At 37.0% G+C, this 72,089-nt stretch overlaps 1 protein-coding gene across 2 annotated transcripts; it reads right to left on the reverse strand.

Annotated features, from left to right (window-relative positions):
* Positions 1-1,517: 1,517 nt before the first annotated feature.
* LOC149846061 (pre-rRNA-processing TSR1-like protein) lies at positions 1,518-54,430 on the reverse strand. 2 transcript variants are annotated; one of them, XM_089996143.1, is made up of 21 exons: positions 54,204-54,430; positions 53,911-53,990; positions 53,751-53,828; positions 52,352-52,522; positions 49,222-49,272; positions 48,964-49,107; positions 48,744-48,866; positions 47,830-47,907; positions 27,896-27,988; positions 27,690-27,821; positions 25,947-26,030; positions 23,088-23,183; positions 22,779-22,991; positions 21,432-21,507; positions 6,756-6,859; positions 6,421-6,680; positions 4,780-4,866; positions 4,447-4,680; positions 2,458-2,536; positions 2,311-2,374; positions 1,518-1,942 (listed from the first exon to the last, which is right to left on the reverse strand). In XM_089996143.1, the coding sequence occupies exons 1-21, from the start codon at positions 54,292-54,294 to the stop codon at positions 1,836-1,838; spliced, it is 2,445 nt and encodes an 814-aa protein (XP_089852269.1). In that variant the 5' UTR covers positions 54,295-54,430; the 3' UTR covers positions 1,518-1,835. The 2 variants fall into 2 exon arrangements, with proteins under 2 accessions (XP_089852269.1, XP_089852270.1); XM_089996144.1 differs by lacking the exon at positions 27,690-27,821.
* Between the last annotated feature and the right edge of the window lie 17,659 nt (positions 54,431-72,089).

The raw sequence follows: 72,089 nt of genomic DNA on the forward strand, positions 1-72,089 counted from the left end.
ATTTGGAGAAAGTACCCCAACCACAGGAAAGGCCCACCTCACTCCACAGCCGTCCAGCTCTGAAGAAAACGGGGCAGGAAGGCCAACGATACCACCACGGTTCACAAATCACAATACGCTTTAACCCCCTCAAGTTTCAATCTCTACCACTCCTTCCCCGAACATCGAAAAGGGAGCGGGCACCAACAAGGCCAGGACTAAAGCCTCTAAAACCCTTGGTCAGTGATGCCAAATGGTTTCGAACTGCTTCCACCTTTGGCTTGGTTAACGGCGGTTCAATCTATCAAGTTTTGAGTCCAGTCAAAAAGAAAATTTTACAATAACCTGCATAACTTTTGACATAATTAGAAATACATGCTTAATGCTTGGGAAATTACGAATATCTTAATAAAATAATTCTTAAACACCCACCTTCCTTGATTAATGTGTGCCTACCATGGTTAATACAGTGCAATTACTTTAGAATCCTCCTTCTAACTCTCAGCATTTATCTTTTTGACAAAACCCTAACCCTCTCTCTCTCTCTCTCTCTCTCTCAATGGAACATCGTTTCTCTCTCCAATCAAAAACCACCACAAACAATAAACATAAGATGGACGTAAGACTAATTCGTTCCCTTCCTCAACCAAAAGACAACAAACAAAATATAAACCATCTTAACACACACACACACACACACAGAGAGAGAGAGAGCTGGCACAAGAGTCTTCACAATAAAATTGAAAGATGAGCAATCGGGTGTAACAAAAATCAAACATAAAATAGATGCAAAAGAATAAATAGAGGAAAAAACTAGAATGAACACAAATGCTTCAAAAACCCTATATTAAAGAAAATTAAAAAAGAAAAACCCTTGCAAAGTTCCCTGTATGGAATTGGAAGAGAGAGAGAGAGAGAGGCACCAGGTAGCCAACACCCTAGCTGTGCTCCTCCGAAGAGCGGCTGCGCTCTAGTGATCGGCTCTCAGTGAGTAGGGGCCACTTTTCAGGTGGATTGAGGATTATCAAAAAGCTAAATCTAAGCGGTAATTATACTGCATCTACTTCATGGTTAGAATATGGCAAACAGATCTCAACCAAGAAAACCGGGTGTTTGAGAATTATTTTACTAACCAGGTGGGTATTCATAAATTTTCAAATGTTGGTGTGTATTTGTAATTATGTCAAAAGTTAAGCAGGTTTTATAAATTTTCCTAATATTTTTCAAGCAATGCACTTACGTATAAATCACACGGGGGTTATCCCTCAGGTTGACTAAAAAACAGAGGAAAATAAAAATAGGGTTTAAAGGAGAGAGAGAGAAAGGAATCTGTATTTTTAAACCTGTACACGGCTCTTGCCTGGACCAGGTCAGACCGGACAAAGCCACTGGTCCATGTGCCATGTTGGTTCTTTGGACAGCCCTAATATCTCGTAACAGTTGAATCCTACCATGGACATAGGAACGGATACAGAACCGATTTTAATGTATCATTAAAAAAAGTGCAGTGAGAAGAAAAATGCTTCTCAGAAAGTGAATTTAATCAAATATTTCTAATAAATAATGAAGCGCCATTGCGCAAGCAACTTGTACTTCAAACAAATAATTAGTGTCATCAGACTGTAACTTGGACAAAACTTGCCTGTTGTTCACAGCGACTTTTCATATACAATTGACAACACAACCGCAAAAATTTTCCCTCTCAGGATCAACCAACCCATCAAATGTTCGACTACCAGAGAAAAAACAGCTTGCAGTGGCAAAGTGCATAAACCCGCCTGCCACCTTCTGAACCACAGCTTCACTCCCAGCTAGAAAGAAGGCCTCAATCAGAAATATCGAGGCATTCATTCAGATCACGGATATAGCCGTTCTGGCCACTTGGGGTACACACGTTTGTACAAGGTCATGCATACCGTATCATGTTGTTGAACAACTCCATCAAAGATGCACTTCATGGCCCCTGAAACAATGAAAAACTTGCATAGGTATAAACGTAACAAATTATAGCTTCTCCTACACGTAAAGATGACTAGAGTGTTGCAGATTTGTTTCTAGCTTCTGAAATCCCATCCTGTTGATGATTCACAGAGACTCAACCATGCACGAAACTCACAAATTTAGTCTCAGGCCCTCAAAATTCCAAAATAGTCTCTGTTGCAGAGGCTGGATCTTGGCTTGCAAATCTCCAGTCTCTGACTTTCTAATCTGAAAGTCAAGATCCTCCTGTGTTTTCTGTTTAAGCACTGGATATGGAAACATCTCTAGGCCCTTTCAATTGGAATTCACAAAGATACAGGAAAAAGCTCGTTGCAGTGATGAACACCATACCATGTGTACCAACTGGTTCCTTGACACGACCCCGACGACCACATTTTGTCCAAAGGTCCACCGGCTTCATTACATTGGATACATCAGACAATGTTGCAATGCACAGACGGGAATTTTAGAAAGCCAACCACAAGGGAATGTCGTTACCTTGAACCATCTTACATCTTCTGGATTGTGAAACATAAATCGCACTGCTGCCTTTGATTTGGACACTCTCTGAGGATAACTGAGCAAGAAATTTTTAAGTAAATAATATCATCATGAGTAACACAAATTGACACAAACACCAAAAGTAGGCAATTTCAATATCATGTTTGGCAAAGGCCTAAAAGCACACCAATCATCCTGACATATTTTGCATAAACCTATCTCATAGTTAACATAAGGATGTAAAAGAAGACGGTCAATGGAGAAAGCAGAACATGGAAAATCAGATGTCAGAAGAGCCACGTAAAGCAAATAACCATATATATCACATAAGGTTCTTCCTGTTGTTAGACCGGCCACTGTTGTGGCATGGGATCTTCTGGAGCAAAGTTCAAGAAAATATTTCATAAAAGACAGAAAAAGGTAGAATCAGCTACAACAACAACAACAACTACGCCTTCATCCCAAAACAATTGGGGTCAGCGATATGAACCAAAAAAGAAATTCATTTTGGGTCTTCCACATGAATCCTTTTCCTCCAATCATTTCTATCCAACGCCATGTCCTCGGTGAGGTTCAAAGCATTCATATCCTTTCCTATCATCTCCATCCAAGTCTTCCTAGGCCTACCCCGACCTCTTTTAACTAATATATTTTCCCATTTCTCCAACCTTCTAACTGGAGCATCATTAGGCCTTCGCCGAATATGTCCAAACCACCGTAAACGATTCTCTCGCATCTTATTTTCAATGGGTGCAACACCTACCTTCTTACGTATCTCTTCGTTCCGAATCTTATCTTTTATTGTATTTCCACACATCCATCTAAGCATCCGCATCTCAGCTACACTCATTTTTTGAATATGATGTCTCTTGGCAGCCCAACATTCCGTACCATATAGTAAAGCGGGTCTAATAGTCGTCCTATAAAACTTTCCCTTCAACCGCAATGGCATTCTACGATCGCACAGCACTCCAGTAGCACTTTTCCATTTCATCCACCCAACCTTTATCCTATGATTTACATCTCCATCAATTTCTCCATACTTTTGAATGATGGATCCCAAATATTTGAAATAATCATTCACCGGTATATCTTGCTCACCAAGCTTCACTACACTCCCATCACTACTTCGTTGCTTACTAAACCGACATTCCATATATTCAGTCTTACTCTTACTCAACTTAAAACCTCTAGCTTCCAATGTCTGTCTCCATAATTCTAACTTAGCATTAACCCCAGCTCTAGACTCATCAATCAAAACAATATCATCAGCAAACAACATACACCACGGTACATTTTCTTGAATTGATCTCGTAAGCTCATCCATCACTATCGCAAATAGGAAAGGGCTTAAAGCAGATCCTTGATGTAACCCAACCGTTATCGGAAAATTGGTTGTCACCCCTCCACAAGTGCGGACATTGGTTACTACTCCTTCATACATATCTTTAATTATACTAATGTACTTGAGAGAAACACCTTTCTTCATCATTGTCCACCAGAGAACGTCCCTAGGTACTCTATCGTATGCCTTCTCTAAATCAATAAAAACCATATGCAAATCTTTGTTCCTCTCTCTATATCTTTCAATAAGTTGTCTAAGAAGATGTATAGCTTCCATAGTTGATCTACCAGGCATAAAACCAAATTGATTCTCCGATATCATGACAACCTTCCTCAACCTAGACTCAATCACCCTCTCCCAAAGTTTCATAGTATGACTCATGAGTTTTATACCACGATAGTTTGTGCAAACCTGTTCCCATGGCGGCACATACTAAAAGCTGTTCTCTGGTGGACAATGATGAAGAAAAGGTAGAATCAGCTAATTTCTCTAAAACCTGTTCCCATGGCGGCACATACTAAAAACTGCCAATGCTTGACAGACAACCAGCAAATTTTGCATACGAGAACATCGAGAGTTAGAATATCAAAACATGTCACAATAACCTGTGTTAAAATTAATAAAAGAACAATCAAGCTTACCCAGTCAAAATTATCTTCTTCAGAATTATCCTATCCGGATTGATGCTCCTCAACGAACCAGAAGCAGCAAGAACCGGGAAATTAGTCTCTCCAGTCCTGTCCTTTAAGATTATCACTGGCAGAGGTGGAAAAGCAATAGGAGCATAAACTGAAGCTACGGAAAACCGCCCTGGATGCAGAAACCTCTCCATCTTGTGTTTGTCCAAGTTTATATCATCAGAAGAAAATACTGGCCTGTGAAAAATACAGAAAGAGGAACCAGCTAGTAGAGCAGTCACCAGAAAAGAATTCAATCTGAATGAAACTAAAAGTATCATACTGCCAAAAGTTGACCTTGCATTGAATTGACGGAAACCAACATGGAACATCAGCAATTCTTTGCTCTTGATAGGATTATCGTACGAATCATGCTTTTGTACACTGCAAAGATTGAAACAAAATTAAGAAATTCATTCAAGATAAAAAAACTAAAATTGGAACTTAATAATGTCATTGGACATGATTTATGAAGGTCATAATCTAAATGCTTTTTGTTACAAATTAAAAGCAACAGATCTATTTACTTTTTTCATGAAGTACATAAACTATTCAATTTTTAAGAACTTATAATCTTTTGTAAACACCTGCAAATAGGACAAAAATAGATGATAGGAATAATGAACTACAGTGAAAACAGGGACTATCTGGGTGTTGCAAGTACTTTTCGGCAGGAAACTCCACTGTGAAATTTATGCAGGGAATATACATCTTGCATTTCTTTTGGCAGTTACTTTGCACTTCAAAGATAGAAAATTAAAGAAAATAAACAAGGATTTATAAAATCTTGTTTTTGCAATAAGCTATCACAATAAAAGTTTCAGCATATGTTCAGAAGAGCAGTGTCACAGTTATTGCCAATAATGCCAAGACAGCTTTCCAGTGCTGCCATCTCCGAAATGCAGGGCTGTCAACGAGTTCAGTGAAACAGATAATTGAAACTATTGGAAAGAAGGCCTTTTCACAACTTTACATGCAGCAACACAAAACTGATGGGCTATGTCACAGGGATTCGGCTAGCAAGGTGCCACACCCGCGTCGACGCGACTCGACGCGGGTGCGGGTGCGGCACCGGGTGCGGCACCGGGTGCGGTCAACCCAACCCTGGGTGTTTTTTTGAATTTTTTTTAAAAAAAAATCCCTATAAAATGGGCTGCAGAATTTAAAAAAAAAAATCGTGGCATATATATATATATATATATATTTTACATTTTTGCCCCTGCTACACCCCCGCACCCGGGTTTTTTGGAAGTGCCGAAACCCTGCACCCGCACCCATGTGACAGCTGATGGGTCACTTTTTTTTCCTCAACCAAAATAAGTGTGATCATAAAATCATTCCCATTTCAAAATCAAAAGTGTGGACTTTTATTTGTGTTCTTTCCTTTTCTCCCAGGTCACTTATTTTCTTCAAATATAAAGTTGTTATTTTTTCTTTTCTATTCTATGATTCATTTCACTATGCCCACCAACAGTCACATAACACAGATCATGAATTATGAACAATCAGGTAATGATAAGAAAATCTTTGTGACAAAATTTCATAGCCATAAACTTTACTCACCACAACATCGATATGCAAACCATATATGGTCCCAACTCTAAATTTTAGGTACTGCATGGTGCAGTGAATTAAATGAACTCCTACACATGAACATCATCATCCCATGAAACAAAAACTTATCTTGTGCTACTAATTTTTCATGGAAAGTTTAAATTTTCTTCAACACAAACGAGAAAACTAAAAGCTGAGCAGGTACATATGTACTGTTAAGTATGATGAGGAAACATTTGAAGACACTTTCAAGAAAGACAAAATATGATTTTGCAACTAAAATTTTGGTACAAATAATTCAAACATCAGAAGTCAATATGGTAATGGGAAATAATTAAAACACACATTTTAATTGCAAATTTTTTAAACCCACAACAAAATTACCTGAAGTGCAAAACAGACATCTTTGACTCGTGCTGGAAAAGACCACAGACCACCACAGGTAGCACTTTAGATGTGCTGCACAGTCTGGAAGCAACATCAACTGGTACTTGCTTGATATGAACACGCACATAAGAACCAACAGAGACACACTCGTCCAAGCTTCCTTTATCAATGTCATGAGCTTTTGCAAGCACATGCTTTTGTGTTCTTGAAAATTTATCAAAAGCAAAAATTTTCGCATAATCTGGTGGCAAAGATTCCTGTCATGCAAATAATTAGCAAGAATTCGTTCTCAAACAGAAGAATAGAGCTGGTTTTGAGATACTGTTGATTACTTTCGGATCCCAAGAAGAAGTACGGAAAGACTTTAGGCCTCTATACTTTGCAAAACGCTTCCTAGCTGCAACATCCAGTGGTGTGTCGACCTCATCTGGGAACTCTGCAACCAAAATAAACTAATGATGATAAAACAAAATATCTATTATTTTCCCTCTAATGACCACATCCAAGACTCTGCAAAACATTACATCATCCAGAACAATTTAATTGACTAGATAGCTTAACAGGATCCTGGTCATCTTGGATCCACTATCAAACTTTCCATTATGTTAATGCCAATCAGACAAATTCCAACACTATGCAGTAAGAAAAGCTGCTTTTATTAAGCTAAATCATTATATAGACTGCTATGTGGATTACAGGCTGCCAATTGACAAAATTCTCCAAAAGTAACAGAGTGAAGTGGACCGACAGATACATCAGACAGATGCTCGGCAAGATAATTTCTCGCAACAATATAAGTATAGTTTTTAAATCTTAGAAAATTTCCGGTGCTTAAATTTTTTTAAAAATATAAAGATAAAATAAATAGGAAAATAGCATTCTTAGATAATAAATTACACATATAATAAAAGTGACAGGTAAAAACATTAAAAAAAAGAAAAAACATATTTAAGATATAGAAAAGAAGTCAAAAAAGTAAAAGTAACTGATAATATCAGGATTTCACAATATCAGGATATATATATATATATATATATAAACTTCTGATATTTTCAATATATCACAAAATTACCTTTAATATTGTTTTATGAATTCATAGCTATATTATTGATATATTTTCAACATATCAACTATATCTGTGACTATGTTATGTATTAACCTTAGCAGAAAGCTGCATGGTTATAGCCATTTCCAATAACCTATATTGTGTTGCAGTATCCAAGTGACAGACAGAAAGGAATAAGCAAGTAAAAAAAACTGCAGTACATGCACTTGTGTGTCTGTACGAGAGAGAGAGAGAGAGAGAGCTGACAAATAAACACTTTTTAGGTCACTTGTTGGACGCTTAGACACCAGGATCTTACTTAGCTTGCAGTATCAAATTTGAACTGGAGAAATTGAGCTTGACCCAATCCAAATTATACTTATAGAAATGATCAGTCTAGACTTTGTAAATCAACCACACAAATTTTAATCAGCCAGATTACTCATGTTAACACAAAGTAATAAACTCATGTTGATGGGATAGCACTAAGGAGGCATAGTCACATATATCATCAACATCTTGTAACAATTTTATTGCAGTAAATTCACCAAACATAAAAAACATAATAAATTCAATTTTATAGGACGACAATTATGCCCGCTTTACTATATGGTACGGAATGTTGGGCTGCCAAGAGACATCATATTCAAAAAATGTGTGTAGCTGAGATGCGTATGCTTAGATGGATGTGTGGAAATACAATAAATGATAAGATTCAAAACGAGGAGATCCGTAAGAAGGTAGGTGTTGCATCCATTGAAAATAAGATGAGAGAGAATCATTTACGGTGGTTTGAACATATTCGGCGAAGGCCTAATGATGCTCCAGTTAGAAGGATGGAGAAATGGGAAAATATATTAGTTAAAAGAGGTCGGGGTAGGCCTAAGAAGACTTGGATGGAGATGATAGGAAAGGATATGAATGCTTTGAACCTCACCAAGGACATGGCATTGGATAGAAATGATTGGAGGAGAAGGATTCATGTGGAAGACCCAGAATGATTTTCTTTTTTGGTTCATATTGCCGACCCCAATTGTTTTGGGATGAAGGTGTAGTTGTTGTTGTTGTATTGTTTTCGGCGACATCTTTGTAAGAACACAGCTTCACCAAGAGCAAAGAAGGAAGAGAGGGAAGATGAGAGAGAGGAGAAATTAGGGCTGCAGCAAAAACCGATTCCACACCTCATTATGGGTCGTGGTTTGTTGTATATATCATTAACATTGAGAAGTTACAAAAATACCCCATTCAATACACATGAGAATACAATTAAGATGAGAGCATTAAAGGAAAGAGAAAAATAATAACGCACATGACTATTACAAGTATTATAAAGATGGCATCATGGGTTCGGATCAAGATTCTGAACAAAACACAAAACGTCATGTCCCAATAGCCTCCCTCAAGTTGTGCATGGTAAGGAACATGGACAACTTGCTCTTCAAATACCAAAATTTATGCTTGCTCAATCCTTTTGTGAATAGATCAACCACTTCCTCCTGAGTCCTGATGAATTGTGTTCTGATTTCACTATTTTCAATCTTGTTTCTGATAAAGTGTTGACCAATCTCAATATATTTAGCTCCCATGTTGAATAGGATTAAGTGAGATCTTAATGGCACTTTGATTGTCACAAAACAATAATAGCTCTTGTGTACTCGCCTCCACCATCACATTGGAAATTACGGATGGACAATGAAAATTGATTGCGAACAAAGGCATGAAAGTTCTTAAATATTTTGAAAATGTCATGCTTATGTTTCATGAAAGATATTCAGGTATATCGGGAATAATTATCAATGAATATAACATAATAATGACTTCCAGAAGAAGAAACATTGGGAGTTGGTCTCCATACATTAGAATGAACGATACCAAATAATTTAGAAGCTCTTGTATTAGAAGTAAATGGAAGTGCATGACTCTTTGAAACTTGTCAATTAGAACATATTTTATTTGACTCGAAACTCAAACTGGACAAAGAAACTAAACCATCAGACCATGGTTGCCAGTTGAGGAAGCGGGAGCGGGAAGCGATACGGGAAGCGGGAGCGGGAAGCGAGGCACTTTCAAAATTTTAGGAAGCGGGGAAGCGGGGGACCACTTAGGAGCGATTCGGGAAGTGTCTCGGAAGCGACCTAGGAAGCGTCTCGGAAGCGACATAGGAAGCGTCTCGGAAGCGAGGGGGAAGCGAAAAAAATAAAAATAAAAAATAAAAAATACAAAAAAATTGAAAAAAACAGGGGAAGCGTGGGGGAAGCGAGGGGGAAGCGCGCTTCCCATTAAAGGGAAGCGCGTCCCCCATTAAAGGGAAGCGCGCTTCCCAAAAAAGGGGGACGCGCTTCTCAAAAAAAGGGGACGCTTCCCCCCACGCTTCGGAAGCGCGACGTTCCGCGCTTCCGAAGCGCGCTTCCCCTTTTAGCTAGGCGCTTCCGGTAACTCTGCATCAGACACAAGCTTCTCAACAAAAGCTTTATTACAACGTGCTAAGCGACTGTGCCACACTTTTGGTTGTTTAGACTCTGACTCATTGACAAAACAAGAGGATAAAAAGCTTTCGGACTTTTTTGCAGGTTTGCTCAAAACTTGAAGTAGAGGATTCTCCTTGATGAGATATATATTCCCTCGTCTATCTCCTTCAGTGAATGCCCTCTTCTTGTGAAGGTCCTTCGCAAAAACAAGAGTAAAAATGATGCAAGAATTTGTATCATCAACAACTTTGGAAACAGACATAAGATTCTTTTTTATATTAGGAACTGAAAAGACATTCGACAAACAAAGATTATAATCAGACATAGGAATGACAACTTTTCCAGTATGGGTGATGGGGTGGCAAGTCCCATCTTCAGTAATGACTCTATCCCTACCAGAATAAAGATTCAAAACTTGAAATTTACTACCATCCTTGGTTATATGGTTGGCTGCCCCAGAATCAACGTGCCACACTCCTTGGTCATTATGCTTTATGTTCAGCCCTGCTATGGCAGCCAGAAGAAGTTGATTACCCATCAGTAACTGTACTTGTTGCCCTGATCTTCCTGATGAACTTGATGCATTCTTTGCTTAAGAGTTTGCCTCAATGAAATATCTCAAGTCATCTTTATACCAACACTTAGCTTTGACGTGGCTTGATTTCTTGCAGATATAACAAGTAGAGATTCTTCTATTTGAGTAGGAAATGGGAGGAGTATTAGAAAGTGGAAGCAATCCACGACCTCCATGAGCATACCTCCTCTTCCTCTTCCAAATTGAGTATTAGACATAAGCACTTAGATAATTATCTGCAGGTCCTGATGAACTTTCAGATGTATCTGTCAAGCTCATTTCAATTTGAAGAAGCTTTGGCTGCAAGGCTTTGAATGTAAGAAGAGTATTCAAGCAAGATAAAGTGGTATAAAAAACATTGTCTTCAGGTCCTAATCTGTTTAGGGCCGATTACACCTTGTCTTTATCAGGAACCTCATATCCGACCATGGCAAGTTTATATGTAATTTCTTTCTTCTTATTAAGGTACTCCATAATGGACATAAAGCCTTTCTTTAGATTCAGAAATTCTTTCTTTAAAAACATCACCCTTGCCTCTTGCCTCTGAAACTTGAAAATATGTTTGCACAAGCTTACCCCATAAATCCATGGTTATGCAGTCATTAGGGATGCTGACCAAAACTTCTTGTGATAACATAGACGTGATATAAGCAACTAGTGCTTGATCACGTTCCATTGAAGAAACAAAATTCAGATTTCAAATGTACATTGTAGCAACTACAGTCCATTTTTCATCATTTTCTTCTCGCAAAATGAACTATGCTTTGGTATTATGTCTTGTGCACTGTGAATGCTAAATTGTATTCGTCTATGGATGATTGTTGTTACTGTAAAATTTGCAATGCTTTCAAATTTATATTAAATTATATAGTGGTTATATGAGGACCATTGTTGGGCCTTTGGAGGCCAGGAGCATGTGTTGCTCATGCAAAACTATTTTGGTATTGGATTTGAATTAATTACACTATTGAATTTGACAAAGCAAAGGCCCGAATTTGTTATTACATGATGATTTGCATAATTGTTCTTGTATAAAGAACTCTTAATTGATTAAGAATGGTAAAAGAGACCAAACAATGTAATAATTTTCTTCTTTGGTGGCCCTTTGAGATGGTGGAAACCTCAGATGGCGCTCATGGTGTACCATGAGGATACTAAACACTGTGTGCATTGCTTTTCCCCAAGAACCCGATGTGTGGTTCGTATTACTGACCACGGTTGTAGAGAACTCCCGCCACTTTGTTTGGAGGTGGTGTTGTAAGACTCAACTGCAGTTATTGCTATACCGAGAAAATAGCATCAATGAATGTTGATTTTCTTGTCATCCCAACATTAAGTGATAATCCATAATGTTCCGATTGAAGGTGAATATTTTTTACATCGGCTGAAGAACATGCGTAGAACCAGTAAATAAAATGCAAATTTTGTGTTAAGATACCACTGAGACTTCCTTCAACCTCAAGAATTTGGCCCGTTTTAAGTATTTATGGGTTTTAAGTGAGAATTAAATTGTGTACATTAAGTAGGGACATATTTAAAAAGTTATTCATGCATTCCTAAATGTTTAATTTAGCATAAAATTATTGATTTTTTGTTTGAACTTCTTATATTGCAAGTCTGTTCTAAATGTGTGATGGTTGTTGAGTTTTCTTAAACTTATGTTTGATTTGATTTGTGCTAATTTTCTTACTATTGAATTTTGAGAGTGTCTCGTACGAGAGCTTTGGTTCTTACCTTGTTTTTAAAAATCTTTTTCAAGTACTAAGGCACAGTGATGGAGGGGCTAGCTTGCTGGAGGGAGTAAGGGTTATGATGTGGTGACTCGGGTTCTGACTGTGTTGAGGAGTTTTTGTTTTGAGAGAACATGTGAACCTTAAATGGGGACTATTTAATTAAATTAAATTAAATTAAAATTCGTGGTTTGCTTTATTCTATATGCGGAATGATTTTTCGATTGTGTAAATTAAATCTGTAATGTGCCCCGGGTCCTTAGAATATTTTCCGCAATGTTTTTAAATTATTTATTTATAAGAAAATTTTTGCAAAATTTCGAGGGTTTGTTTGGTGTCATTACATTTTGAGGTTTTGGTCCATAGGGTAATTGAGGTAGTGTCTTAATAAGGGTCCATTCTCTTGTAAATTGTAATGAGATTATTGTTAGAATATATATATATAGTACATGTATATACATAGTTTTCTTCATTGTATTAAGAAATACCCTCAAGGAGTATTTTGGTAATTTCACTCATGTAATAGGGTCTCTCCATTAGGGATAGAACAATTTTTTTCCTTTTATTTTTTGAATTTTTCTTTTTTGCTTTTTGCAAAAGGCATTATGGTCTTTGTGACCCTTAGATGTCAAAGGTGCTAGGTGGAGCCTAGGCGGTGAGCCCCTAAAAAGACTAGGCGAGGCCTAGGCAGTACCCCAAATAAAAAAATTAAAAAAAAACATACAAAATATGTAAACAAACTACTAAAATTAATAACATGTATACAACATAAAATCAATCAACAATAAGCAGTATACAAATAATATGTTGACAAACACTGTAAAACAATTATATTATATAAAAATAGTCAAATAGATAACTCATACGCTTATAGATTATATATGAATTAAGTACACAAATATGTAGATATATATATATATAATATAAATACATAATATTATAAATTTATAATATATGTTTATGATATGTTATATACAATTACACAGAAAACATATATATGTGTGTGCAATGGCGCATCAGACCGAGAGACTACCTCGGCTAGGCCGCCTAGGCGGCGCCTAGGCTCCACCTTTGACAACTAAGCGGAGGGGTGAAACGAGGAGGAAGAATAAAAAATAAGGTAAAAAAGAAAAACAAAAGAAGAAAAGGATAATAAAAAAAGAAAGCTTTTGGGGGAGAAGAAGAAAAAATAAAAAGAAAAAAAGAAAAGAGACAAAAAAAATAAAAAACATGACAACTATGTCCCTGCGGCTTAAGCATGGACAGCCTAGGTAAAAAAAAAGGGTCCTACCGTCGAGACCCATAAGCCTAAGTGGTGGCCCTACGCATAGCCAGCCTCGGCGCAGCTTTTGACAACTAAGTTGTGACCATAGAGCCGTTGGGGCCCTCCCAACGGCTCTATGGGCCCTTAATGCCCTCTCTTGATGTGTATAAATAGGAACCTCTTGTCCCTCTTGAGGCTATGCATGTTTTGTGCATTCCTCAATTTAATTTATTTTTTATGTGTTCTTGGCCATTAGTGGCTTTGTGTGATTGAACACATTTTTGGGTTGTATTTTGCTTCTTGTGTGAGGTGTGAGCTTTTTTCATATCATTACAATTATGCTTTGACGAATATCAAGTCTTATGCAACATGAGTACTTTCAAACATTTCATCCATTCATCCAATGTGTTGAATCATTTCATCCATTCATCATGATCATTTTCATCATTCTTATATTGTGATTAACATACATACTATGCAGTCAAGTGCTAGTTGGTGTCTAACTGATAGAGCCCTAAAAAGCCTAGCCAGCGACTAGGAGGGACTGGTTGTCCTAGTTGGTAACAAGAAATTTAAAAAATACAGAACTTACAATGAATTGCTAAAATTAATAGCAAATATGTATTTAACATGAAATTAAGCAACAAAATATAGCACGCCATAACTCATCATAAAACTGTATTTTTTTTGCTACAACACGCAAAAATTTATTCATAATTATCTTGTCGATTAGATCTGCTAGCACTTGCAGCAAAAGAAGCACCTTCCATTGTTCCAATAAAAAATTTTAACCACTAAACCAAAATTAGTAAAAGAAGAAATTTTCAATCTTAATGTACATGGAAGAAACACCAAGTATATATAAAACAAATAAACAAACATATATATATATATATATGTATGTATGTATAAAACAGAGTACATATATAATTATATACATATGTAAAACACAGGTATCTATGTATGTGTGCATGCACGTTTGTGTAATGAAAGAAGAGGAAATACAAAAGAGAACTCACTTAGGGCATACAAGAATACAATAAAGAGTGCACAAGCACTATTCCACAAAGGGACAATACAAGAACCAAGTAAAAAAAATCACAAAAGCACAAAAAGTGCAAACAATAGCCTCTACGGACAAGCACAAAATATAAAAAATGTATTCACTTGAGAAAATGTTTAGAAAAGCATACATAGAGAGGGACTTTGAGCCCCTTTAAATAGGCTCTTTGGACCTCAAAGTAGCTGTTGGGATGCTCCCAATGGCTATAATCATAGCCGTTGGGGAGATCCCAACAGCTAAATCGAACAATGCCCAAAGATCCCTCACATAAAAATAAAAAGACAAAGAAAATTAAAAATATGTACAATGACTGAACTGCCACTAATGGGAAGTAGTAATTACAGTCATGTAAAAACACGAAAAATGCCCTTGGGCAAACCTATTACAATGAGAGAAAAATCATATATATATATATATACAAGAAAATATATGCATGTATATAGATATACATACGTATATATGAATATATACAATACTTATAATTTAACACTCTCCCTCAAACTTACGGTATGATCATCAAAAGTTCACCAAGGGGAAATACAAAACAGGGTGAAGAAATCCGTCAGCTGACACTCTGAAGTCATATAGAGCAACTCAATCGTTATTCTCAAGTATTCTTCTCTGACATAGTGGCAGTCCATCTCTATATGCTTGATTCGTTCATGGAAGGTGTGGTTTCTTGCAATGTAGATACAACTTTTAATGTCGCATCACATCTTTGAAGGACTAGAGATGACTAAGCTCATATTTTTTAGGACACTCTTCAGTCAGATAATTTATATAGTTGTTGTTATGGCTCGATATTCAGCTTTTGTTGAAATTAAAGAGGCCTTCTATAATTCTATTGTTTCTTACACATCCAAGATATAGGAGACTCCTAAAAAATAAAAAAACAATAGTTAAGATTGCTTCCCCAATATGCATCAGTATACGCAATTAAATCTAAAGAAGAAGAGCCCTTTAGATATAAAATTTTTTATATATCTGACAATTCTTAATACAACACTCATATGCACCATAGTTGGTACATGTTGAAACTGATTGGTTGAATGCACAACATGAGCAATGTTTAATCTTGTAATGGATAAGCAGGTCAAATATCCAATTGGTATGGAGTTGGATCTTCAAGAAGAGTTTCATCTTCCAATCTTAATTTTGCATTCACGATCTCTGGCATGTCAACATTCTTATCATCGGAGATTCCAAATTTGGTGATAATATATGCAGCTAGCTTCATTTGATACAAGATATATCCTCTAGGTGAGTAAGCCACTTCGATACCTAGAAAATATCTTACGAAATCCAAGGTGAGAAATATCAAAATGTTTTTAAGAATAGTTTTAATTTCATCAACTCTCTTTTTATCACTCCCTGTAATAATTACATCATCTACGTATAACAAAAGAATAACAATATAAGTACATGTATCTTTGATAAAAAGAGCAATGTCAATATAACATGATTTATAACCCAAATTTAACATCACTTTGCTAAACATGTCATACCAAACTTTGAGGGCTTTTTTAAGCCCATACAAAGCTTTTCTTAAACGAAGAATTTTTTCTCTCTCAATCTCAAGTTCGAAAGGAGGATCCATGTACACTTTCTCATTTAGGTGACCATTTAAAAAATCAGTTTTGACATCAAATTGGTAAATAGGTCACTTCCTAATGGATGCTAAGGCAACGAGTGTCCTTACACTGGTCATACGACTTATGCGAGCAAAGGTCTCTTCATAGGCAATCCAATATTTTTGGAAATAACATTTGGCCACTAACCTAGCCTTGTATCTTTCTAAGAATTCATCCCCTTTGGTCTTGACTTTATAAACCCACCTACATCCTATAGTTTTTTTCCTATAGGTAACAGTTGAATTTTCCAAGTCTTCGCCTTTTAAGGGCTCTTAATTCTAGATTCATGACATCAACCCATTCAAGAATATTTTTAGCCTCATTATAGGTTGAAGGTTCATGAAATAAGTGGATGGGCATAAGACAAGCTCTATATCTTGGTGAAAAAGATGCATAGGATACAAACTATTAAGAGGTCTAGAAGTTCTAATGGATTTCCTAACACTAGTTTCTTCAAGATTTTGGTTTTGAAAATACCTATCAAGTGCACATGGAGGATTTTCAACAGTTCTAGAAAAAAATCTGAATATCACTATTCTGGGTATCCTCTAAGGGAACACCAAAATCATCAACATGCATAGAATCATCATCAACATGTATAATTTCATCATAAGCATTCTTAGGCAACAAATCAAATAAAAAGGAATACTCAAAACCATCCTTAGGCTTATCCAAATTAAACCCTTTTTTTCATTTTCAAGGAAATTCACAATTTTTGAAATATATAATTTATCATTTTTCGAATCATAGCATCTATACCCTTTTTGGTTGTCAACATAACCAAGAAACACGCATTTGATGGTTCTAGGTGATAATTTATCTCCTTTTTCAACAAGTACAAAGCATTTACATCCAAAAAACTCTTAATCTACTTAAATAGGAGATGTTTGATAAATCTTTTCAATTGAAGGTATGTTTTGTAAAGAGGATGAGGGAATTCGGTTAATAAGATATACCGTAGTCAAAGCACCTTCAACCCAAAATCTTTTTGGAACATTTTTTGAATTAAGCAACGTTTTCGTGGTTTCAATGATAAGACGAAGTTTTCTTTCGGCTAATTCATTTTATTAAGGGGTATTTGGACAAGATCGATTATGTGAAATGTCATTTTTTTAAGTAGTTTTTAACTCATTAAATAAATATTATCCCCCTAAGTCGGATCGAAAAATAACACTATTGGTTTGAAATTGGTTTTGCACAATTTTATGAAATTCCTTGAAACAAGAGAATACATCATATTCTTGCCTAAGGAAATAAATCCAAGTATACTTAGCATAGTCATCGATGAATATAACATAATAAGAGAGCTCTCCTTTCAATAAGACCTAAGTTGGTCCCCATACATCCGAATGCACAAGTTCAAATGATTTTGAAGAGACAAAGGTTCTAGAGCCAAAAAGAATTTTCTTCATTTTTCTAAGAATATAGTCATTACATATGAACTTTTTTCTATACAAGTTTTAGAAAAAAGAGACAATTTAGATACATTAGGATGGCCTAATCTTTGAGGTCATAAAAAAATATTTTTTCCTTAACAAAATTACAAAATGATTCTTTAGGAATATAAAAAAAAATCCATATAGTAGAGATCTCTCCTCTTATGGCCTTCTTCAATTAGCTTCCCTGACTGACGATCCTGCATCAATCATTTCTTTTATGAGAAGGAGACCTCATATCCACAATCCGAAATTTGTGAAACCGAAAATAAGTTTAGATTGAGCTTTGGAACAACTCTAACTTTAGGAACTTGAAAATCTTTTGAAAAGTTTGTAAAACTACCAATATTTTTTTATTTCTAAATTGGTTCTATCGACTGTATAAACACATGTACTATAAAAGGGTTTTATGCATTCGGATAAGAGGGATTCTAAAAAAGTCATGTGAAAGGAGGCACCGGAGTCAAGTATCCAAAAGAGTGTACCTGGAGGAAAGGAGGTGGAGACGACGACACCGGAAGTATGTGTGGAGGATGTCTTAAAGAATTATTGCAACGCTTCTGTTAGTTTATTTGTAGTATCCTTAAGATCCCCCCCTTTTCTTGATCACTTCACCCTTTTTGGATGACTCTTCAATGGTTGCTACCTTCTTTTTGAGTTTGGGACATCTTGCTCTTTCGTTGTTGTTCCTCCCAAAACGAGGAGGTTTATAAGCTTTAACATTGTTGTTGGGTCTTGACCAGGGTTACCGGAAGCGCCTAGCTAAATAGGGAAGCGCGCTTCGGAAGCGCGAAACGTCGCGCTTCCGAAGCGTGGGGGGAAGCGTCCCCTTTTTTGGGAAGCGCGCTTCCCTTTAATGGGGGACGTGTTTCCCTTTAATGGGGGACGCGCTTCCCTTTAATGGGAAGCGCGCTTCCCATCACGCTTCCCCCTCGCTTCCCCTATTTTTTTTAAAAAATTTTTTGTATTTTTTATTTTTATTTTTTTTTCGCTTCTGAGACGCTTCCTAGGTCGCTTCCAAGATGCTTCCTAGGTCGCTTCCGAGACACTTCCCGAATCGCTCCTAAGTGGTCCCACGCTTCCCCGCTTCCTAAAATTTTGAAAGTGCCTCGCTTCCCGCTCCCACTTCCTGTATCGCTTCACGCTCCCGCTTCCTCAACTGGCAACCATGGTCTTGACACCGCAAGAACCTCCTCACTTCCTTTAGTCATACCAAGTCGAGTTTCAGCTTGATACACATTGGCAAGGGCATCACTAAGAGTGGTGGTGATGGTCCTATGCAATATTGTGGACCTCACTTTCTCAAACTTGGGTCTCAACCCGAATAGGAATGCAAACAAGTGTTTTTTCTCAAGTTGCTTTTGCCTTAACTCGATGGCGGAGCCTTCCCACTTAGGCTCAAGCAAATCCAACTCATTCCAAAGAGGTGAAAGAATGCCATAGTAATTTCTCAATTTCTTATCACCTTTTTTGTGGTTTGGATCTTCTCTTGAAGAAAATACTGGCGTGCCAAGTCTTTTTGCACGAACATATTCTTGAGAAAAATCTATGCATCACATGCCTTCTTAAACTTCACTATGTTTGTGGCAATCTTGAGTATCATACTGTTTAGGAACCAAAAGAGCAGATTCCCAATCCTCAACTTTGGTGTAGTATTCTTGAAGTGCCTTTTCTCTTTTATCATCATCAAGCACTTTAACTTGATCTCCATCTTTTTTGGTATGAGTTGTGGTTCACGTGAAGTACCACTTACATACCCCCACATTTTTTTTCCTTTAAGATAATTCTCCGTAGCGGTAACCCACATTAGATAGTTGGAGTCATTTAGCTTGAATGTGATCACTGTCATGGATTCTTTTTCGCCCATCTTGAAAGAGAAGAACAAGAGTTTGAAAAAGATCCCTTCTTTGTCGCCAACATGATCTTTGAAGTAGTTTCACGATCCCAAGAGCCTATGGCTTTGATACCATGTAATGAAACAAGCAAAAATACAAAAGATAACCCACTAAGGGCTTACAAGAATACAATAAAGAGTGCACAAGCACTATTCCACCAAGGGACAATACAAGAACCAAGTAGAAACAATCACAAAAGCACACAAAGTGCAAACAATAGCCTACAACCTGGACAAAGATAGCACAAAAAGTACTACATCTAGAACTTTTGTGTGCATTTCTCAGACTGATGTGGCTCTTCAGCAAAATGTTGCATTGATCGCTAACAACATGTCATCTTAGATGTTCAGAGACTTCTCAATACAAAGATGTGCAGATTATCCACAAAACCATGTCCTATTTGGAGTTAACAGTGATAACCAATTAGGCAACCCTCTGAGACCTGATCCATTACTCACAAGCTAAGTAGGATTTCCAAAATAGGTTTCAACAGGAAGCATTATTAACAACTATCGGATTGCAAAGGAAAATCAAGTTAAATTGTCATCTCAAACGACTTTTAATTCAAGAACTTCTGCGGATTCAAGCATCAATGGTGGGAACTTCTTGAAAAAAAGTTCATCAATGCAACCACCATACTAGAGAATGAGAACATTCACAAAGGTACACAAAACACCAAGGACTCCTATCAGGAAACCGAAGCGAATTATGCTCATAGAGTCGAATGTCTAGCACCTAGGGCTGTCAATGTATCGAGTCAAAGCAGGGTTGGGATCGACCCTAATTCGTCCATATAAATAATAATCGGATTCAGGTTCGGGTTTGGGTAGTTATTGGGTAAGACACGAAGGAAACAATACCTGTCCATATGTTCTTTTCAAATTCTAAAACCCAAACTGCATAAGCTTGTTAACGAATTGAATCGGCTGTTTGAATTTTAGGTTTGCAATGTGAAGGTATAGATATGTTTCTTTTTCAATCTTCCAAGCAGAGGGCATCTTGGTGTAGTAGGAAGCCTTATGTGATTCATGTGAAAGGGCAGGGATTCAAGTCCCACTGTTGGCAATGCATATCTTTCTAAATGACATCGGATTTGGGTTGTTTTCCACAGGGCTGTGTATCCGGTCCAAGCTCTTGAAAAGCTGATCATACCTGGACCCCCGGACATTTTGATGTCCGTGGGTAATGAAGTGCTGCCTTCATAAGGATTCTTCCTCTTGCAATGAGATTATGTTTTGATGAATGTTAATGGAGGCTCATCCCATGTAACGCTGAATTGGAGGTAGTTTTTTCCTTGAACCAGAAGCCTCTCTCTCTCTCTCTCTCTCTCTCTCTCTCTCTCTCTCTCTCTCTCTCTCTCTCTCTCTCTCTCTCTCTCTCTCTCTCTCTCTCTCTCGGTAAACCAAGTCCGTACCAAGATAGCACTCCGTTTAACCTAAAGAACCAGAAGGCAATAAGCAGCCATGAACAGTCTAGAATGGCTTTTTCAATTCCCTTTTATTCATATTCTTTATTTTTTCTTCATTTTTATTTTCCTTTTGAGATGTAGCAAGATTTTCTCAAAATTTCAAACAATATTTATTTTATTGCATGATTTTCCTGTGAGAAAATCCTAATAATGACATTTATGACCATGCCCCAAGTGGGGTACTGAATGGCAAATAGCAACTCTGATAATTTTTTAGCTTGAAGTGTGCATGAGTATGCATAGGAGGAATGGGGAACTAGAGGATGAGAATCCCTTGGTCTAACTAGAAGATTTTGAGAAATCTCAAAGTTTTAAACGTATCAATATATTCTTTTAACTATATGAAACTCGAGAATAGGTTACAAAAAGTTACAAAATATATACATGCACGCTCATCTCCAGCATGAAAGACTAAAAACAAAAACAGAGCATACCCTCATCTTCAGCATGTGCCTCTTTCAGATTCTGAATCTCCTTTTCTATCTCCTCCTTTGTTAAGTTCTCCCCATCCTAAATAATTTAGATATCCATTCAGAACTAGTTTAGGAATTATAAATGAAAATTCCCAAGTAAAACTATAATATAATGTGCATCTACTACATATTAAATCTTTAGAAGCATGTGAAAAGATGTTTCCAACTGAAACCGAATCTTGATATTACTCGGAAATCATTTCAGTTTTTGAAAGATGACACACAATTGACTAACATATTTTATGTCAGAAGATTTAGCAGAAAAGGATAAACAAATGAGAACAGGTTAATCAATGATTTTTTTCTAATGACAACACATACTTTCCAAGCAAGAAAAACGGAGGGTTCTTAAAACCCCATAGCTAGAAGGGATAAAATAGCAGCTGTTGGGCAAACACTTATGAAGCAGTCATAACTTGATCATATGGAGCTAGCAATAAGAACTATGATTCTACAATATGACAAAGGCAAACATATCACTTGATTACTGCCATCAACAGAAATGGCATTGCCTCAATGTATTTGTGCCTGATGGCAAACACTAAACGAACATATTCAATGTCCCCCAATAATGATGCATACAAACTAATGCGAGCAGGCCAAAAAATTGAACGCAAAAATAAGTGCAACTACTTGGAGGTGCTATGAGAATTTAAACAAACAATTTAGCACTTTATTCTTTTTCAATATAAAAAATCAACTCATTCATTTTGGGCATTTCGTGCCAACTAGAACTTTTCTGGTACCAACTTTTTATGATGAACCAACAAGAGGCACGTGAGTTGTACAGAAAATGATAAGAAGAATCATACTGGATAATATTAGGTTTTGACAAAATTTATAAGAAGCCCCTGTCACTCAACAATTTTAAATGAGCACTCAATGGAGAAATATACCTAAAGCAGCTTTGGAGCAAAATAACATCAATATTGAGATCATATCTTGATAAATATGTCATCAGAAAGCAAATAATAGTAAGTGAGAAAAAAAATGATGTTAAAAAGTACATATTTCTGTGCACAAGACTCCTTAAAGTACCTAATACTAAATGCAGCAACTGAAGATATACATACATAGGTGATGATCTTGTCAGTTTCACAAGTGGGAAATTAGACAAGTTAAGCCAAGGCCTACATAATCAAACTTAGGAAACTCGGCTAGAATGTCATACCTAGCCTCATCCAGACATAGACCAAGTGACAAAGTGGTTGCTTGACCTCATCCAGGTATGGATCAAGCCTAGACACCAGGTCCGTAATAACTATGAGCATGATTTGCATCAAACAATTGGATATGAAAATAACTCACAGTCATAGCAGTATCAGCTTCAGTTTTCTCATCCAAGGCTTTAATATTAAAAGACAGAGAAACTTGATCATCATCCAAAGCAACCAGCGATGGAGAACAACTTCCTTCTTGAGCATCGATGTCATTTTGCCCTTCATCTAAAACCATGTCATTATCTTCCTCCTTGTCACTATCAATATCTTCATCATCTGTATCAGCCAAAATCCAAGCAGCCTGCACAACAAATTTGAAAAAGTCAGAGAAAAGGAAACTATTAGATTTAAGTATTCAATAGCAACCACAGATGTTTTCAATTGGCAGACCAAAAACCTGGTAGTCAGAGGTGCCTTGAGGAAGATTCTTCTTAAGCTTTTTTCCTTTATGAATCTTATCAGCTTCTGCCAATTCTGCTTCTGTTGGCCAAGTCTATACAATGAAAATGAATTGTTGACAGCAGCAATTGCAGTATTACCATCATCAACCATGCAAACAAACTAAAAAAGAAAAGAAAACGCAAACAAAACATATACAGGTAAAGATAAAAAAAGCATATAAATGTTTCAGAACCTGGAATTATAAGACAGGCAAATTTCGGAATAATCAGAAACTATAAGCAACGGGTTGCTATTCGTAATGTGCATGTTCTCTGCAGATGTTCTATTGTGCAAACTATAACATTTTCATTATGTACTTCCATTTTTTGCTTTATTTTCAGGATTTCACTATCGGGTGGCTAAAGGCTCTACATATCCTGAAACCTTAGATGTTAGATCAAATCCATTTTGGGTAGCGTTTGTAGGGTTAATTGAACCTTCTTCCCCATGCATTCCTCGGGCCTTTCATGTATGCCACATTGTGTTCCAAATTTTCTGGATTTCAAGCAAGAAAGTTGACCACTATTATTGTGCATTTTGCAAAAGGACAATTCCGTCAGGGGACAAGTAATCCAAGTCTAACTACTATAGCTCATAAAAACTCTTTCCTCCTTTTTTCCTGTTTGGATAATGGGGAACCTGGCTCGAGGACAGCCACAATATAATAAAACTAGGTTATAATATCAGGTGTATAGAACAAGAAACACCCTTATTTCCCTGCATTCTCAGCAAGGTTTTCCAGTAAAGGTAAAAAATCTGCTTAAGACAGTCATGGCTCAATTTTGAATTCTCTCTTTGCAAGAGGGTCAATCATGAAATTTTCATTAGGGTGCTGAACTGTGACATGGGTGCCAGTGCGGGTGCGGGTGAGGGTGCGGCACTTTCAAAAACCTTGGGTGCGGGGGTGCGGCTAAGTTTTATCAGTTAACAATATATAATTTTTAGGATCAACTAGGTAGCATCCCTCGTAAACATCGCAGCACTGGCCCAAAGGTCGCGCAACTGCGAAGCGTCATTCGTCGATTCCGACATTGAAAATATCAGTGCAGGAAGGAGAGTCGTTTTGGCTCTCCACCTGAGCCGACACATACCGAACATCCGAAAGCCCACATAGCAGCAAGGGAACCAACAACAACAGCACGTTGCAATGTGGCCTGCCAAACCGCATGTCCAAGCCCTCTGCCAAGTTGCACAAGGAACCTTGTAGTTGAGTTGTTAGCACCGAGTAGGGACACGAATACGCTGCGACAAAGGGAAAGCAAACACAGAGACCCAAGAAGCACAAGCCGTGCACACAACCATGTGCACGATGGACATGTTGAGAAGCCGAGCACCTCGTGGAAAATTAGCACCGCTCGCAGCCACCACGACGTCAGGCCCCTCCCCGACATTCTAAGAAGGAGAGAGGGAAGACGGAGACGAGAGGAGGAGAGCAGAGGGAGTCGGGGGCATACCTGGAGAGGTCCGGCGAAGCGATCGACGGTGGTGTCTGGGTCCGACGGAGAGGTTCGGCTTCAGGAGGAGAGGAAGGGGGGATTAGGGCAAAAAAAAAATTGCCCTAATCCCCCTCTTCGCAACCCTTTTCATCGGGTAAATTTGTTTTTTTTAGTCTAAAAACTGGACAAAATGACCTTGGGTGCGTTGACCGCACCTGGTGGCGCACCCGCGTAGCGTCACGTCGACGCGGGTGCAGCATCTGGTTGGTCGAATCCCTGTGACATTAGGTGTCGAAAGAGTTTAGGGAATATGTTTGCAGTTTGTAGAATACCAATATGTATTTTCTGTGGTCACCATGGTCATGGGCTATGTCACAGGGACTCTTCAACTAGGTGTCGCACCCGATGCGGTCAACCTGACCCTAGGTACAGTCATTTATATCCAACTTTTAGACTTTATATATATAATTTTTTATATTTTTGCCGCACTGCCGCACCACCACACCCAAGTTTTTTTAAAGTGCCGCACCCCCGCCCCCGCACCCACACCCATGTGACATAGGTCATGGGTTATTAAACATGATATGTCAGCCAGTGGGTCATGGGCTACTAGGAATTTAAAGACCTAGTATGCTGATCTACACCTATGCCACACGGCCATTCCATTTCGCCCTCCATACCCATGTCGACATGCGTGTCCCCATGTTGACACTTGTACACGCCAATTTACCCTCTGTACATACAAGTTTGTATTCAATTTATAATTTATAATTATATTTTCAGTTTATAACTTTATATTTTCAGTATATAATATATATTTTAGAAATAGCATATATATTTAGATTATATTCAGATTATTTTGAATTTATTTTGTATTTATGTGATATTTAATATATATATATATAGAGCCGTGTCCCCGTACCCACATTTTTTTGAATTGTCGTGTCATACCCTCTGTACCCATACCCATACCCGTACCCGTACCCGTACCCGTACCCGTACCCGTACCCGTACCCAGGTGACATAGATCTACACACATCACGTGAATGTGCCAGCTAGAACTTAGTCTAGTAATGTTTAGCATTAACCACAAAAAGAATATGCATAAATATTAACATGCATGTGAATGTGTGTTAGACTCATATAACTTGCAGATCACTGCCAGAACCCAATATGCAAGTCATATTGTCCAGAGAACCAAGTAAGAAAAACCATGCTAGCCTGTTTCCCAAATATTATGATAAAAAATCATAGAGGCCCCATTTTCAAATGCAAAAGAATTTCTACAAATAAAGCACAAAATACATGAATTTCCACCCCACACATACACCCCAAATCACCAACAATGGAGGAGAAAAAAAAAAGACAGCATCAGTTACCTGCTCTCCAGCAAGAGGATCTGGAACGTTCTCAATGAGCAAAGACTCCTGCTTCGAAGCATTGGCAAGAAGGGACCTTATAACCTAGAAATTGATCATGACAAAAATGTATCAAAGCAAATTCTTAAAGGGTACTAATTACCTTACCATGTGATTGCAAAGAGTTAATAAACAACAAAAACATTGCTGTATCAACAATTCAAACAGTCAGATTTCCACAGAATTAGAAACATGCAACCAAACTTTGTTTAAGTTTCTCACTTGGATGAACCTATAGAGGAGGAACCGTTAAGGCCCTATCAAACAAGTCCTAGAAAGAGGAAAAGGAATGCACTGCAAAAAGTTCAAGATTCAAGGGAAATATAAATAATTACCCATCCAAGAAAACATGTTTTGTGTTAGTATAAACCATGTGACTAGTATCTCCAATATCTTGAAAAATACCGCAAATCTATCATAATGATTTCATAAAAGGACTTTAAGGTAAATATTGCAATAGTTGGATAATCTCAACAATTTTTTAGTATACAACAGTGCCATAATAAAACATTGTTTCACATTTTCCAGATGTTAAAAAAGTGGTTGTTTGAAAATGATAATTTTTTCAGATGTTTGACGCTTCCCTACTCTCATATACAAGAAATTGCTTGCTAAATAAATTGCCAAAGTGACTTTCAATTGTGTACGGCCAACAAAATAATAAGGACAAGCACATAAATAAACTAGCCAACCATCCTCCCCAAACAGAAAAAGAGGAAATTTCCTGGAACAAAGCAGAAAGAACTATTCAATTAACGAAAGAGACATCAAGGCTAGAAATCTCTTCTGTCACTCGAAAGCACCTGCAACAAAGAACAGAACATAATGTCCAGGGTGTGACATATCTCAAGTTTGAAGACATTCACTGTTGCACGCATATATATAACATAAGTAACATATAAATATATACATATACATATACATACATACATATATATAGAGAGAGAGGGAGAGAGCAATAGAAAGAGAGAGAGAGATTAATCTTATGCATATTGAGAACCAAGTTTCCCACATTGTGGTCCATCCAGCTTTATTTCATCAATGCAAGAATATGAATATCATCTCTAATTTCAGAATCAACAAATAAAAGGGACTTTGGTGACCAAAAGAAGGCATTTTATATTTTATTTTTCTGACAATGGCACAGTTTTTGTCCACAGAATCATTCATAGACCATAAAACTTTTTATGTATATAAAAATCATGCCTATTATCATTGGCTTCTTTGGTGCAATGGTCCATACAAAACAGTTGCAATTTCGAGGATTGAACATTTTCTACATGATCCAAAAGTCTGCAAAAAAATGGACTTGATTTGCTGCAAAAACTCAGATACAATTTTTGTAATTCCTTTAGTTTTAGCAATGAACACCTGCCCATGGAATGCATTGTCCTTGAAATATAGTTTTCTATGGAAAACAGATATGAAATGAACTGGCATAGTTACACTTCATGTTTCATTCATGATCAAAGATCAATTTTATGCAAGATATGCAATTAGAACTCTAGGCTTAGCCTTTCTAAGATTGAGTTTATTCTTCAAGCCAAAACTGCAAGAGAACTTAAGCAAGTTGCTGCTACTGGAGTCAAAACTAAAAAAGTTAGTGTCTTGGACAGTGTTAGAACATAGCCACAATTTCAACAATACTGCCAAACACTAAAGCCAACCAACACTTGACAACATACATAAAAAATAAAGAAATACCTTTGGACTCTGCACCAAACCACTCTCAAATTCCATAGAGTCAGCATGCGGATTCCTTTCACTCAGGACGAAGGGATCCTCAAGGACATCAATTTGACATAACTGGAAATCCCCCGCACCTGACACATGAACCTATTGGAAGAAATATGGATGCCTAAGTACACACGACTTACACATCACAATGAGTTCCAACTATAGAAACTCACCAGCTGGTTGATAGAAATATTGTGTGCTCGCACATAGCCTGACAAACGAAGAGTAGTATTTGCTGGATCACAGTCATCAGCCACAAAATTAACCTGATAAATAGCCATTGTTATAACCAAGTAACCCAGCAAAATAAATGTACCACAAATCTTCATTGATGATATTCACAGTGGGAAAGCACACAAAAAAGGTCATTGCCATGTACTTTCACTGCAACAAATTCTCCCAGTCAGTAAAAGTCTGAGTTGGCAGGCCAGTTTCAAATTTGTATCAACTTATTATCGAAGTCACTGCACCAATAGGTTTTAACAGACACAGGAAACTCTCTCAAACAAGTTCATTTAGACATTGACACAACATTAAATCGATGCTAAGTCTTATGAACACAAGCATATGGGAATAGTAATCTCTACATAACCATAAAATTGTAAACCAACATTACTATTATATATATAATGTTATGTATTGTAATAGGTAACACTCTCCAGGGGTATTTTCGACTTTTTCTGTTATTGTAATAGGTGTTGTCCACTAGGAACAGTTTTGTAACTTTTATCTTTTCTTTAGTTTATTTTTTATCCTTTTGTAATAGTGATGGGGCTTTATGGTCATTTGGACCATAGAGTCTGACGTTGGGGCTCCCAACGACTATATTGAGAGTTCCCTTCTCTCTTGTGTAGCTTATTTAAAAGGACTTCTTGTCCTCATTCTTTTATGCTTTTCTTAAGCATTGTTTTTCAATCAAGTTAATATTTTTTATGTTGTGTTTATCTTTTGACTCTTTGAAGTATTTTGTATACACTTTGTGCTTGTGTAGTGCCTTAGTGCCTTTGTATTGTCCCTTGGTGGACTTGTAATTGTGCTTGTGCATTTTGTATTTATATTGTTATTGGCTCTCACAAATTTCCTCTCTTTAATTCGTTACATTCCCGTTTTTTTTATGAGGCATCAGAGAACCCTTCGATAAAACAAACGTATCTCCCTGGATGTGTAACGTATCGGAATGTTCTTGAGCATTTCGAAAAGCTCAGATAGAACTCTACAACTTCGTAGTTGGCAACTTCATCTGATTCAGCTTGAAAAGCCATGCAAAATCGCCTTTTATTCTCGGATAGCCTGCTTCATCAGCAGTTGGGAAACGACCCGGATAACGTTCGGTGTTTCCTCAGTATCTCCTCAACCCTTTGACAAAACCTGGACTTCTTGGGCTTTGTGGAAAGCTAACAAATATCCCCATGAGTCGTATGTTCGACACTTTTGCCGAAACAGACTGTAAACTGCCGAGAAATGGCAGCCTTTCAGCTGTATAAATATATATATATATATATATATATGTGTGTGTGTGTGTGTGTGTATATATATATATAAGTATGTTTTTTTTTTGCAACGCCCCTTCATGTACCAGAGTCATAATGCTCTTGCACTTGTGAAGAATAGCCATCAAGTGCTCGTCTGTTTGTGGTGCTTGCGGTGACTAATGAACGTGCCATTCCGCATCTATCTCTTTCTCTCTCTCTCTTTCTACTCTCTTCCAACATGGAGCGTGATTACAAGATAGACCTCTCCTTCAAACTTAATGGCACCAACTACATGATGTGGGCCTCCGCTATTGAGAATAATCTTAAAGGAAAGAAGACTTTGGGATACACAATAAGCATTGTTCCCGAGCCTCAATTGACGTTCACCAAGAATGAAGGGGACAAAGTTAAAGCTTTTCAAAGAGATGATCGTGTCAAAGCCACTTGTGACTACCAATCCAAAGTAGAAGATTGAAAGAGTAATCATGCAAAAATTCTTGCATGGTTTATAAATAATGTTGGCAACAAAATATCTCTCAGCATTGCTAAGTTCAGAAAGGTCAATGAAGTTTTGTCGTTTATGAAAGACATGTATATGTAAAAGGATCTTGAAAGACAATATTTCTTGCAAGAAAAAATTAGAACTACCAAGCAAGAAGACATGAGTGTCTGAGACTTCTTTAGTGTCTTATCCCCTCTATGGGATGAGTTGGCACTTCTTGAACCCGAATGGATTGCTATTAAAAATGTAGAACTAAGACGAGCAAATGGAGAAAGAACACTTTTTCTAATTTCTACATAATCTATGCCCCGAATATAAACAAGTGTAGTCTTCTTTTCTTCATAGATCCTCTTCATTACCTCTTGAAGATGTCGTTTCCAAGGTTTGCCAAGAGGAGACTCGACTTGGTATGATAAGAGGAGGAGATGAAGTGTTGGCGGTGTCAAAGTCCGGCAACAACATGAAGACCTACAAGCCTCCACACTTTATGAGGCAAAATAACCATAGTGATCATAATAACTATAGTGGTGGTAGAAAATTTATTAGTCACTATTGTAATAAGTTGGGTCACATCAAGCCCATTTGTCCAAAATTCAAGAACAAGGTAGCTTTCGTTGAAGAATTCACACCCAAGAGGGAAGAGTCAAGCAAAATAGGAGACTCTAAAGACACTTTATCTTTCTCAACTATTGGAGGCACTTCAATAAATATTTAAATCTACATCTAGTGCTGCTATTGATTCTTCTTCCTCTTCAGGTATGTGCTCTTGGATTCTTGATTTGAGAGCCTCTTTTCACATGACCCCTCATAAGAACTCTCTTTTCAACATATTTACCAACTCAAATTTATCCTATGTTTCAATCACCGATGGGACTTCTTTAAGAATTAAAAGTATTGAGACTTTATATTAAAAAACATCTTAAAAAATTTTTGTTCCCAAAATTAGAGTTGTTACAAAACTCAACCTTAATCTTTTTTCGGTTTAGCAAATTTTCAACCATGGATGTGAAATCTCTTTCTCATCAAAAGGATACACCATGCAGGATCTCCGGTCCAAAAAGCAGATTGAGCAAAGTCATAGGAGAGGATATCTTTCCTACATGGATTTTGTCAATTCATTCTAAGTCATTTTGTAATTATGTCTAAGAAAATTATATTAAATATGACATAAGAAACATGGACAACCTAGTTTTTTCAATATATATCTTTCTCCATTTGCAGAGACTTATTAGAATGAAAAAGATATTATTTATAAAGACTGCATCTTTGGGAAAATGAAATCTATATAGTTTCCTCTTAGAACTTTTGTTTCTAAAACATCATTTGAGTTGATGAATTCTGATGTATGGGGACCCTGTACGACTATGTCACCTGGGTGCGGGTATGGATACGAAGAGTATGACATGGCAATTACAAAAAATGTGGGTACGAGGACACGGCTAAATATATACTGAAAAATATATATTACATATCTAAAGTATATGTTGTTAAAATGTAAAATACACATATATAATAATAATATTATTGTATATTATTATATATTTGTATATAATATTTTTAGTTTTTCTTTTATTTTTTCCTTTTGTTTTATTATCTAGTTCAATTAGAACTAGATAATAGGTTTTGGTCAAGTTTCAGTTGGAACTTGACCAGATTTCTAGTCGTTGGAACTAGTCCAACAGCTAGAATTCTAGTCGACGACTAGAAGGGAGAGCTTCTTATGAGCTCTTCCTCTTGTTCTTGTATAAATAGGGGTGCACCCCCTTATGTATAATTATTCTCTTCAATGCTTTTTAAGCATTTGTTCTCATAAATAAAGTGTGTTGTTTATTTTATGTGTTTCCATTTATACCCTTTTATGGGTCTTGTCTAAAGTATCTTTTAGATACTTCCTTGCGAGAGATTCAAGTGCATTTGTAGAAGACTATCATTTCATTACATGGTATCAGAGCTATGGAATTCTTAGATCTTGAAAAGCTTCTACCTCGATTTTTGTGCCTCTTGTGCAAAGGTGTGTTATCACCTTGTTCTTACAAAGAGTGTTTCATCACTTTCCAAAAGAGTGTTTTATCACTCTTCTACTGACTACAAGAGGATCCAAATAGAGAAAAGGACATGATCAACAACATTGTATTGTATCTCTTTTTCTCTATTTTTTTCTTTTTCTTTTCTTCTCCGTTCTATCTTCTTAACACCCTTGTAAATGATGGATGACCATGATAAGGTCACCATCATACCCATGAAGTTGAATGATACTAATTATGTGATATGGGCTTCAATTATGAAGCACCACATATGGGGAAAAGGTTTATGGGGAATAGTGAATGGTTCTGATTCGGAACCTAAACTATCTCTCACCAAGAAAGAGAGTGATAAGGAAGGCCCTCTAATGAAAGAGGAGAAGACTAAGGCACTAGTCTCCTAAGAAAAGAAATGAAAAGAGTGGAGGATGGGACATGCAAAGATAATGTTATGGCTTATTAATAGCATAGACATTAAAAAATGTTCTAGCCTCGCTAAATTTGAACATGCCGATAAGGCATGGGAATACCTCAAAAATATGTATTCCCTTAAAGATATTGCTCATGTGTGCAATCTTCAAGAAAAAGTTCAGACATTAACTCAAAATGACAAATCTATTCGTGAATATTATAATGAGTTGTCCGAACTTTGAAAAGAATTGGCTATTTTAAAGCCAAAATGGCATTGTGTCGAAGATATCGAGCTTTGTCAAAAACAACTCGATATGAAATACTTTAAACAATTTGTGAATAGATTAAGGCCGAAATTTAAATCCACCAAATCGACTCTTCTTCATCGTGGTAAAATCCCTAACTATGGAGGAAAATCGTCTTAGGAAGAGTACTCCAAAAGTTGATGATGATTCAGTTATAGTTGTGTCTAGACAAGGGAATCATACTCGCACTAATAGACCACCTCATTTTGGGAGACAGAATGATGAGTTTGACAAAAGAAAAGTTATTTGTCACCACTGTCATGAACTGGGGCACTATAGGCCTCAATGTCTGAAACTTAAAAGGAGAGACGAAAAGAGGGTTGCATTTGTTGAATCCGAGCCAAAAGATCAAGATGAACCTATTTCCATGGCTCAACTGATGAAGATTCTCCAACCTCTTCTCAAAGGAGTATCCTCTTCGACTAAAGCATCAACTGGAGCGGCAGTTGCATTTGTATCCGGTCCAGGTAACTTTCCTTGGCTTTTAGATTCTGGTGCCTCATTCCATATGACCCCAAATGCTAAATGTTTATCCGAATATCTTAAAAATAACTCAAGTATATCAAAAGTCTTTACAGGAAATGGAACATCTCTTGAAATAAAAGTAGGATGTTTTGAAAGTTCTCAAAAATCCAAAACTTTTTGTATTCCAGAAGTTAGATATAACCAATAATTAAATTTGAACATTTTATCTTTTTACAAATTTCTGGTGATGGATGTAATATATCCTTCTCTTCTGATGGTTGCTAGATACAGGATCGTCAGTCACGAAAGCTGATTGGGGAAAGCCATAGAGAAGGAGGACTGTATTACATGGACTTTTTGAAACTACCAAAGAATGTATTTTGTTTAAATGTTCAGAAATTAGAAACAAAGTTGTGGCACAAAAGACTTGGCCATCCTCATATGTCTAAAATACAATACTTCCCAAGTCTGAAAAAAAATTGTAAATCTGAAAATTTTGCTTGTAAAGACTGCATTCTTGGTAAAATGAAAAGATTACTTTTTTCTAATAGAACCTTTGTCTCTACAAAACCTCTTAACTCAAAAAAATTGGACATTTGGGGACCCGCACCAGTTATCTCTAAAGGCGGTTATGCGTATTATGTCATCTTTGTTGATTATTTTTCTAGACACACTTGGATTTATTTTCTTAAACATAAATCCAAAGTTTTTGCTCACTTTCAAATATTTCATAAAATGGTCACAAACAAATTTCAAAGTAATATTTCAATTTTTCGCACTGATTCAGGGAGAGAATTTATGCCTGGAGAATTTAAAAACTATCTTAATCTATATGGCATTACTCATCAACGATCATGCCCGCACACCCCTCAACAAAATGGTCTTGCATAACACAAGTATCGCCACATTATGGAAATCACTCGGACTTTGTTAATTTCAAGTCAAGTTCCAAAAGGTTTTTGGGTTGAAGCAGCTCTAACTGCCACCTATCTCATCAATAGAATGTCATCTTCTTCTTTAAAAAATATATCTCCAATTGAAAAACTTTATGATTTAGCTTCAGACTACTCTAGATTAAGAGTTTTTTGTTGCAAATGTTTTGTATTTATAAACAAAAATGATAAATTTTCTCCTCATGCAATCCCATGTGCCTTTTTAGGATATGCTGAAAATCAAAAAGGCTACCGGTGCTATGATCTTCAAAATGGCAAATTATATGTATTAAGAAATGTGTCTTTTCTAGAAAAAGAAAGTTTTTTTAAAGCAAAAAATCCAAAGATATTACTGAATATTCTTTTTTAATCGATTTAACTTCAAAATTCGATGAAGAGGATTTTGAATGTAACTTTGACAATGATCAAATTCCTACTATCACTGAAAATGATAGCGAAGACCAAACCAGTAGGAATGTTGGTCTACAATATTCAAGACGAAGAGTTGGAGAGTAACACCCTTCATGTGCATTAGAAAGGTTTTTTGAAGTTTCCCCTTGCAGGACTTCTAGAATTTCTAGACCTCCCAGAAAATTTGTCGCTTACGAATCTTTTTCACCCTCATATAGGGCAGCCCTTGCATTGATCCAATCCTATGTTGAATCTTCCTCCTATTCTGAAGCCAAAAATCATGAAAAATGGGTTGAAGCTATGAAAACAGAATCGGATGCATTAGAGAAGGCCAACACTTAGTCAATTCAAGACCTTCCGCTCGGGAAGAAACCTATAGGCTGTAGATGGGTCTATAAAGTCAAAACCAAAAGTGATGGAACCCTGAAAAGATATAAGGCACGACTCGTAGCCAAAGGTTATGCTCAAGAGTATGACATTGACTACGAAGAAACTTTTGCTCCTATGACCCGTATGACCATTGATAGAACTTTAATTGCTTTGGCTTCTATCAAAAAATGACTTATATTTCAAATGGATGTCAAAAATGCTTTCTTAAATGGGAGTCTTGTTGAAGAAGTCTACATGGAAGCTCCGCCTGGTATTAGTATTCCTAAAAGTAAAATAATTCATCTTGAGAAAGCCCTTTATGGCCTCAAACAGGCACCAAAAGCCTGGTATGACAGATTTAATCATGTTATGATTGATATTGAATTTTATTCTTGTTTGACTGATACTGCCAATCTGATATAGGTATCATCATCTTTCTTCTTTGTGTGGATGATATGATCATCACTGGAGGCGACAAACAAGGAGTTGCTAATATTAAAACTCTTCTTAAAACTCATTTTGAAATGCCTGACTTAGGATTATTGAGATACTTTTTAGGAATAGAAGTTGCTTATTCCCCTCGTGGATATTTGATATCTCAATCTAAATTTACTTTTGATATTGTTTCCAAGTCTGGCATTACAGATGATAAGAAGGTGGATACTCCAGAAGTGGTCAATGTTAAAATAAAAATTGATGATGGAGAGCGTCTTAATGATCCCACTCCATTCAGACAGCTTATTGGAGCACTCTCCTATCTCTCCATCACTCGGCCAGACATAAAACATGTACATATAGGTAGTCAGTTTCAGCATGCTCCCACTTCTGTTCACATGGGAGCGGTTTTACGTGTTATTAGATATTTAAAGAATTCTCTCTCACGAGGACTCTTTTTGTCTGCATCGTTAACATTAGATTTAATTGCTTATATTGATGTTGACCGGGGAAGTGATCCAAGTCTTCCTAGGCCTACCCCGACCTCTTTTAACTAATATATTTTCCCATTTCTCCAACCTTCTAACTGGAGCATCATTAGGCCTTCGCCGAATATGTCCAAACCACCATAAATGATTCTCTCTCATCTTATTTTCAATGGGTGCAACGCCTACCTTCTTACGTATCTCCTCGTTCTGAATCTTATATTTTATTGTATTTCCACACATCCATCTAAGTATACGTATCTCAGCTACACTCATTTTTTGAATATGATGTCTCTTGGCAGCCCAACATTCCGTACCATTTCATTACATATACTATATATCTAAAATATATATTATATATCAAATATATATATATTGAAAATATACATTATATATCTAAAAGATATTATATATTGAAAATATAATATATAATATAATATAATGTTGGACATGTGAAATGCCATGTATACGGCACCCAAAGTGTTGTGTTGTTGTATCTTAGTTGTACAATCATATCAAATGGTAGTTATTCTTATTATGTTATTTTCATTTATGACTTCACAAGATATGCATGAGTCTACTTTCCTTAATTTAAAATCGGATGTTTTTTCTTTCTTTGAAGAATTTCACGTGATCTTAAAAACAAACTTACCAAAAGCTTCATAGATAGGTGAGAAGCGCACTTCAACGAAACTCGCTTTGGAAGCACGAAACTCCTTGCTTCCGAAACTTGATTGAAATCTCCATTCTCCCATGCTTCCCCTATGCTTCCCACAAGTTTCTTTCCTTCTTCCCTAACTGATTCCTAGGCTTCTCTCACGCTTCTTTTTATGCTTTTCATGTTCTTCCTTTCATGCTTCTCGCTCATCTCATGTACTTTCTTTAACCATCATTTTTAGATTTTGAAAAGAATTTAATTCTTACACTACGAAATCACAAAAAATTAGAATAATCATTTTTATTTTACTTTTTATTTCTTTCTCTTTTGATTTGTATTTTGCTTCCTATTTGATCCCATATCACTTCCTCTTATTTTTATTTCGCTTTTAAATTGATTTCTTGCTTCCCACTTATAAAATTTAAAATATCTCGCTTTTGTTTCTCATTTCGTTTTTTGCTTCTGCTTCTTAGTTTGGTAACCTAGAGTTGCACTTGCATATACGATTTAGTTTTGAGATTAATAGATCAGCTTTAATGTTATCTACTTATGTTCTATTTTATTCATGATAACATAAATTTTATATTTTGGTAAATTAGAAATATATAACTATGTTTTCGTTTCTTGTTTGATTCCTAGCTTTCAACTCGATTATCTCTGCCCTTTAAATCCTTTTTCACTTTCAGTTTGATTCTCTTGTCGCTTCCGAGACGATTCCCAATTCGCTTTTAAGTCGTTATGCGCTTCTTGCTTCTTAAATTTTTAGAAGTGTCTCGCTTCTCGCTTCCTGAATCGTTTCCTGCTCCTGCTTCTTTGACTGGCAACCTTGGTTAAAAATCAATTTCAAAGTGATATTTTTATTCTTAGATCTGACTCAGGTGGACAATATATGTCAAATGAATTTTAAAATTATTTGAAGAAAAATGGTATTTGTCATCAAAGTTCTTGCCTTAGAATTAGTTGGCGGAAAGAAAGCATAAATATATCATGAAAATTGCTAGAATGTTATATGTAAAAATGTTCCTAAGAAATTCTGGGCTTAAGTCATTTTGACTTAAACATATTTAATAAATAGAATGTCTTCTTATTTGCAAAACATTTCTCTATTTGAAAAATTGTTCGAAATGCCACCCGATTTCAAAAGATTACGTATTTTTTGTTATAAATGATTTGTACTCTCATAAAAATGATAAACTATCTCCAAAGGAAATTGAGTATGTCTTTTTGGGGTAAGGTGAAAAACAAAAAGGTTATCTTTGTTTTGATTCTAAGAACAACAAACTTTATGTGTCCATGGATATGACTTTCTTGGAAAAAGAAAATTGTTTTGATAAAGAAAGTAACAAATAAGTAGACTGTATTTTTGTTTGATCTCTTGCCAAGAAAAGAAGTTGATTCTCAGGAATCAAATGTTTGTGACTTAAATCATGATAATGATATTTTTTTAGAAAATAATCACGATAGTGATATTTTTAGGGGTGTCAATGGGTCGAGTTTACTTGTACCAAACCCTATAGTGTCCGAGTATGGTGATAAATAAGAAGACCTGAGTCCAGACCCGAAGGTCCGATTAATACATGGATTCGGGTATAGTTTGTGAAATTTTATACCAGACGCGGGCTCAACCCAAGTTTTGATTAAGACCCGCAATTTTCCATTGTACAAATGATAAAAAAATTTATTTTACCGAGTATGGCCTAGGTCTGGTTCATGTAGTTCTTATCAGGTCTGGGTATGGTTTCTCTTATGGTGGGTCCAATTAGACTCGAGTCCTTACTCGATACCATACCCGAAGATCAGGGTTAGGTCTGGCTTCACCTATGTTCGAACCAAACCCGACCCGTTGACACCACTAATATTTTGGAATTGTTCCACAATAATGACAATTTAGTTGAAAACTCCTCTCAAAATATTCAAGTTTATAATCGACATAGTCAAGAAAACCAATCGAGTGCTTATGACAAATATTCTCAAGATCTTCCAATAGATGAAACCCTTAGTCAAGATTTGTATCTAAAAAACACCAGTTAGGAAATCAAAAAGAGCCCCCATTCCACCAAATAGGTTTGTGTTTGGAAAATCTTTTTCACCAAACTATAGGCCATGTCTTCTAACTATTCACTCTTATCATGAACACTCTCATTATAATGAAGCCAAAGATTGTCATCATTGGATTGATGCTATGAACAAAGAGCTAGAAGCCCTTCATAAGGCCCATACTTGAGAGATTGTGAATTTACCTTTACAAAAGAAATATATAAGATGCAAATGGGTATTTAAGGTTAAAACTAAAAGTGATGGAAACCTAGAGAAATGCAAAGTTAGGCTAGTTAAAAAAAGTTACTCCCAAAAATAGGAAATTGATTATGAAGAGACCTTTGCACATGTAGCTAAGATGACTAGTGTTAGAAGTTTGCACATACTCGCGTCTTTTTTTTTATCATCTTCTATAAGACCAATAAAAAGCTCAATACAAATATCAGTAGGAATGCGATGTTTACATAATTTCATGATAGAGTTGTTATGCCCCAACATGATATTTAAATCTATACAATCCTCCATGCATTACAAAACCACAAAAGTTAGACCTCACTATTCCTTTCAAACACATCTGCAAGTCAACTGGTGTACAATATTTCAATGCAGGATCCTTTGAGAAGCATCCTCCAAGACCTCTACTATTTATCGACCTCCCAGAGCACGGATTACTAAATCTAATCACTATAAAGATGTAAAACAATGTTCAATAACACACTTAGAGACAAATTTTGAGTTCTAAGGGTACAAAAATTGGGATAAAGGGTAAAAAACTAAAAGTAAAATAATATCTTCTAAAAACATCAAAAAAAAAACTTACCCTCATTCAACTTCAATCATGCACAAATGAAACAAAGACTGAAGATTTTTTACCTTATCTCACTTCCTTGAGTTAAAATTGGGTGAAAATGCACTTTTGAGCAAACCACAAAAATCATCTCCCTTGCGCACAGATCGACCCCCAAATTGCACTCACGACTCCTAGGGTGCGTGAATACCCCTCTAATAGCCTCTACACAAATGAGGGAGTCGGCACTCAAGAGGTCTTTAAACCCCAAAAAGAAAAAATTATGATTCGACCCTTTTTAAAGTGTGTCGAAGGAGTATATCATACGATACGGTATGATATGATACAAGGTTGTATCATACGATGCATATAGATACACACTCGTATCGTGATATGAGTGTGTGTCGCATCGTTATTTTTCATAATAACGATATGTATCGTACTATATCGTACGATACAGTATGATACTTACAATATTTGTTCGAACCCTAATAGTCATTGTATCCACTCAAAATTGCCTATTTACAAACTAAATGTGAAAATAATTTTTTCAAAGGTGATCTTAGTGAAGAAGTGTACATAGATCCTCCATCGAGACTTAATATTCAAAAAGAAAAAACTTTAAAACTAAGAAAGACTTTATAGTCTTAAAAAAACTCCTAAGGCTTGGTATGACAGATTTAGCGTCATGATAAGTTTGGGTTCTCAATCTTGTTATATTGACATTGCTATCTTTGCCAAGAATACAGGGATATTGTGATATTGTTGTTGTATGTAGATGATATGATAATTACAAGGAGTGATAAAAGGAGTTGGTGAAATTAAAATTGTTTTAAAAAAATTTGATATGTCTAATATGGGTTTCTTAAGATATTTTTTAGGTATTGAGGTAGGTTATTCTCCCAGAGGATATATTCTACCACATATGAAACCGGAAGCTGACATTTGTGCTAAGTCAAGTATTTTTTACGACAAGAAGGTGGAGACTCCTGAGCAGTGTTATTAAAAATGTGCCTCAAGGTGCAAAAAGCGCACCTCGCCTCAAGACGAGGGGCTTTATGCCTTGAGGCGCAAGGATAAGGCGTAAAAGCCCCGAGGCGTGCGCCTCATAGGCCTTAAGGTGCACGCCTCGAGGCAAGGCGTGCCTCAAGATGAAGCGTGCATGCCTTGAAATTTTGGTAAAATGAGGGGTCAAAGCCCTCATTTGACCAAAACTTAGGGTTTAAAAAAAGGCCCCGACCCTATATCTGTTTTCACGCAGTCTCTCTCTCTATCTCATCTCTCACACAGTCTCTCTCTCTCTCATCTCTCACACGCAGTCTCTCTCTTTCTCTCGTCTCTCACACGGAGTCTCTCTCTCGTCTCTCACACAGTCTCTATCTCGACCACGCAAGCTTCTTCATTTAGGTAATGCTCCTTCCCCTCTTCATTTACAAAATTTCTTTTTTGTTATTTTTCTGTCATTTAGATATGAAAGAAATTTGTATATATTTTTCTTTTCTCTTTTCTGTTATTTTTCTGTGTGAAATAACAGTCTGCAGTTCGATTGAGTTCTACACTCCTTTAGCGTTAAATTTTGGGCTGGTATACAACATGAAATAGATAGAATTTATGTTGTACAACATGCATTGTATATACATTTATATGTATGTGTGTCTATGTGTGTGCATGCGTGCATGTTTGTATTGGCAGCTACGGATTATGTTAAAAACTCGGTATAACATAATGATTATTTGTGAATGTCTGAGTTGTGGGTTTGGCCTTGCTGTTGGTCATAATGTTTATTCTTAAAATTGGTAAAGAACAACATTAGTGGTTGATTTTTACTATATGTTGTTTCTAAATTATTATTGTTGTTTTCTTATCTTGCTAAGTATGCTTGACACCCTATGTCACATGGGTGCGGGTGCGGGTGCGGGGATTCGGCACTTCCAAAAAACCCGGGTGCGGGGGTGCGGCAGGGGCAAAAATATAATATATATATATATGCGACGCGGGTTTTTTCAAATTTCATTTTATATACAGCTGCACGCACCCATTTCGTCAGGAGAACAGTGGAAATCCTTTACTAAAAAGAACCATCATTATCATTTATTATGGAGAGAGAAAATCCTTTACGAAAAAGGATTGAAAAGGCAGCTGCTGTCAGATGTCATTTATTGTGGAGAAAGAAAATCCTTTACGAAATTGAAAAGGCAGAGCAGCAGCTGCTGTCATTTATTATGGAGAGAGAAAACCCTTTACGAAATTGAAAAGGCAGGAGCAGCAGCTGCTGTCATTTATTGTGGAAAGAGAAAACCCTTTACGAAATTGAAAAGGCAGGAGCAGCAGCTGCTGTCATTTATTGTGGAGAGAGAAAACCCTTTACGAAATTGAAAAGGCAGCTGCTGTCAGCTGCTAGCAGAAATTTTTTTAAAAAAAAAAAAACGCAGCCCATTTCGTAGGGCAAAATTTTTTTAAAAAAAAAAAAAATCCAAACAAAAATGGACCGAAATGATCCTGGGTGCGGTCAACGCACCCAGGATTGGGTTGACCGCACCCGGTGCCGCACCCGCATCCGCGTCGACGCGGGTGCGGCACCCTGCTAGCCGAATCCCTGTGACATAGTTGACACCTTATTTTCTTATAATTTTAATTGTGGCTTTAATGTTACTCATCTTCAAGCCATTGTATTGATGCCTTTTTACTCAAAGACCATTGCTTGTATTTTGCATGTCACATAGTAGAAAACAGAATTAGATTGAATTTCAAATCTGTGTATTGCATGTCACATAGTAGAAAATAGAATTGTTGCATTAATGTTACTTTTACATGTTAATCTCATATTTTTCAGTATTTATTTGAGATTTTTTATTTCTTGTTGGTTGTTGCTTCATCAATAAAGTATTTTTTATTTATTTGTAATTTTAGATATTTTTTATAGTTTTATTTAAGTTTTCAAAAAAAAATTTGAGGCTTACGCCTCGCCTTAGATTTTGATGGAGCGCCTCGCTACGCCTCAACGCTTTTCACAACACTGCTCCTGAGGTTGTCAATGCAAAATTAAGACTTGAAGATCTTACACTATATAAACAACTGATCAGATCTATCACCTACTTGTCCATTACCAGACCCAACATAGCTCATGTGGTTCATGTAGTCAACCAATTTCAGCATGCACCAACGATTGTGCACATGAGTGTAGTGTTAAGGAATATTAGATACATTAAGAACTCAATAAGCAAAGAGTTTTTCTTATCTTCATCATCTTCTTTAGATTTGCTTATACTAATGTTGACTAGGGGAAAATCCTAATGACAGAATCTCAACTACAGATTTTTGTGTTTTCTTAAGAGATTCTTTAATTTCGTGAAGATGAAATACAAGAAATAACAAAAAGTATTGTTGTCCTCAACTGAAACTTAATATCGTGAGATGGCTACGACAACAATGGAGTTTCTCAGAGACATGAGAGTAATTATCTCAAAACCTTTGAAGATGTGTTGCGATAATAAGAGTGTGATCTCCATTGCGAGCAATCACACCATCCACGAGCGAACCAAACACATTGAGATGGATTGTCACTATGTATGCGATGAATATCTGAGAGGGACTATTAAGTTGTTGCATATTACATCAAAGTACTAGCTAGCAGATTTTTTCACTAGCACTTCCTACACCTCGGTTTATTTTTCTCTTTAACAAACTTTTTGCAATTTCACCATAAGTTTGAAGAGGTGTTAAAATATATACATTTATATATAGATATATTTAGTCACCGGAATATGAGAACTGAAATAATAAGAACTAGAATAATGATACTAGAAATATGGGCATTTCCAATATTTTTTTGCAAATCCAACCATGTAGATGGGATTGGCATGGTGAATTTGCTAGGAATCAACCATTAGATAGTGTATTTTCAATGAAAAATGTGATTTTTGAATGCTTGAACATTTATGAATATTATGAGCCATTGATTTTAAATCCTTAAAAAACTCATTTATGCATCAAAATCAGATGATTCAAGAGCGGATTCTTATAAAACCAAGCATGTAGATCACATCCATACGGTCAGATTCAAGAGAAAAGAACAAAAAATCTATGAAAATCGTAGTTTACAATCCAATTCTCATATTCTAGTGACTATATATATATATATATATATATATATATATATAATGTTATGTGTTATAATAGGTAATACACTCTAGGGGTATTTTCAACTTTTTCTTGTTATTGTAATAGGTGTTGTCCACTAGGGACAGTTTTGTAACTTTTATTTTTTAATTTTTTTTATTGTCCTTTTGAGTCATACTATTAAACTTTGGGAGAAAGTGATTGAGTTTAGGTTGTCATGATATCGGAGAATCAATTTGGTTTTATGCCTAGAAGATCAACTATGGAAGGTATACATCTTCTTAGACAACTTATTGAGAGAAATAGAGAGAAGAACAAAGATTTGTATATGGTTTTTATTGATTTGGAGAAGGCGTACGATAGAGTACCTAGGGACGTTCTCTGGTGGACAATGATGAAGAAAGGTGTTTCTCTCAAGTACATTAGTATAATTAAGGATATGTATGAAGGAGTAGTAACCAATGTCCACACTTGTGGAGGGGTGACAACAAATTTTCCTATAACGGTTGGGTTACATCAAGGATCTGCTTTAAGCCCTTTCCTATTTGCTATAGTGATGGATGAGCTTACGAGATCAATTCAAGAAAATGTGTCGTGGTGTATGTTCTTTGCTGATGATATTGTTTTGATTGATGAGTCTAGAGCTGGGGTTAATGCTAAGTTAGAATTATGGAGACAAACATTGGAAGCAAGAGGTTTTAAGTTGAGTAAGAGTAAGAAAGAATACATGGAATGTCGGTTTAGTAAGCAACGAAGTAGTGATGGGAGTGTAGTGAAGCTTGGTGAGCAAGAAATACCGGTAGATGATTGTTTCAAATATTTGGGATCTATCATTCAAAAGTATGGAGAAATTGATGGAGATGTAAATCATAGGATAAAGGTTGGGTGGATGAAATGGAAAAGTGCAACTGGAGTGTTGTGCGATCGTAGAATGCCATTGCAGTTGAAGAGAAAGTTTTATAGGACGACTATTAGGCCCGCTTTACTATATGGTACGGAATGTTGGGCTGCCAAGAGACATCATATTCAAAAAATGAGTGTAGCTGAGATGCGTATGCTGAGATGGATGTGTGGAAATACAATAAAAGATAAGATTCGGAACGAGGAGATACGTAAGAAGATAGGCGTTGCAGCCATTGAAAATAAGATGAGAGAGAATCGTTTACGGTGGTTTAGACATATTCGGCGAAGGCCTAATGATGCTCCAGTTAGAAGGATGGAGAAATGGGAAAATATACTAGTTAAAAGAGGTCGGGGTAAGCCTAAGAAGACATGGATAGAGGTGATAGGAAAGGATATGAATGCTTTGAACCTTACCGAGGACATGGCATTGGATAGAAATGATTGGAGGAGAAGGATTCATGTGGAAGACCCAAAATGAATTTCTTTTTTGGTTCATATCGCTGACCCCAATTATTTTGGGATGAAGGCCTAGTTGTTGTTGTTGTTGTTGTTGTTGTTGTTGTTGTTGTTGTTTGTTGCTGTTTTATTTTTTGTCCTTTTGTAATAGTGAAGGGGACCATAGCGTTGTTGGGAGCCCCAACGGTCGTAAATCTAAACGTTGGGAGCTCCCTTCTCTCTTGTGTAGGCTATTTAAAGGGACTTCTTGTCCCCATTCTTTTATGCTATGCCACATGGGTGCGGGTGCGAGTGCGGGGGTGCGACAATATATATATATATATATATATATATATATATATATATATATATATATATATATATATATATATATATATATATATATAGAATGGGGGTCCAGGGATTCCCCCCGACGCGGGTCAAACGTACAAGGAGGAGGCACCCCTTCAATGCCACCTTGAAGAAGGTGGTGGTGAGCATCCAAGTCATGGGGCAGGTTGGCTTCGGTCGACCCAAAAGAGTTGGGCAAATCTGGCTTGTCATGTCCAGTTTGAGAAACTGGGTCAGGAGCACTTTAGGTACTGGGTCCAAGCCCGCTTCAAGTACTGGGTCTGGGACCACTTCAGGTTCTGGGTCCGAATGAACTTCATAAAGAGGGTCTAGAACCGTTAAAGATTATGGGTCTGAATCAACAATAGTAATAGTGGGGCCATGTGAAGATCCAACCAATCATGCTTGAGAGGCTATTTAAATGCCTTGAAACCATTGGTGATAGGGAGAGGGCAATAAAGGGCAGTCTCACACGTTATCAAAAAAGAGAGCATTGATTGGCCCAACCTTGTTGCCAATAATATTGAGAGTATCCACATAACATTCAATAATGACTCCTCTATTTAAGGGGCTACTTTGCCTCTCATTGGCTCTCAGAAAATGAAGTTGAGAGGGCATGATAATCTCCTGGGTAGCTCCAGCCAATGGCACCACGTTGGGAATAGCGAATCGCCCCATCCAATGATGGTGGCCCCTCGTGAACCGCACCTCCTTGGCGAGGTCGAGTCTAGCTGGACCGGCAATCGACGGTGGCATCCAACCAGTAAGGTAAAACGACAAAGAAGAGGATGAAGGTGAGGGCTCCATGGCAGTCACCGAGTTGAGGGCTCCATGTCGTCTCCTTCCACGCTTCCACGAGGTTTCCTAAGACAAAATTTAAAAAAAAAAAATCCAAAAAATGGACCAAAATGAACCTGGATGCATTGACCGCACCCACACCCGCACTCGCAACCACATCGCGTCGCGTCGCGGGTGTGGCACCTATTTGGCCGAATCCCTGTGACATAGCTTTTATGCTTTTCTTAAGTATTGCTTCTCAATAAAGTTAATGTTTTTTATGTTCTTGTTTATTTTTTTGACTCTTTGAAGTCTTTTGTATGCACTTTGTGCTTGTGTAGCGCCTTGGTATTGTCCCTTGGTGGACTTGTAATTGTGCTTGTGCATTTCGTATTTATATTTCCGCATACTTCACTACAATTACAAGAAAAGTCCACTTTATAATCTAGCCATCTCAGCAGAATGTTCTAACAAACCAAAGAAAACCAAGAGCAAGAGAAATGTTGTATCTTACCATTGGTCTAAGTAATGTCAAAACAGCTAAACTTTTGTGACTAACATCTTGTTTTACATTAGGACAGTAAAAGAACATTGTTGTAGCCATCTTCACTAATCTAGTGCAACATGAAATATATATATATATATATATATATATATATATATATATATATATATATACACACACACACATACATAAAGCTAGACCAACCTTTACTGCTCATTTTTGGAGAAAACCAATTGAAGATGTATTCACTAAACCCTTGTCCTCCATGTGTTGCTAGTTACTTAAAAGCAAATTGTCAAGAATAACGTGTATGTAATTTGTTTTATGAAGATGGGTATTTTTGGTCTTTCAAGTTACTAGACTGTAATACAACATGCATTATTCTACAAGGTTATACTTTGTATGTGTATAACGGGAAAATGTATGAGAGACATGTCCAATACCAATAATAGTTCTGATCCTCTCTTGGCTGCAATACCTCTTGGCTCTTCTACCTATCTGTACATAGGACATGTTCTCCAAGGCTGGAACTCATAATCTCTTAGGACAATCTCAAGCAACATTAACTTGATCAAGACATTGAAACTGACTTGCTGTTACCCTGTTTTCACGTATTCATGCGACCCTAATCAGCATATTTTTTTTTTCATTTTTCTTCTGTTCTTTTCTGGAAGGTGGGGGAATCCCATTCTCTGTTTCACATCCTTCAGAGTTAGAACCGCATGAAGCCTATGATGTGGTCCGTTCATAGGAGGATATCAAGAAGGGGATTTCTGTATTGCTATGAGGCTTACATGTTAGAATTATTATTAGGAGGATGAATATCCTTTTCATTTGAAATGATTATGGCAATAATTTCATTGAATAACCATCCATTTCATTTTCTGTGCCGAGTACAACATTGTCATACATGAAAAAGCGGTTCAAATGCAGGTCATGGAAAAATTTCACACCTCCCCACCGCCACCGCCAAAACTCCTTATTTTCCTTTCTTGTGAGGAAGAAATTGAGCACTACATCATGTCAATCAATTCAGTCATATGGAATTATCTTACTCCACTAAAACGCATACTTCCGACATTACATGATGCTTTTTCTTAGGCAAAAATGCAAAGCATTATCATCAATGAATTAAACCATTTATGCAATCTTGTTAATTTTCTTTACCTCTTTTTCCCCATTTTTGCTTGATGCATTTTACCGACCTCATCTTAACCTACCATTTATGGGTGCAAAAACTTCTAACGCCAAGTATTCACCCAAAAAAAAGAAAAAAAATATACATTGCCAAGAACTAATGAATAAGACATCATTAAGCTACCATTTATGGTCAGTATTTCTTACAATCTCCACCTTCATATGAATCGCAAATTAGCCCCTCTGATTGCTGATTCACCCACCCACAAACCCCACCCAGAAAACAAAAAATAAATCAATGAATAAAGAATAAAATCATATGCATCTACTTGTGCACATAAATCACAAGGAAAAGCATGCATTCTTCATGCTATATTGTTATTACATACATATTGCCACATAGGTGTTGGTACATAATCCAACAAAAAGCATATAAGCATTATAATCTCTTGAAGAATGAGAATGCACTTCATAGTACTAAAAAGTAAGGTCATATTATCTTATATCAATCCCTCACAAAGTAAACGTCTAAAGAAGCAATAAGCCAAATAAAGTAGTCCTTATAAAACTGGAAAAGATTTGGTGCACACCTCATGAGCTATAAGATAAGATCGAAGGCTTCGCCAGTGAGGTATCGTTTGACGTTGTTCTTTAAAAAGCCACAAAAACTGCCACACAACATCAAAAATAAATAACTAAATAAATAACAAGACAATTAATATCAATAAAATGGGCAGGAAACAATGCAACACCAGGTTGAACAATAAAGTCAATTCTTTTTTAACTCAAATAGGACATCAATTGAGCCATCCAAGAAAAAAAATTCTATTAGAGAACCATGTGTTTCTGTCAAGGTTTTTTGAGAAACTTTTGATTCAAAGCCACCTTTTACCTGATATTCAATGTTTCACAAAAGTATTAAATAGGGACCTTTGGCAAAACAGGTGTGAACATTTAAAGATATATAAAGTTCCCATTTTTTATCCTTATTAAAAACACATGATTGCCTTTTAACCACAGGGAAAGAGGAGTGATGATGATAGTGAGCCAAGAGAAGGGTGAAGGGTATTTTCATCATTTTTGAACATTTAACTCAGGTTAAATATTTGAGAATTGAGTGTAATCGTAGATCAGAAACAGGCCTTATTTGACAATTTTCCAAAAAAACTGGGTCTGTATCAAGAATTTCAGAAAAGAGATCTATTTTTTGGAATTATAGGCAAAAGGTAGTTCTCTTTTTCTTTAACGAGGTTTAGCTGGCTTGATGGTTTAAGGTTGGGCCAAACACATATCTGGCCCAGCCAAGGCTAGTCAAAGCCCAGTAGACCAACACTTTCCTATCCCTGATCAAAGCTTTTGCTTGACATTCTGAGCATAAAGCAGGCAAGCCACATGCAGAAAATAGAACCTACAAAAAGTTGCAGCCCTAGAAAACAGGCTATGCTTATTTCCTAAAGAATTTGTAAGTTTATATTCCTTGACAACATGATCAGAAGTACCTCACCTTATGTAGCTCCTCTTTTGTATCTGCAGCAAAAAATTTGCAATCTTCAGGAAATTCAGAAGACAGACTTGAGGTGCAAACCTTCCTTGCCTCTTGCCTTTTCTTCAGGTCATTAGGTAGATCCTGGAGGCAGAGTAGGGATTTATAGCATCCATATCCATAAGGTTTCTACATAATGATCAAACAAATTATACTGCCAAATATCAAAAGAGATACTCACAGTAATCAGGACAACTGTACTGGGTAAACCAAGTGCTCTGAACATGGATAGACACTGATTACTAAATGAATCAACAAAATAGTTAGATAAGCCTTCTTCATTTGAAGCATTAGCTGATGCTACAAAAGCAACCAGATCTGCAACCTGACATGGCAAGGTTCCAGTATTAGCAATAGCATAATAGCAGAACAAGTTGAAAGTTGTAGAAATTTCAGCAAAAAGATCACCACCAAAGATGCAGACAAGATGACGGGATACCTTTGCCATTTCTAAGCATGAAACAAGATCCCCATGAGGAGCTACCATGACCTGGTGGAGACAATTCCATATTTCAGAATAGCCACAGTTAAACAATTATAGGGAACACAAGGGAACAAAATGACAACCTAAGATGAGCAAATCATATCAATTTGATGACAATATTAAATGGATGACAGAAAAATATCAATTGGTGTTACGCAAGGATATGTTTAAGAGCAAATTGTATAAATTGTATAACGTACGCTGGAATCCGGGCACAATGACAATATGTTGCAACAACTTAATGACACCAATGTAATATGTACCACCATCACATGTTCTTTCCATGTGTAGCATTATTGTAATTATTATGTACATTTACATGTTAAATTTTACCAAGCAACAGAAAGGACATATTATCTCATCCTGGTAACATACCAATAAGACACATGATTTTATATAACCGATGTTGGGATTCAGTAACATGATTTTTCAAGTTTCAGGATCCACCTTTTCCTCTTTATGTTCCATGTAACCCCAAAGGGGATAGCATAGTTGGAAAGGGTTTTGGCTGTCAGACGGACACTCAGGGTTCAATTCCCGCAGGAGCTACCCTCCGTTTGCACAAGCTGAAACATGCATCGGACCTGGGGGTGAGGGTACTCAGCCCTGGGATTTTCAGTGCCCTGCTGGGAGACTGTCTCCGGACCCGGTAGCGGGTTTCCACAGGTTAAATATGGAGAAAAAAACTTCTTGTTTCCTTTTCAAGTCATCTCTTCGGGAGACTGTCTCCGCACCCGGTAGCAGGTTTCCACAGGTTAAATATGGAGAAAAAAACTTCCTCTTTCCTTTTCAAGTCATCTCTTTTGGTAAACTCCTTCAAACAGTATAGCTAGACAAAAGTGATGAAAATAAGGTGGCAATGAAAGTTATTCTAATTTCCGTTCCACAACAACCCAGAAGCGGACAGAAAACACTTAATGGAGCACGCAAACATGCGGATATCAAGAAAATCCCCAATACAAATAAAGAAAAGGAAAGTGTAATTCAATCAAGTTTTTCAATCCAATTTAACTTTTTTCTCTCTTATTTTTAAAATTCTTGTTCTTTCCAATTCTAGTTCCTCAAAAACGATAAAAGCGTTAATTTTTAATCAGAAATTATTCACATCAGATCACTAGTAGAATCTTAGCAATCAAAAAAAGAAACGAAAGGAAAAAGACAGCAAAAACTATTCACATTATCCAGCTAAAAAAAGAAAGGGGAAATAGTTGGCATCATTCAAGGAAAGCAAGAAAAAAGATTCTCAATTGTGACAGGGAGAGAGAGTTTATTATTCTACATTTTTCAGTCTTATTTTGATTCTTATCACAAAACCCACATTTCAAGATTTCTTCTTCATTTCATCATCATCAGGCCTCAAACATTTAAAGAGGAGCTATGTGCATTCTGCCTCCCTACCGAGTCCTATCTAATGCTACAACCCGTATCATTCCAATTTCCAAATCATTCACTTTCTCCAAGTTTTACCAATCTCCTCTTTTAGTTCCTTCCACATGGAAGATTAAAGGAATGATTTCCTAGTCAATCTAAATGAAAAGTGTATCCAGGAAACATATATTGTCATCATCCTCTTGTATACTATGTCACAATGAAACAGGTACGTATGCGTACGCGACTCGCGAAAGCGACACGGGTTCTAAAAAAAGATCAAAAGTAAGATATTGTGACACGTATATATATATATGTGTGTGTGTGTGTGTGAAATATTATATTTTTTTTCTTTAAATTTTTTTTTATTTAATACTTATGCAAGCATGCCGATATTAAAAATATATTATTATAAATATTTTATATAACCCACTTAAAGGTCATTTTTATAATATTTATTGAGACGACTCTTTCTCTCTTTCTCATAAATCATAATGTAATCACATGAATGATAAAAAATAAGGGAAATTCCATTTAGGGGCTAAACTTTTGCTCCTAATTTCAAATATGAGCCTCACGTTTCTGAAATTTCAAACATGGGCCAAACTTTCCCTGAAAACTGCCAAACAAGGTCCTGCATTTAATATTCTCCTTTAATTCACGTTATATCATAAGCCAAATTACCATGGTGGCTTTCATTATTAAGAGTTCAAACTGATTACTTTTTCTCTTTTTAAGAAGATGAATGAGTACTTTTCAATTTTCAAGGGACAATACAAGAAATCAAAAAGGGAACATGTTTTCCAAGATGACATGTCTCTCTCTGGACAAGTAGATGACCTTTTTTCAAAAAATTATTTTTTACCTGTAATGTCTATGATACGGTGTCGGACACATTTTGAATCATGTCGTACACTATAACGTGTCAGACACTGTGTCCGAGCATGTCATCCATGACACGGGCCCATTTGGGTATGTCATTGTTACATAGCTTGTATATTTTATATTTATTCATGATAAAGCAAAAAAATACCTGCTTGTCATACACCACTTCTCACTTCATCCATTCATTATCCGATACAAAAAACACGAATGTGGAAATTATTACATTGTGGAACTACAACATCATTCACCTTAATCATAACCTCCAATGTCTTCTTTATTCCCTTTTACTAAACTTTCATTCTTTCATTGTTCTTCCAATCAGCAAACTGTTAACCCTCTACTGCACCTAGAATTTACTCTATTTCCAATCTTCTCGTTTTCATTTTCCCAATTTTAAAAATAAATACTACAAGGACCAACTTGGACCAGCCTGCACATAATCAATCTCAAATTCTCTCAGTGTGTTTTGTGTTGATAATTATGTTATCAAGAGATTCAAATTTCAGACATGATTGAGTTAATAACGCAACTTTTGTCCACACAAGCAAATCAATCATGCATCCCTTACAATTAAATATAAGGTCAGAAAATCAAACCAATCCAAGAAATAGAAATAGTTAACTATCTAGTCGATGTTACATTCAAACAGTCAAAAGGCAGAAATTAATCAATTGTTTCAGTCATAAAACCAATTTGGCACTTGTATTCTCACATGCATGCTTACATTGTCATACATTAGAAGTTAGTCATGGTTTATTGTAATAGAAGTTAGCACAGTAGATCAAGGCAATCATCAAGGAATGCAGATACAGATAATCACTTAACAACATACCATTATCCTCAATCTGTATGAAGAAGAGGCAAAAGTGACAATGTTTGCTTCTTTTGTCTCATCAACTTTCATATCTTCCATGCACATATCATTCCTGTCAGAAGATAGTATCCTTGCAAGATTTTCTGAGAGCACTTTCAGGTTCACTGATGCAGAAAGACCAAACAAAACCTGTCTCCACAAAGCATGGTTTAGTTTCTTAATAAATAAAAATACTTTACAGGAACATAAGATGGAACAATGATCAAGAGGAGAGCAAACATTCCACATCATATGCAGTAGCTTCACATTTTCTATGTCAATAATAGACAACACACCTTTCATGCTTCCAGACACATGATTAAGAGAACATAAGAATCAGGGAATGCCCTTACTCTTATACATGTACTAGAGTACATTTAGATTCATTATTCAGACCACTGCAATAAATGCTTTTTTGGTGCCTGTTGTGTTTAAGTTAAGAAACAGTATAATCTGTCTGCAGCTATAAACCTCCAAAGCAATAGCGGATCTCCCCTAACCAAGTCTTTTCACACTTCAGGGGTATCATTCATGTGGTATCCAACACATATCCAAAATTCATCTAGTAGCATCCTTATACATATTGAATCACCATGAAATGCATGATGCAAATCCATTCATACTTTCAACTTTCCTTGTATGAATGATGCTAACATTTCATCATAATTAAAATGGGTAAACGCAAGGAAAGTGTTACATCAGACAATGGCAGGTGGACAGTTGTCCCACAAGCCACTGACACTAGGGGCTAACAAACCAGATTGACTGAACAAAATACTGAAAAATAACTAAAGCTAGGAAAGCAAGTGGGATACTTGCTACTGACATCTAAATAGGCGAGATGGATATAAGCCTGAATTAACTTGATTATTGAAAAAAAAGAAAGAAAGAAAGTCTCTCTAAGCAAATTATCCAACTCAAAACAACATTGATACAAATGAACAGACGCACGTGACCAAGAACATAGAATTGTGTAAACATGTTCACTACTCGATAATATTTAAACCAGTGCATAGCACCGCTGGAAAAGATAAAGTACAACCGCAATTAAATTATACCCCACCTTCATTCCACAAAAAAGGGAAAAAAAGAGCAAATATAAATCAGATCATCATCAAGAAGTTAAGTCACGGTGCGTTAATATCTCTTACCAATAACAAAATCAACAGCAAGCCTCAAGCAGGAAAGCAAGATACCAATAATATAAGGTTCAGCTACTTCCATTGCATGCTACTTACTAATACTGCAACATAACTTAACATGCTCACGATCCTTACTTCCCGGAAAACGGAAATACTTGACAAATATCAACTTATCAAAATATTAATCGAGACCATAAACGGAAAAAACAAAAAGGAAGAAGAAAAAGTATGCTTACGATAACGCGGGGCGGGCTATTGGATGCACTCAACGCTCGTTTCTCTTTCAGAATTTCAGTGCGCTTATTATCACGGACCTAAAAGGTCATTGCGTTAGCTTCGGCAGCGGAAGATTAGAAACATTAAAAAAAAAAAAAGGAATTATTTCCACCGAATTACCATCTTGCTTCGTTGAATCCGAGCGGCACGGGCACCCTTGGAAACATTGTGCCGATCAGATTTTGATGGCCTCTTCTTGTCTGCATCGGAAGAGACGCATCAGCTCGCGTTAAGACAATAAACGATCAAACGATACAAAAACGGAATAGATACTTTTGCCGAAAGGGGATAGGAAAGATTTCCCCATAACAAGGAGTAACTTCAATGGATATTAAGCGGGGAAAAGAAGAAAAGGAAAAGGGGAGGTATCGGGAAGGAAGAAGGGACAGAGGCGAAAGAAAGAAAGAAGATACCTGAATTGGATGTCTTGTGAAGGTGGCGGGAGGATTTGGAGGCAAAGCGGGACTTGTGAGGCTTATTGAGCTGGACGCGTGAACCACCCATTGTGATCCGACGGAAAGAGATGGCGTCGTCCTCTGCTCAGAAATGAAAAGGAACAGCAGAGACCATAGCGCAGCGGCAGTCGGCGAAAGAGAGAGAGTCTCTTTCTTTAAACTAGCGGGTAGGTCGCGTTGCATACGCAGTTCATTCAAACGCCCTAAGAAACTAAACGCACACGCAATCAAGTATCCGCTCGCCCAGCACTAGGCTCTAGCTGAATAACCTAGGTTTACAGGTGGACTCAGCGGGAACCTTATTCGTGATATATGTATGAGTAGTTCTCTTTCTCTCGTTCTGCCCCTCAAAAATCATTGTTTTTGGCATTTTTAATCACATCTAATACCATAGATGTGATCTATAGGTTTTGTTTAGTGAAAACAGGCTTTTGGATCACCTAAATCTGACCTGAAAAAAGATCTTTTTGGTGATCCAAAATCAATGGCTATAAAGGTACCAGTTTTTTCAGCTCATAAAAACATATTTTTTCATCAAAAAAACATGATCCAAGAGTCGGTTCCCACTAAATCAGACCTGCTAAACACATCTAACGGTTCAGATCTATCATAAAACACTTCAAAACTATGGCCAGGATGGGGCAGAACAAGAAATGGGACCTCATATGTCCACTTCTCTATATGTATAGAGAAATGGGACCTAATAAATGAGCACGTTATGAAATGAAAGATGCTATTAGATTTTTTTTGTTTATTCAAATTTTTAACCATACATATGTGATCTATATGTTTGCTTCCATAGAAATCACTTCTTGGAGCATTTGATTATGATGCATGAATAGGTTTTTACAATATTTCAAAATCATGGTTTACAATTTTTTTAAATTTGTAAGCTCTAAATACCTTTTTTCATCCAAAATGCATGATCCAAGTGTTGATTTCTACATCTGGAATTTAAAAAAAAAAATACTAAATATCTAACAGCATGTTTCATTATGCACCAAACCTTATTGGTTGGGTTTCATGCTATATATGCCCATATAAACCTGAACCTACACCAAACACAACATTTTTTAGCCTGATTCCGTTTTTTTTTCGATTTGTAACCTAAAGAAACTACAACCAGCACAAAAACTTGATCGTGTTGGCTCAGGTTGTCATACCCATGGTGGATGCGGGCTAGGCAAGCCATAAGGAAGAACGGCACACTAGGGCAATTCTGGGAACAAAGCAAGACGGTGCTCGATGAGCGGGCACCATTGAGCAGATGCAACTCGAGGGAGGCAACTATCGAAGGCCATTGCATGGGAGCGGATAACTCAATCAGTGCTCGCAACACTTGGGAGGTCCAACGAGGAAGACTTGTAGGCAAGCAACAACCCAGGAAGGACGGTCACATGCAATATCACAAAGGTGAACAGTGTGGCAAGAAATCATCGATGAGGCATGATAACTTGCAAGCACACAAGAGGTGCAATGCGGCACCAACAAGCAAACAATCAAAGGGACACATGCACAATGTCCAAGAAATGAGTTATATTGATAGCAAGTCAAGCGGCACGACCAGGCGTGGCACATTGACATGGTGAGGCAATGTGAAGATGGGACGGTCTTGGAGAGTGAGCCTTCGAGGGAAGATCTATGTACCAACGAGTTACCCTCTATAGGTAGTTTAGGTGCTACCCCCTATGGATAGGAGAAACCCAAAAAACACTTGAAAAATCATAAATTTCAAGGGAAGGTGCTATCACGCCTTGACATAAGGATCTGGCACCACATCCCTTCTGCTAATTAAAAGGCCAAAAGGGGCCTTTGAGCCACATAGGGCTTTCATCTGGCTAATATAGGGCTAAAAAAACAAAAGGATCTATCTACTGTATGACTCTCACGTGACACAGTTGTGCATTATGTGTTCAACATTCTCTCTTTCCAAAATCATTGTCATCTTCGATGACTACCTTAACTGATTGAGGTACTCATCGAGCTTTGCTTGAAACTAGGAGAGCTTCTTTGTGTCTTCCCAAGTTGCTTATGCTTCGGTAAGGTCTTTTCACTTGACAATAAATTCTTTGTAGCCACCACGCAAATTCTTGCTATGGTTGAGGATGTAATCAACTTCTTGAGCATCAATAGTTTGAAGTGGCACTAGGGAGCGTATTGCCTGGCTTCTATTGGGATCCTCACCATCAACATGATAGGGTTTGAATTGACTAATGTGAAAGACCATATGCAAGTTGAAATATGAGGAAAGATCCAGCCTGTAGGTGAGGTTGCCTACCTTCTTCATAACAGAAAGGGGTCTTCATACTTGCGGATGAGGTGCTCCTGTAGTTTTCGATGGGCATGGATTTGGTATACACTGAATTTCACCATTTCTTTGTCACCAACGTCGAAAATCAGAGGTTGACATTTTAGATCTACCCAACTCTTCATGTGTGTGGTTGCTTTCTGCAAGATTTTTTTTGCAAGTTTTGTTCTCTCCTACCAATCATGGACAAACTAGTGAACAAGGGGGTCTTCCCTGAATAGAGACAACCACGATGTGAAGTGTTGCTCACCGGTAATGAGTTCGAAGGGGCTATGTCCTATTGACTCACTTATGTGCAAGTTGTACCTGAATTGGGCAACGTCTAACAGTTTCACCCAATCTCTTTGGTTGGCACTAACAAAATGCATTAGGTAATCTTAAAGTAGCTCATCGATTCTCTTAGTCTGCCCATTTGTCTAGAGATGGAATGCAGCCAAGAAATGGAGTTTCAACCCCGATAGTTTGAACACCTCAATCCAGAATGTGCCACTGAATGAAGGATCACAGTCACTGATGATATCTTTTGGTAATCCCTAATTTTTTACCATGTTTTTTTACTAAGAGTTGAGCAAGGTGATCTATGGTGCACATGGCTGGAGAAAGAATAAAGATAGCACACATTGAGAACTTGTCTACCACTGTGAAAATTGAACTGAACCCATCGATGATTGGGAGCACCAACATAAAGTCCATGAAAATGCTTTGCTACATAAATCTTGGGATTTGCAAAAGCTGAAAGAGACTTTCAGGTTGTTGATTATTAGACTCATCTTATTGGCAAATGAGACAAGTCCTCGCATACTCCTCAACGTCGTCGCATATGTGGGGCCAGTAATAAGCCCTTTCAAGGAGAGCAAGAGTGTGGTGTTAGCCATTGCGATCAACCCACTTGGCATTGTGACACTTCTTAATGAGGGTCTTTTACAGTGAGCTCCAGTTGGGGATGAAGATCAGTCACTTTTTCAATATTAAACCATCTTCAGACGTGTACTTTATGGTTTTGTCATCCTTGATCAAGTCATGTAGTTGAGGGACTATGAGATCGTACCACATACCCTCATAGATTTGGTCTATGAGGTCGCTGCTTAATTGGATAAGAGATGGCTCTTCTTCATATACAGCTGTCATCTCAACCATTTTGCTCAATGCACCAACAATATGATTGGCACTCTCTAGCTTGTAGAGCAGGGTCATGTCAAATTCAGCAAGTAACTCTTGCCATCACGCCTGCTTGGGACTCAACTTCTTCTGAGTTTGAAAGTAACTTGTGGTCATATTATCAATGTGAACCATGAAGGGGGAACCTAGTAGATAGAGATGCCATATCCTGAGACAATAGACAATGGTCATCATCTTGCATTCGTGCATGGAGTAGCGACACTTTGTGTCATTCAACTTTATATTTTTTAATGCATTGGATGTCCCTCTTGCATTAATACACCACCAATGACAAAATTTGAGGTGTCGATGTGCACCTTGAATGGTTTTAAGTGATCTAGTGAAAACAAAACTAGTTCTCTTATGACGACAACCTTGAGCTTATAGAAGGTATTCCGACAATCTGTTGCCCAAGCATACTTCTAATCCTTTATGGTGAGATCCATGAGGAGAGCAACTATGAGTGAGTAACCCCAGATGAAGCATCGATAATAGTTAAAACAAGAAAGAATTGCAAATTACGCATCTCTATAGGGGCCTCCCAATCTTTGATGGCTTTAATCTTTGGAGGGTCCATGCTCAATTGACCCTTGTCAATAAAATGCCCAAAGAATTCAATCTCTTCTTTTTTGAACAAACATTATTCTTTCTTCACATACAAGTGGTTATCCCAGAGGGTCTGGAAGACAATGTGTAGGTGTTCGGCATGCTCTTCTAGGTTGTTGTTGTAAACCACGATGTCATCAAGGTAGATGACCACAAACTTGTCCAAGTACAAACATAAGGGCTTATTAATTAAAGTTGAGAAAGTGTTTGGCACATTTGTTAAGCCAAAAGGCATCATAAAAAATTTGTAAGCGCCATAACGAGTAACGCAAGTCATCTTTGTTTCATCTATATCGATAAACTAGACATGCCAATACTCAGACCAGAGGTTGAGCTTAGAGAACACGTGAGCACTTTTGAGCTGATAAAACAAATCTGTGATAAGAGGCAAAGGGTACTTGTTATTCACAATAATCTTGTTAAGGGCTTGATAGTCTACTCATTAAAGATTTGACCCATCGTGCTTAAGTTGAAAGAGCACAAGGGCTTTGAAGGAAGCTTTGGAGGGGTATGTGATGCCATCTTTGATCATCTCATCGAGCTGGCAAAACAATTCTTTAAGTCTCAAGGGGGGCATGCGGTAGGGTACCACGACAGGTAGTTTAGAGCTAGAAACCAACTCAATTTGAAGATCTACCTCACGATGGAGATGTAGTCGCATTGAGAATTTGACGAACATGACATCTCCAAATTGCTTCAAGAATAGAACAAGTTCTAGAGGGTCATCTGCCTCAGGCACTATTGATGAGTCTTCTTCTTAATGGCCATTATCCCCTTTCTTGAGATATTTTCTCAACTATAGAGCCAACACTATTGATAACTTGGAACTGCTCAAGGAGTGAGTGGGGACCATGCACAGGGATGTCTCAACCATTATACTCACCGAATGAGATGTGATATGGGGATGACCTTGTGGACATGCATGAACTCCATGCTGAGAAAGACCTTAAAATTGTCAAGGGGTGCCACCGAGTAGTTGGTGGAGCATTTCCATGCATCATTCTAGAGGGACACATCCTTTTCCTGCACGAGGATGGGCTTGGCCTCTGAGTTCACTACTTTCACATGGCTTTCCTTTCTTCTAGCCTTAAGGTCAAGCCGAGTAACTTTGTTAAGGGAAACAAAATTGTAAGTAGTGCCCATATCCACCATGAACCTAGTGGTCTTGCCATTGATATAAACATCAAGATACATGATATCCTTACATACACTATAAGAAATCTGTGGATTAGCGACAGTCGTAATCCATCACAATTTCGTTGTTGAACAGTTTAGAGATGGATTAGCGACAAATAACTTTCATCATAATTTTTTAGTTGCTAATTAGCGATGAAACATAACTGTCGCTAATTTGTGATGGAATAGCGAATGCCATGATTCATCGCGAGGCCATCATTAATCTACAGAGATTTAGTTTTGGGATAGATACACATCTGTCGCTAATTTCGTCATTATTATTATAGTGATGAAATTGCGACATATTATAATCTGTCGCAAAATATCAACCGATTCAGTTTTGTGACAGATAAATATCCATCCCTAATCTATCGCTAACTTGAAGGCTGATACTAATTAGTGACGGATATTATCCATCGCTAATCCATCGCAAAAAATAAAAAATTTTGTTTAAAATATAAATAGCGAGAAAAATTTTCTCGTTATACGATTTATATATCCTATGTATAAAAATTAAGTACACATAAAAAATACATATACAAAGAAGGTGAAACAAATTTAACATAAGATATAAGGTGAAAAAATTTATCGATCCACTATAATCCTTGCCAAGTTCTAATTATTTATAAGTGAACATATACAAAGAGTTTCATTTGAAACAACAATAAGGTGCAACAAATTCAACACATGAATCTAATATCACCAAGATTTTGAGCATCATCTTCTTCATTGTCTCGATCTGCCCCTCCATCCATGCCTCCATCAGCTCCTCTACGCTGATTATCTCCAGCATCCTACAAGAGAACCAAAAGGTTAGTATTGATAAACAAAATATAATGAAATAAATTATATGCAATGCACCTAATCTAAGGCAATCAAAGTAACATGAATAAATTACACATAGACTAGCTAGCAATAAAGTGAAGGACATTAACATAATTCAGATATGTGTTCTAAGCCTGACAAAAAAAATCACAGTGATTCAATCATGCAGATATGTGTTCTAAGGTTATCAAAAACATGTCATAGTGATTTAAGCATGCATATATGGTTTATAAGGCTGTCAAATAAATGTGTTCTGTATCACAATCATGCATATATGTGTTACAATGCAGTAAAAAAAATTCATAGTGATTCAATCATGTAGATATATGTTCTAAGGTTGTCAAAAAACTTTCATAGTGATTCAATCATGCATATATGTGTTATAAGGCAGTCAAACAGTTTCATAGTGATGAAATCATGCTTATATATGTGTTCTAAGGTTGTAAAAAAACTTTCATATTGATGAAATCATGCTTATATATGTGTTCTAAGGTTGACAAAAAACTTTCATAGTGATTCAATCATGCACATATGTGTTATAAGGCAGTCAAAAAACTTTCATAGTGATAAAATCATGCTTATATGTGTTCTAATGTTGTCAAAAAACTTTTATAGTGATTCAATCATGCATATATGTGTTATAAGGTAGTAAAAAAACTTTCATAGTGATAAAATCATGCTTATATGTGTTCTAATATTGTCAAAAAACTCTCATAGTGATTTAATCATGCATATATGTGTTCTAAGGTTGTAAAAAAACTTTCATAGTGATTCAATCATGTATATATGTGTTATAAGGCAGTCAAAAAACCTTCATAGTGATGAACTCATGCTTATATGTGTTCTAATGTTGTAAAAAAAACTCTCATAGTGATGAAATCATGCATATATGTGTTATAAGGTAGTCAAAAAATTTTACAGTGATGAAATCATGAATATATGTATTCTAAGGTTGTCAAAAAACTTTTATAGTGATGAATTCATGCATATATGTGTTATAAGGTTGTCAAAAGACTTTCATAGTGATTCAAGCATGCATATATGTGTTCTAAGGCAGTGGAAAAACTTTTATAATGATGAAATCATGCTAATATGTGTTTTAAGGTTGTCAAAAAACTTTCATAGTGATTCAATCATGCATATATGTGTTATAAGGCAATCAAAAAACTTTCATGATAATGAAATCATGCTCATATGTGATGAATTCATGCATATACTAGCTTGAAATCTAATGACATGAAACAAATGACATGAAACTTTCATACCTGACAGGCACCTGCAAACGAAGTTCCGTTGTCCCAAAAAAATTTGCACAACTCATTACGAACAACATAAAAAATGGCTTCATATAAATAGTCACGTACTGTGTCCTTAACAAGCAGGCAGACATCGTCCCAAGAATCAGCAGGGTCAATTGGACGTTGGGAGTTGATGCTGGCGAGAGAACTCTAAGAGCCCTGGCTGGAGGAGGCAACAACTGGTGTGGTGTTCATATTACTCCCAAACCCGAACACACGACCCTTTTTTGGTTCACCGTTTGCAGTCACTCATACTGCAAGATCAAAAGGTGGATGCTGAGTGGAGTCATCACCATATCGCTCTACCATCTATTGCTCATATGACTCCTACAAAGTAATGATTACAGTATGAATTAATAATTAAAAATTATAATATTCATGATAACTTGTCTATTATAATGTTTATTAATATAATAAATATATACTGTTATCACTCTCGCCTTCTCTGATACGAACTCTTTCATACTCTTACGTTTATGTGTTTCAACAAACACATTCTTGTAAGGCACAATGCCTCCTTTTTCTGCTTCCTGCGAGGTTAAATTATAAAAAAATTAATTAAAAAGTATGCAACAATACTTATAAATTTGATAATATATATTGATGAGTTACCATTTTCTTCAGGTGGATCCCAAAAGTCCTAGATTCACTTGTGTGTAGATGGGCATCGAACATCTTCGTTCGGTTTTGTGCAGCTTTTGCTGAGCGGTTTTGAAATTCATGGCTCGCCCACTTGTCGCACATTGCATCCCAATAATCTGATCTGATAGTAGGAGGGTCATGGCTCTTCCACTGCAATAGATCATCTATCCCACCAGATGTTTTTATTGCTATAGTCTTCATATTGTGCAGCATGTCTGCAAATGGACTGACAACCACCTTCTGCCATATCTGCCTCGCGTCCTGCTCTTTATTCGCAGTCGCAAAGCGATTCAAAGCCTACCAATAATTTCAAAAAGTTAGTATGGAGTGACAGCCACCTTCTGTCATACCTGCCTCGCATCCTGCTCTTCATTCGCAGTCGCGAAGCGATTCGAAGCCTACAAATAATTTCAGAAAGTTAGTACACATGACTATAACAAAAAATTAAATATGAAACACATTAGCTATGATAAACGATTGTATACCATGAATGAGGACCATAATCTGTCCAACACCTCATTCGAATACTCTTTTCATTGAGCGATCGGTTCTGGAAGATGCTGAACTAGTGACTGTCTAATTTTTCGTATTATTTTTTGTGGCTTGAACCTCGCACTGCACATGAATTGGTACACACTAACAATCTACTATCAATATACAATATTTACAAGATAAGTATTGGATAAGTGAAAATAAAATACTTACAGTCGACTATCGATATACACTATTTGAATGAGTTATCGTGTGTCAGACTGAGAAGACCCTGCATCCGGCATTGTCTCGTGACGTGTATGAATAGCTAGTATAGGTGGGTCATGTGCAGGTAAAACATCATTTATAGAAAAATAAGTTACAAATTCATACAATGCACATTTAAACTAATCAAGTATACAATTAGTTAAATGCTGTACCTATTGAAGCAGCCCATGAAGATGAAGGCTGAGATTGGCTACCAGTGGATGCTCGACCATTGTGACCTCCATGAACCATATTCTAACAAATAAAAATTTTATTTGAATAAGTTACATAACTCTATATCTTCATGGATACATAATCAAATCGAAAATAACTTCATGCAAGTATGCATACAATCACATCAAACATTGCAATACATTCAAATCATTCATGTCAAACATGTACCTGCAGTAAACACACTCAAATATCCCGCTAACTATAACCATGAATAGCATGGTCTCCGAAATACAAACATAAGAGTATATAAGAAAGTGATGTGGTATGTATTACAAGACGTATTTTACTAGCTCGAGTATGCTTTCTCATCACTTGTTTGACTTTCATATTTTTCTTTTTTCTCCTCCTCTTCTTCGTCATCTTCGTCTTCTTCTTCATTGGGTGCCCATCCACTTGGTATATTATTTGGATCACATTCTTCCATACGTGTGTCATCGAATAATGAAGATGTGATATGCAGATCATATGTGACATCGTGACAATAAGAGAAGACATACATATCATCTGATTGATAGTAATCACCATCTTCAACAATTTTGTCTTCCTGTAACTGATCATACTCGGGGTATAGTTTAGATTTCACCTTGTAAACTGCCCACCATTCATTTCTATTTGACTTTTCTTGTATTCAGATATAAAGTATAGTAAACTTGTTGAGCTTGCAAGGCTAATATGAATGGTTCATATGTTCTAAACCTTGATTTATGATTAACCTCCATAATGCCTAAGACTTTGTTGACTTTTGTTGTTGTGGGATCAAACCAATGACACTTAAATAAAGTTACTCTGTTATTTATGCCTAAGTAAGTCAACTCCATTATTTCTTTTATAACACCGTAGTAGTCATGTTCATTTTTACCGTAGCTGCTACTCTTGACACACACGCCACTATTCATCGTTGACTTATTTACACCGTAGTCTTTTGTATAGAATCGATAATCATTTACGATGTACTCGTTGTAACATTACACAACTTTGGTCAGACTATTTTGTAAAACACATATTCCTTGGTCATTAACATCACCATGGCAGACCTACAATCATAAACAATGATTGTGATCACGACCAATTAAATAACTTATTGTTATTTACACGGAAATAATGTATGTCATCGTCCTTACCAACTCTTTCAACCATGCTACAAACTTATTTTCACATTGTTTTTGTACTTATAAATCAGTGAGATGTGGAAGTTCTTTTCGCAACTCCAAATCAAATCGTCTGGACTTAATAAATAATTATATTACTGAACCATGTATGCACGTAGAGAACTTAGTGTAACATATTAAGTATACTTACTCGATATAGGGGTTGATCGTTGAGCAATTAAAAAAGATATAGATTTGTGTTGTGTCTTGCTTTCAATCTTTCAAGAGTCTTGACCGGCAACTGCCAAAGGCAAGCCCAAGTGGTTGAAATATCGATAGTTTGTCAACCACAATAAATTGTTATTCATCATCATTACGAGGTGGGCAAGTGTAATGTGTTGGAATGTGAGGTTCAAAGTACATAGATGAGAAATTTGAAATCTCTTTCAAAGTGTACACCTCACAAATAGAACCCTTCACTCATGCTTTATTTTGAACCTTTTTTTTTAGATCAAACATGCATCTGTCAATAATACATCTCGTAATATAATAAATTCTCAATAGCATTCAAGAGAAAAATATAAAAAAAATATACCTTTCAAATGGATACATCTACCGATATTGCACAGGACCACCAACCCTAAGTTCATATGGCAAATGTATGATCACATGTTCCATAACATCGAAAAATGCTGGCAGAAATATCTTCTCTAGCTGACAAATAGTAGTGACAACAAAATCCTCAAGATTCTTTACCTCAGTTACTACAACTTCTGAGTCGCATAATGTTCTAAAAAATCTACTCAACTCGGATAATACCCCTCATATAGGTTTGTCTAACATATCATGGAATGCTAGGGAAATCAACTGTTGTATAATGACATGACAATCATGGCTCTTCAACCCATATAATTGTCCCTCATCTATCTTTACAACCCAAACAATGTTAGAGATGTATCCATCTGGAAATCTCAACTGTCTCAACCATTGACATACATGCTTTACTTGATCTGGTCCAAGCATGTACCTTACCTTTGGTTTCAGTACTTTGCCATTGTACGTTTTGAGTTTCAATTCTAGTCTTTTACATATTACTTTTAAATCCATACGGGCCTTCAGATTATCTTTTGTTTTCCCTTTGACATTCATTACCGTATTGAACACATTATCAAACACATTTTTCTCCACATGCATCACATCCAAATTATGTCGTATCAATAAGGTCAGCCAATATAATAGTTTTCAAAATATAGAATTCTTTGTCTAATTGTGATCCTTCTCAAATCCAAGGAAAGGCGTCAGACTAAGGGCATCTGTTAGTCCATATGAAAAGTATCACAATCATCTTAAAATCTCTATACCAGACAACCGTATAGGTGGACCTTCCATTTCAGTTGTGCTTGCTCGAAACACATTCCTTTATCGTTGAAACGGATGGTCGCTTGGTAGAAATCGACTGTGATAATCAAACCAGCACGACTTCATTCCATGCGTCAATCTAAAAGATTTTGTATCCTCCATGCAGTACAGACATGCCAACCTCGTGTGCTCCAACCAGATAACATACCATATACAGAAAAGTCACTGATTGTTCATAGAACAACAACCTTCATATTGAAGTTTTATTTTTTGTGGGTATCATACGTGAGAACACCGTCATCCCACAATATTTTCAGTTCATCAATCAATTACCTTAAATATACATCAAGATTTTAGCTCGGAGAGGTCTGACCAGGGATCAATAGAGACAAAAAAAGATTTTAACGCTTCACACACAAGTTTGAAGGAAGGTTGTATGGGGTGACAAATATTGACCAACACGAGTATGGAGTTGATCTACCTCCAAATAGATTAAATTCATTTGCACATAAACCGAGCTTAACATTTCTCACTTTCATTGCGAAGGTTTGATGAGTACGATCAAAGTACTTTCAAGTTTCTGCGTCAACAGGATGCATGATCTTGTCTTCATCATATCAAACTTTATTTGCATGCCATCTCATGTGTTTAGCTGTCCTCAAAGACATATACAATCGTTGCAATCTAGAGGTAAGAAGGAAGTAGCAGAGCAACTTGTATGACACTTCTTTTGACCTCGTGCTACTATTGCCTCTTGTCTTTGGCTTGAACTAAGGAAACCCACATGACATACATGATCTCTTATTTTCTTGATCTTTGAAATATAACATGCAATGATTTGGACAATCATCAATCTTTTGATACCCCATACCTAGAGTGTTGACCATAACCTTCGCATGATAGAAATTTTGTGGAAATTTTTCATCTTTGGGCAACATACTCTTCACAATAGAGTATAAACGGTCAAAACACGATTGACTCAAATTATACTCGGACTTCAAATTCAGTAGTTGAAGAACTGCAGACAAGATAGTGTAACTCTCACAACCATTCTAAAGTGGCTCATCAACATCTCTAAGTAAGTCAAAAAATCTACTAGTTGCATCGTTTGCTGCTTCTTCGTCTTTCCAAGTTGGTACATCACTAGGACCCATAGCAAAACCCAGTTCTGGTCTTGCGGCATCATATATTAAATTCACATATGGATTATCGTGCACCACATATACCCGTGCGTCAAAATTATTACACAATTCTTCACCATAAAGCGTCCAATTCTAATAATCACTTACAAAACCCTTTCTGTATAGGTGTTGTCTAATGCCATGAGGTTCTACAAATCGTTTGTTCTTACACATCGTGCAGAGGCACCTGATCCGACCAGTGGGATCCACTGTACTAACACTTGCCGTTGTAAATTCAATAAAATTGTTAACACCATCCATATATTCAAGCAATACCTTATTGTCAACTATCCTACGGTACATCTATTCACAGTTTGCAGCCATTTTGTCCTATGATGTTACGAATATTATCCTAACCAGTTAAAAGAGAATCATAAGAATGTTATGATGAAGAAAATGTCTAATTTATCATGCATTGATGATGGATATAATGATTTGATATATATATATATCACACACACAATCATATATATATATATATATATGATGTCATTCAATCACAAGAACTATGATGCAAACATTAATAACTTAATATTTTTATGTGTAAAACCATCAAAGCATATTTACACGCATCACAATGATATTTAGAATAATGAAATCATATTCTTCAATACGATACATTCATTTGAAGCATGTTTTCATGATATAATTTCACATGAAAGGCATAATCAAATTAAAAATAACTTCGTGCAAGCATGAATACAATCACATCAAACATTGCAACACATTCAAATCATTCATATCAAAACAATATCAAACATGTACATGCAACAAACATACTCCAATATCCTGCTAACTACTACAATGACTAGCATGGAATCCAAACTCAAAAAATAAGAGCACTTCTATTTTTATACATTCAAATCATTCTCAGCATGATCTCCGAACTCCATCAAAGTAGTCCTAGATATCCACAACTAAGTGAGCGTGTGAACAGAAAAGTGTTGCATCCAAAAAATTAAATAACATGTGATGCGCCTGCATCACTTACTCACCACGGGTATTTACCCGATTTGTATGCTTTTGCCTTTGCATTTTTCTTATTTCTTTTTGCATGACATTTTTAGCTGCATGGGATGCTTAGCACTAAGCATCGCGCAATTAGCTCAGCTATGCACCTGCAAAGCACAAATGTACAAACGAAGGATTGGCCTGCGGTGCTTTTTTTATTGGTGTGCTGTCAACTAAAATGTTGGCTCATGATACGATGTGGTGAGGCAAGCAGAGGATTATCATAGCAGTGCACTCTGTGTGCGGTGGATTGTCACAGCTCGCATGAAGCGTCAAAAGTTTGCTGGAACTCTAAAGGCGATTACTTGTCGCAGTTTAGCGACACTAGGTCAGGTGAGGCCACCTGTTGAGTTTAATCATATCAATAAGCGTAAGAAAAGAAACTTACAAGGATTCTCCTAGTAATGGTGAGTGAACCGAGAATAACTCAACTTGAGAATCAGTAGGCGTCGCCTACTGAATTGTAGCCTGTAAAAGCATCTTCACCGACGGACTGGACCCAAGTCCTCTGGAAGGGGGTGCCAGAGAGGGTGAGAGACCAATCGTGTCTGGACCCTGTTGCACCACGAGGCACTGTCAAAGAATCAAGTTGTTTGGGGGTCGTCAGGTCATCGACACATGACGATGTCAGTGCTCGGGGGTCATCAGCAGTGACATTGGTGCTTGGGGGTCATCGGCGGTGGCACACGACACTAGAGAGGGTGAGAACCTAGTCGTGTCTGGACCCTATTGCACCACGAGGCACTGTCAACAAATCGGGTTGTTTGGGGGTCATCGGGTCGTCGACACACGGCACACGACGACATTGGTGCTCGGGGGTCGTCGGTGGCAGCACACGGCAACATCAATGCTCAAGGGTAATCGACGACGACATACGACAGTGAGAGATGGAGTGAGGGAAGAAGGAGGAGGTGAAGGAGAGGGCAGCGGGCGATGGGTGGCGAGCGACAAGCGACGACCGACGGGCGGCAGATGACGGACGATAGGCGACAAAATGAAACAGAAAGAGAAAAGAAAGGGGATCACATTAGGGTTTTATGAGTTATTTAGCGATGGATTAACGATAAAAAAAATCCATCGCAAACGCCATTGCAAATTTGTGATGGAGTAGCAATGAAAAAATGGTATCGCTCATCCATCGCAAAGTAGCGACGGAGTGTGAGACGAAATTTGTCCATCTCTAATCCATTGCAAATTAGCAACAACATTGGTGATGGAATTTTTCTATCATAAATTCTGCAACTAATTCAAAATTTAGGGACAGATAGTTTTCTCTCGCTAATCCATCGTAACGTTGCGACAGATTATTTCCGTCACAAATTTCCGCCGCTAAATAACATTTTTCTTGTAGTGATACAAGAGGAGGAGGGGGAGATATAACTCCCCTAATGGCATTGATCATATGAAGAGCCCCTATCTTTGGCTATTTATCCCAACTTTTATCTTCTAGTTGAGCATCATTGATGTTGGCTTGACGATCGAGATGATTAGGACATTCACTCATCCAATGCATCGCACCACAAACAAGGTAGGGCATTGCAGATGTCCTGTATGGTTGTGCTTGCCCTTAGGGTGATGGTTGCCATCATGTTTATGAGGCGTGCGATAGGCGTCCCTCATGCTTAGCTCCACTCCTCTTCTTATGCTCGTGGGGGTGCTTACTGTGGTGTTGATGTGGAGTTACCACAGTTGTCATTATGGTGATTGTTTTTGAGATAATAAATAAGTTATTCTACAATAGTAATGGCACTTGCCATGTTAGATGGGTGTTGCTTCCGAACTTCTTGTCTCGCCTAAGACTGTAGATCGTGCATGAATAGAACAATCAGCCCTTCTTCAACATGTTGAGAATGTCCAATATAAGGCTAGAGTATGCCTTCACATAGTCATGCATGAAGCCATTGCGCCGTAGGTACAAGAGTTTTGTATGGACTCTAAGTCAACATTGGTGGGAAGGAAGTGACCTCACAACTCTGCATTGAAGTTATCCTATGTGTCAAACTCCACCAACCCACGTTCCATGTATTTGTTATGCCGACACCACCATAGAGTGGCATCCCTTGTGAAGAATGACACAATGGTGACAATATTATCTTCGTTGTCTCGAATTTGAGCAACCTTGATATAGTGATGTACTTCCCAAATGAAGTTCTATAGTTCCTTAGCATTTCGAATACCAGTATATTTTTGGAGCTTGGGAAGCTTTCTTCTGTGACCTTCATAGCAGATGACTCCACCATTGACAAGGCTGCCTTGCAAGAGGCATTAAAAAACACTCATCGTAGTAGAGAGTTGGATGCTCTTATCTTCTTACTTGGCAACGTGGTCACATAATTGGGAAACTTCCTTGAAGAGGGGCATGAGATCGCTCACCCGGGCCTGAACATTAAGCAAGGAGAGCAACTCCTTTACTTGATCACGGATGGGCACTAGCTCAGTGACCCTAACTTGCACGTCCTGAACAACATCAACTATGCTGAACATCATGATCTAAAATATGATGTTGCTCACTAATTTTGGTGATTTCTTTCCCGACAGCATTGAGGGTACTATCGATGTGAGCAATGGTCGCTTCTACCCAAATCATGAATGCACAAAGGGACTTTGAGAACTCATAAAGGGAGGGATCGTAGAGGGCAAAGGACATTGCGAAGTGACTCCAGAGGAGGATGAGCTAGAGGCTCCCTTCTTCTTGCTTTGCCTGGTGGGCTGAAATCCTTCGTTACAAAAAAAATGTGAAAATATGTAGTAATCGTAACCCACCACTCCCGTGACCTCCGACGATCACTTTCCAAACCTATCCTTATTAAATTTAAACCGAATTCCTTTCATATCAGCTACTGAATTAAACCCAAACTAAAACTAATCTTGTACAAATCATAACCAATCTATATATGAACGATTATGGATTCAACTCCTCTGACACCCTAACCAAACTAAGATCGTTTTGTATTGGTTCAGGTTAAGGCCCAACTTTTAGATCTAAGCAAGACTCAACCTAGTTTATGTTAGGACACATAATCCATGTGAGTTCATAGTTTATGCTGCCATATGTATCCTAACTCAACGTTGTGTCCAACTTATATTGGGTTAGGTTCAATCTTTAAGCCCATTTTAGAAATGGGTCAACTGAAGTTGACCCAATTACACCCAGATCGACTAGGCCAATCAAAGTTCCTTCAGTACTTCACATGCAATAGAGATGATGACTTTATTCTGTTTACTTCATTTGGACATTACCAAGTCCTTAAGGGCGTGTTTGTTATGTGGGACACACCCATGCGAAGAATGATTGATCCTTGTCGGGTGTTATCCCGTGTTTGATACATAGGACACACTTTGTTCAAGACATCGCAAAACAAGTCATGTGCATGCGCTTTATGAAGTTCTGCACAAGACATGCTAGTTCCACCCCCAGGGGTGTGAATGTCCAATCTAGGGTAAATGCCACAATGTGTATGAAGCAGGTTAGATGTCCCCCCCCGAAGACACACTGTTTGCTACAATGTGTGTTTGGGGGTCCCAATGAGCACCACATATGTAAGCACGTGCGGCTTGTATCCCCATGTTTGTTAGCATTAGTTAGCGTCGGAGTCTAGTGCAGTTGCAAAGACTTAAGTACCCTTTCCGCCATTGGTGCCATGAAACGATGATTCTAGAAAAGAAGCGGTTGCAAAGACTTAAGTACCCCAGAGATGGCTATTTAAGACCCAGTCCTTGCACTGCAGGATTATCCGAGAAAGGAATCCCCCCTGAAGAAGGCCATGAACATCAACCCTCTCTCTCTCTTCCTTCTCTTTCTGCCTCTGTGCACATCCAACATATGATCCTACACTACTCCATCAAGCACTGACTGACTGTAGCATGGTTCAACTTGATAAGTTATGGAGCTTGATTCAGAGTTTTTGCCCTTACAGGAGGGGGGTCTAGGGGCTTCCCCCAGCACGGGTCCCGCTACGCGTTCAGCGAGCGGGGGTCCAGGGGGGGCCGCCCCTGGCAGGGGGTCTTTGGGGGGTAGCGTCCCCCAGAAGAAAATTTTTTGGGCCTTATATAAATTCTTTCTTTTCTTTCCCTCTTATAACTGTAAAAAAAGAACAATAAAGTTTTTCCTCGGGGCGGCCATGGTTTTTTACTCCATCTCGGATTTGAGGGGAGTTTTTTTCACATAAATCTGTGTCGTGTTTTGTTTGATCGTTGTTGTTTATTGTTTCCATTGGTTG

The sequence above is a fragment of the Nuphar pumila genome, chromosome 2, assembly GCF_984573655.1.
Source record: "Nuphar pumila chromosome 2, dmNupPumi1.hap1.1, whole genome shotgun sequence".
Taxonomy (NCBI): domain Eukaryota; kingdom Viridiplantae; phylum Streptophyta; class Magnoliopsida; order Nymphaeales; family Nymphaeaceae; genus Nuphar; species Nuphar pumila.

Excerpts from the sequence above, each read along its gene's own strand:
- LOC149846061 (XM_089996143.1), bottom strand. The coding sequence starts at position 54,294 with ATGGGTGGTTCACGCGTCCAGCTCAATAAGCCTCACAAGTCCCGCTTT. Across the intron at positions 53,829-53,910 it reads GGATTCAACGAAGCAAGATG|GTCCGTGATAATAAGCGCAC; the intron begins GTAATTCGGTGG and ends ATGACCTTTTAG. Across the intron at positions 1,943-2,310 it reads GGAACCAGTTGGTACACATG|GGGCCATGAAGTGCATCTTT; the intron begins GTATGGTGTTCA and ends TCATTGTTTCAG.